This window comes from Phyllobates terribilis, unplaced genomic scaffold, assembly GCF_046119375.1.
Source record: "Phyllobates terribilis strain yellow unplaced genomic scaffold, ASM4611937v1 Scaffold_4__5_contigs__length_816908805, whole genome shotgun sequence".
In the NCBI taxonomy this organism is placed as follows: domain Eukaryota; kingdom Metazoa; phylum Chordata; class Amphibia; order Anura; family Dendrobatidae; genus Phyllobates; species Phyllobates terribilis.
Genome location: NW_027362764.1, coordinates 547,070,058 through 547,142,146, shown reverse-complemented (window position 1 = coordinate 547,142,146; position 72,089 = coordinate 547,070,058).

Genomic DNA, 72,089 nt, shown 5'->3' with positions numbered 1-72,089 from the left:
AATTTTTAGCCTACTATCCCAGACTAGATGGCCTTCTGCAGAGGGCACGGTCGCTGTGTGCTCACTTCCGCCGTTCGCATCCCGCAGCTCAGCGACTTACATCTCTACAGAAGTCGTTGGGCCTGCCACTTCACCGGCTAAAATGCGATGTGCCTACCCGGTGGAATTCAACTCTGCACATGTTGCAGCGACTGTGGCAGCACCGACAAGCCCTGGTGCAATACGTTCTGACGTATAGCCTGGGCCAACGAGATTCAGAGGTGGGGCAAATCACGCTGGAGGAGTGGTCTCAGATCAGGGACCTATGCACCCTTCTGCACAGTTTTGAAATGGCGACGAAGATGTTTAGTGCTGACGATGCCATTATCAGCATGACTATTCCGGTGATTTACATGCTGGAGCACATGTTAAACAGAATTCGGAGTCAGGTGGTGGCACAAGAGGAGGTGGAGGAAGTAGAGGAGGAGGAGTTGTATGCGGAAGGGCTAACATCTGCAAGGTCCAGACGGTCGGCAGCACCAAGGCGGCAGGCATGTGAGGGTGGGGGAGATGGTTTTACCAGGGCGCATGGTAGCAGCCAAACTAGTGAGGAAGGTGCAGGAGCCCAGGAAGAAGTGGAGGACGAACTGATGGAAGACTCATCAGATGAGGGAGACCTTGATCACATTTCTGTTGTGCGAGGTTGGGGGGAGAGGACAGAGGAAGGAAGCATGATTGTTACCTCGCCACCAACACAGCAGGGACTTGGTGCTCCTGGATGCGCAACACACATGAGTGCCTTCTTGCTGCACTACCTGCAACATGACCCTCGAATTGTGAGAATTAGAAATAATCCTGACTACTGGGTTGCCACACTGTTAGATCCCCGGTACAAAAGTAAATTTGCAGAAATTATTCCTGCCATAGAAAGGGATGCACGCATGCAGGAGTATCAGCAGAGACTGTTGCAGAATCTTACATGTGCTTTTCCACAAAATACCAGTGGTGCACGTAGTGAATCTCACAGTTCCAACTTGCCAACCGTGGGACCGTCAAGTGTTCAGCACTCAAACCGTAACAGAACCACAGTATCTGCTGGTAACATCAATTTTGCGGAATCATTTCACCACTTTTTTAGCCCATCCTTTGCAAGGCCACAGGAGACAAGAAGTCTGACACATAGTCAACGCCTAGAGACGATGGTACAGGAGTATCTCCAAGTAAACATTGAAGCCACGACTGTGTCACTGGACCCTTGCTCTTTTTGGGCTTCCAATCTGGATAAATGGCCGGAGCTAGCCACTTACGCCTTGGAGATCTTGTCATGCCCCGCAGCCAGCGTTCTGTCTGAACGTGTGTTCAGCGCTGCTGGTGGTGTGCTGACAGATAAGCGCACGCGGCTCTCCACTGATAATGTAGACAGACTCACGTTCATAAAGATGAACAAATCATGGATCTGAAACGACTTTTCTACCCCTGTGTCATCCTGGGGAGAGTAAAAGCTTGATGATTGGTTAAAATCACCCTACCAACCGTTTTAAGCTTTCAAATTACTAATCATGTTTATCTGTATCTTGACTGGAAAATAATTTGGGCTTTGTAGCAGTGTGCAGCACTGATCCTATTAGGCCATCTATACTAAAGCTTCACCAGATTTAAAATTAAAAATAATTTTTAGCTGCATCTAGCCCGGAAAATAATTTTGGGGCTCCGAGATGCGCAAGGCACATAAGTGCCTTCTTGCTGCACTACCTGCAGCATGACCCTCATATTGTCAGAATTCGAAGTAATCATGACTACTGGGTTGCCACACTCTTAGATCCCCCAAACTTTTCGATCAACCTTTTCATTTTAATAAAGACCAAAAAAATGGTCATTTTTGAAATTATAAGCATTAGCAGGTTGTTAGAAACTGAAATCAAACAGTTTTCAACTCAAAACTTTATTCTAGGTGATGTTACATTTTCACATAGGACCCCTTGTTCGAAAGGAGCTTCTGAACTCTCTCGTCCATTGAATTTGTCAGGTTTTGGATGGTTTCTGCTTCAATTGTTTTGCATGAGGACAGAATACCCTCCCAGAGCTGTTGCTTAGATGTGAACTGCCTCCCGCCATCATAGACACTCCTTTTAATGATGCTCCAAAGGTTCTGAATGGGGTAGAGGTCAGGGGAGCATGGGGGTCACACCATAAGTTTGTCCCCTTTTATGCCCATATCAGCCAGAGATGCAGATGTTTTATGTGCAGCATGAGATGGTGCATTATCATGCAGAAAAATGATCTTGCTGTGAAATACACGGTACTTCTTCTTGAACCATGGCAGGAAGTGCTGTTTGAGAAAATCCACATACATTATGGAGTTCATCTTTAGCGCCTTCAGGGATCCTAAAGGGGCCGACAATCTCTTTCCCCATGATTCCAGCCCAAAACATTACTCCACCTCCTCCTTGTTGGCGCTGTAGCCGTGTTTGCGTGGGGTGTCCATCAACCAGCCATCCTCCACTCCATCCATCTGGACCATCGAGCGCTGCACGGCACTCATCCGTGAACAAAACAGTTTTGAAATCAGTCTTCATGTAATGTTTGGCCCACTGGAGCCGTTTCTGCTTGTGTGAAGTGGATAGAGGAGGTCGACAGGATGGCGCATGCACAGCTGCAAACCTCTGAAGGACCCTGCATCTTGTTGTTCGGGGGACGTTGGAGGCACAAGCAGCTTCAAAAACTTGTCTGCTGCTATGACAAGGCTTTTTTGCCGCTGCTCTTTCAACCTGACGTAATTGCCTGTAGGAAAGAGTCCTCAATTTGCCCTTATCAGCACGCACACGTGTGTACTGTGAATCAGCTACATACTTCTTGATTGCCAAGACACTTCATCCTGATCATCGCACAATGTTGATTGTAGTCATGCCTTGACCTAAACACTCCACAATTTGTTGCTTCTCAGCAGCCGACACATCCTTTGTCTTTCCCATTTTGGCAGAAAATGTAGGCTGCTTAATAATGTGAGAGAGCCTTCTTAAGTAGTCTTGCCTTTCATTGGACACACCTGCCAAACTAATTAGCACAGGTGTCTGCAATTGCTTACAGTGATATAAAGAGCCCTGACACACATCACCATCAATGAGTTTAACTGACAAACAAACAAATTCTTCCCTTATCACTCCTAAACACTTTTTGTATAATAATTTGGAACGCAGTGTACATGTGCTTTTCCACAAAACACCAGTGGTTCACGTAGTGAATCTTACAGTTCTAACTTGCCAACCGTGGTCTGTATGGAGTTGTTCAATAAAGGGCCCAAAATTAAGATAACATAGATGGGAGAGGTCTCTATGAATAGGAATTCCTAAGTATTTGATACCCTGTGAGGGCCAGGCAAAGGGAAAGTTGGACTGGATGGAATCCTATATGGATTTGGGGAGGGAGACATCGAGGGCCTCAGACTTCGCTGCATTGATTTTAAAATTTTACCATGTAACAAAGTGATCTATTTCAGCCATAACAGCATGGATGGATATATGTGATTGAGTGATATATACTAGGACATCATCAGCAAATAGAGAGCACTTGTACTCGGTGCCTCCCACCTCAATCCACCTAATATTGGGGTTATGGCGAATTGATGAGAGCAGGTGCTCCGTCACTAGGATGTATAAGAGAGGGGACAGAGGACATCACTGCCTTGTCCCATTGGTGATTGTGAAAGGTGATGAAAATGTTCTGACGCACCCCCTGGGCCTTGGGACACCCGGAGCCGGACCCTTTTTGGTGGATGCTGGTGGTTGTAGTCTTCGTGGCGGCGACCCAGTTCCGTGGCTCAGGGCGGTCAAACCAGTGGCGGAACTATTTATGTGGTTTTCATGTTTAAATGTCCGACTACGCCACCCGTGGATTGCGGTCAGAGTGAACCGCCGCTACAGGGCAGACCACTGAGGCTGGTGTTGTGGGTGCAGCAGAGCGTAGCATAACTCCCCACGGGAGAAGTATAGCCTCAGGGCAGTGTATGCGGAGGATGGGGGTGATGGTGCAGGGCAGCAGCAGTAACGACACGGAGTCAGTGATGCAGTTCAGGGCCTTTACTCACAGTTCTTATTATCCAGACCACGTCTGCAGGTAACGGCTGCCCACGTCGTACTGTGCTCACCAGGTGAGGGGCTCAGACAACTCCCAGATAACTTTGGAGCACTTCACAGGACCCCCTTTGTGTGTCCTTTGTCTGGCCTTTCTTACCAACACTTCAGTCCGGCTGCCTCGGGCCTCCTCTTGGTAAACTTGGCGCCAGTTTCCCTGACCCTATGTGGTGCCTTCCTAGCGGGTGTAGCGAGGGGCTGCGCCACATAAAATGTCAGAGCCTCCGGTTTCTAGCTGAGGGTCGTTTCCTGCCTCCACTAGTTCGGGGACCGGTCTCCCCTTTTGGCCTGACCCCTCCACGCAGGTGGATTCGGGCGTGCGGTGGCGACTCGCCCGTCCGCACCCCTGGGATCCCTTCATTCCTCGTTCCTGGAGCCTTCTCCACTCCTCTTCCTTCCTTCTCCCTCTTCCAGGCCTGGGCCTCTGTTACTAGGCCCGCCTCCGGAGCAGAGCTCATGCAGAGCCCCTGCTCCCTGCCACTTCTGCTCAGACTTCTCTGCACTGAACTAAGATGGTGCCCACCTTTTATACTCCCTTCTCAATGCACCCAGGAACTGCTTCCTCCCTGCTCCTGCACTACAGGGTTCCCCTTCCTCAGTGTTCCCTCCCCCCACTCCAGCCAGGGACAGGGACTGTCGTGCCCATCTCAGGGGCATATTGGTCGCCCTGCCCCACGGCAATGTGGTGTAATGCATGCAGGTGTCGGGTCCTGATTCACACTCCATCCTTACCTGAGAGTGAGATATCACACCTCTGGGTGAGGTGCAATACGTCTGTAGCAACCGAGCCCTCAGGGTGCTACAGTTCCATTTATCTTCAGCCTAGGTGACGTATTGCGATACAGGGCCGTGATTTTGGCTATAAAAGGGTCCCCTAGACCCCTACCCCAAGCTTTTTAAGAGAATCATATATGGCGTGCCAGGAGACTCTATGGAATGCTTTCTCAGCATCCAACGAGAGTATCTTATTACAAATTTTTAACTGCATCTAGCCCAGGAAATACTTTGTGCCTAGTAGCAGTGTCTGCTAGTGAGCGGATTATCACGGCTGTTAAGCAAGCTGCACCACCTGTAGTTTAGACACTTAATTTTTTCAAAGGAAATGCTTCGGGACCATGAGATACTTAGTGAAGAGCATCAGGAGGCACCCCAAGGCATAGGGGCTGGGACTGGCAGTAGGATGCCTTGCGGTGGACAGCCGAGCTCGATCCTTATAAAAGCTTTTTAACTGCAGCAGCTTTAGTGGACGCTACTGGAGCTGGAATTACCGCGGCTGCTGGCATGAGACTTGCCCTCCAATAGATCCTTGTAAATGGATTTAAAGTGTATTCATTCAAATTAGAGAGACAATTTAAATTAAAAAGCTTAGAGCTGCCTCCACCACAGGGGGGCTCGCTCGACCCACCAGCGGACAGGCACCAGTATTGGGAGAGGGGGGCTGGCCGTCAGGGTTCACCGCGGCTCTGGCACAAACCCGGCGACACGGAGGTGGCACGGGCAGGAGCGGACTGGCCGTGTCGGCTTCTCACTTTTTGGATTTTAGAAGGGCATGACATGCCTATATCTGTGTCTCCCCCTCCTTTTACTCCTCCACCTCTTTTATTTTCGCATGACTATATGTACTTGTCACTTTTCCATGTGTTAGTTATGTCTTCTGAGCAGTTTGTCAGCTTTTGGACACCTTTGAAGGTGTTTTCTATGTGTTTCTATGTGTTTTTGTTTGCCTGCCATTGGTTTTAACGGTGTTCGAAGGTGTTCGACGAACAGTTCGACGAACAGTTCGGCGAACACACGGGTGTTCGACGAACCGAACAGAACTCGAACACTACGGGGGTGGTTCAACACTAGTGGCAACCCAGTAGTCATGATTACTTCGAATTCTGACAATATGAGGGTCATGCTGCAGGTAGTGCAGCAAGAAGGCACTAATGTGTCTTGCGCATCTCGGAGCCCCAAAATTATTTTCCGGGCTAGATGCAGCTAAAAATTATTTTTAATTTTAAATTTGGTGGAGCTTATTATAGATGGCCTAATAGGATCAGTGCTGCACACTGCTACAAAGCCCAAATTATTTTCCAGTCAAGATACAGATAAACATGATTAGTAATTTGAAAGCTTAAAACGGTTGGTAGGGTGATTTTAACCAATCATCAAGCTTTTACTCTCCCCAGGATGACACAGGGGTAGAAAAGTCGTTTCGGATCCATAATTTCTTCATCTTTATGATCGTGAGTCTGTCTACATTATCAGTGGAGAGCCCCGTGCGCTTATCTGTCAGCACACCACCAGCAGCGCTGAACTCACGTTCAGACAGAACGCTGGCTGCGGGGCATGACAAGATCTCCAAGGCGTAAGTGGCTAGCTCCGGCCATTTATCCAGATTGGAAGCCCAAAAAGAGCAAGGGTCCAGTGACACAGTCGTGGCTTCAATGTTTACTTGGAGATACTCCTGTACCATCGTCTCTAGGCGTTGACTATGTGTCAGACTTCTTGTCTCCTGTGGCCTTGCAAAGGATGGGCTAAAAAAGTGGTGAAATGATTCCGCAAAATTGATGTTGCCAGCAGATACTGTGGTTCTGTTACGGTTTGAGTGCTGAACACTTGACGGTCCCACGGTTGGCAAGTTGGAACTGTGACATTCACTACGTGCACCACTGGTGTTTTGTGGAAAAGCACATGTAAGATTCTGCAACAGTCTCTGCTGATACTCCTGCATGCGTGCATCCCTTTCTATGGCAGGAATAATTTCGGCAAATTTACTTTTTGTAACATACCTGGCGGCGTCCTTGCATGGTGGTCCATCTCCCACTGTGCAAGAGGGCGCACTTGATCTCCTGTCCAGAATGTCTCTCTGGCTTCCCTCCATGCTGTCTGTTTGTGTCTGTTTCTGCTGCTTAAGGGCGGCGCCCGATCACTTCCTGCCTTTTGTACCTGCTGTGGGTCACACCCCTTGTGCGTCCTCAGCCTATTGCTGTCTGTCACTTGGTATATAGCTCAGCAGCTCCCTTCTATCCCTGCCTGAGCATAGTGTTTCCTTCAGTGGATCTCCAGTTGTCTCCTGAACCCTTCGGGGTGCTACCTGGTAGCGAAAGGACAGAGACTCTCCTATACTCTGTACCTGATACCTCGCTCGCTTCGTCCAGTGAGTCCAACCTAGTGTACTCCGAAGCAGAGGTTACTCCTGAGTCTCTACACCCCTCCGACCAGGCGGAGGACCTCCAGTTGTGTTCAGAATCCTTCGGGGTGCCACCTGGTGGTGAATGGACAGAGACTTTCCTATATCCTGGATCTGATACCTCGCTTGCTTCGTCCAGTGAGTCCGACCTAGTGTACTCTGAAGCAGAGGTTACCCGTGAGTTTCTACACCCCTCTGACCAGGCGGAGGACCGCCAGCTGTCTCCAGAACCCTTCGGGGTGCCACCTGGTGGTGAATGGACAGAGACTTTCCTATACTCGGTACCCGATACCTCGCCTGCTTCCTCCAGTGAGTCTGACCTAGTGTACTCTGAAGCAGTTGTTTTCTCTGAGCCTCTGCACTCTTCTGACCCGGCGGAGGACCTCCAGTTGTTTCCTGAATCCTCCGGGATACCACCAGATAACAAAGAGACAGTGACTTTTCCTCATTATGTACCTGATAACCTGTCTATTTCTTCCTGTGAGCTTGACAAGATGTACCTCGAAGCAGAGATTACCCTTAAGTCTCTGTCCCCCTCCAACCCAGTGAACGACTGGTCCTCGAATTCCCTGCGGAAGATTCTGGCAGGCCTGAAGAAGAGGGGGCGTAAGGGGGGAGGTACTGTAACATACCTGGCGGCGTCCTTGCATGGTGGTCCATCTCCCACTGTGCAAGAGGGCGCACTTGATCTCCTGTCCAGAATGTCTCTCTGGCTTCCCTCCATGCTGTCTGTTTGTGTCTGTTTCTGCTGCTTAAGGGCGGCGCCCGATCACTTCCTGCCTTTTGTACCTGCTGTGTGTCACACCCCTTGTGCGTCCTCAGCCTATTGCTGTCTGTCACTTGGTATATAGCTCAGCAGCTCCCTTCTATCCCTGCCTGAGCATAGTGTTTCCTTCAGTGTGTGCTTGCACTCTGAAGGTGCCAGGTCCCGTCTCTTCCCTCCTGCCTTCTAGGGGCCGATTACCTAGACCCGTTCCTGTATCTTGTCTGACCTGTCTGAACTCGCTCCTTGCCTGTTCTTCTTGCCTTCTAGTGGCCGATTTCCTAGACCCGCTCCTGTGTCTGGTCTGTCCTGTCTGAACACGCTCCTTGCCTGTTCGTTCCGCCTTCTAGTGGCCGATTTCCTAGACCCGCTCCTGCGTCTGGTCTGTCCTGTCTGAACACGCTCCTTGCCTGTTCGTTCCGCCTCTCTGGGGGCCGTATTCCCAGACCCGCTCCTGTATCCCTCTGCAGTGTCGGTCTCCTCCGTACACTCAGTTCCAGTCTGAACTCTCTCCTGTCCTTTACCTGTTTTGCCTCTATGTCCGTTCCCTTCCTTTTTCTGCAGAGTCTGAACTCGTACCTAACTCCTGCTTGTTGTCTCTGCAAGTACTGTGTGAGTATCTGGCTCTGTCTTTCCCTTCCTGTCTGTTCCGTGTGAACAGAGCCCTGTCCTCCCTGCTCAGCCTTGTCTGCACTCTAGCTGTGCTTGCCTGTAACCCTCTGCCTGTATTGTTCCTGAGTCCCGGTGTGTACTGGGTCCTATCCCGCCTGTGTTCCTACCTGCTAGTGCCTCCCTGTCTGCACTCTAGCTGTGCTTGCCTTTACCCCCCTGCCTGAATACCCGCCTGCCTGCATACCAGTCGTGCCTGCCTATACCCACCAGTCTGTGTGCCAGCCTACCAGCCTGTTCCTGTATTCCCCTGTGTGGGTCAACAGCCGTGTCCGGGGTCTGTCCTGGAGTAGCACCTGGTCCCTCTGCTCGGTTCCTCCTTGGTGCACTGGCGTCGTATGCCGTCGTGCGACCCTGGTCGGATCGGGTGAATACTTAGTCACGCCCCTCCAGGCATTCACTCTCCGGCACGGTCCAGTGGAATCACTACCAATCACACGCACACGCCGCTTAGCCCGGGCGTGTGCATAACAGCATGCTCAGGCCATGGTTCCCGTTGAGCCCCACGGCCTTCGCTCTTTGAGAAGTTTTTCCAGCGAATACATGCATTAAAATAAATAAATAAATTTTTTTCCCCCTTTAGCTGAGTTCCAGGCGAATTACGCACCCGTCCAGATGGATCTATCAGCTCTCGTTCCTGCGGATCCGCCACGTTACTATGGGGATCCAAGACAGTGTCGTGCATTTGTGGAGCAATGCATGCTACTCTTTAAGGCCTACCCTCTCTATTTTCCTTCCGATTGGGCTAAAGTGGCCTTTATGATTGACTACCTAGCAGGTGATGCCTTGAAATGGGTCACCCCCCTATGGGAAGCATGGGATCCTGTCATCCTTGACCTGCAGGCCTTCCTGGTGGCCTTTCGTATGGTCTTCGAGGACCCTAACTCTGAAGCCTCTGCTGAAGCTTCACTTCCCAATATCCCGGAGCAGCCCCGACGGGTAATGTGTGTGGGTAGCGCAATAGTCCTCCAGCCCAATGAGACTACTGCCCACCCAGAATCCTCACAGGGTGACTACGCTTTCCGGAATACTTCTCTCAACCTCAAGAGGCAGTCCAGACATGCTAGACTTAGAGGCAAGCCGTCACGCCAGGGTCTGTCCTCCCTGAGACCTCCTGACCCCAACCTTGAAGTCCCTACTGAAGCTTCATCTCCCTGTATCCCGGAGAAACCCCAATGGGTAATGTGCGTGGGTAGTGCACCAGTTCTCCTGGCCGAAGAGACTTCTGCCCATCCAGACTCCACACAGGAGAACTTCCTGCACCCGGCATCAGATGCTTCTTTCTCTTTAACCGGTGTGCATGTCCAAGGATGCTCCAAAGCTGTGGTTACCTCAGAGTCTGTGCACCTCTACTACCTGGCGGAGGATCCCCTGTTGCCTCCTGAACCCTCCGGGATACCACTCGATGACAAATGGAGAGAGACTTCTCTACACCCGGTACTCAATACCTTGTCCGCTTCGTCCTGTGAGCCTGACAATGGGTACCCCAAAGTGGTAGTTACCTCCGAGTCTCTACACCCCTCCGACCAGGCGGAGGATCTCCAGTTGTCTCCTGAACCCTTCGGGGTGCTACCTGGTAGCGAAAGGACAGAGACTCTCCTATACTCTGTACCTGATACCTCGCTCGCTTCGTCCAGTGAGTCCAACCTAGTGTAGTCCGAAGCAGAGGTTACTCCTGAGTCTCTACACCCCTCCGACCAGGCGGAGGACCTCCAGTTGTGTTCAGAATCCTTCGGGGTGCCACCTGGTGGTGAATGGACAGAGACTTTCCTATATCCTGGATCTGATACCTCGCTTGCTTCGTCCAGTGAGTCCGACCTAGTGTACTCTGAAGCAGAGGTTACCCGTGAGTCTCTACACCCCTCTGACCAGGCGGAGGACCGCCAGCTGTCTCCAGAACCCTTCGGGGTGCCACCTGGTGGTGAATGGACAGAGACTTTCCTATACTCGGTACCCGATACCTCGCCTGCTTCCTCCAGTGAGTCCGACCTAGTGTACTCTGAAGCAGTTGTTTTCTCTGAGCCTCTGCACTCTTCTGACCCGGCGGAGGACCTCCAGTTGTTTCCTGAATCCTCCGGGATACCACCAGATAACAAAGAGACAGTGACTTTTCCTCATTATGTACCTGATAACCTGTCTATTTCTTCCTGTGAGCTTGACAAGATGTACCTCGAAGCAGAGATTACCCTTAAGTCTCTGTCCCCCTCCAACCCAGTGAACGACTGGTCCTCGAATTCCCTGCGGAAGATTCTGGCAGGCCTGAAGAAGAGGGGGCGTAAGGGGGGAGGTACTGTAACATACCTGGCGGCGTCCTTGCATGGTGGTCCATCTCCCACTGTGCAAGAGGGCGCACTTGATCTCCTGTCCAGAATGTCTCTCTGGCTTCCCTCCATGCTGTCTGTTTGTGTCTGTTTCTGCTGCTTAAGGGCGGCGCCCGATCACTTCCTGCCTTTTGTACCTGCTGTGGGTCACACCCCTTGTGCGTCCTCAGCCTATTGCTGTCTGTCACTTGGTATATAGCTCAGCAGCTCCCTTCTATCCCTGCCTGAGCATAGTGTTTCCTTCAGTGTGTGCTTGCACTCTGAAGGTGCCAGGTCCCATCTCTTCCCTCCTGCCTTCTAGGGGCCGATTACCTAGACCCGTTCCTGTATCTTGTCTGACCTGTCTGAACTCGCTCCTTGCCTGTTCTTCTTGCCTTCTAGTGGCCGATTTCCTAGACCCGCTCCTGTGTCTGGTCTGTCCTGTCTGAACACGCTCCTTGCCTGTTCGTTCCGCCTTCTAGTGGCCGATTTCCTAGACCCGCTCCTGCGTCTGGTCTGTCCTGTCTGAACACGCTCCTTGCCTGTTCGTTCCGCCTCTCTGGGGGCCGTATTCCCAGACCCGCTCCTGTATCCCTCTGCAGTGTCGGTCTCCTCCGTACACTCAGTTCCAGTCTGAACTCTCTCCTGTCCTTTACCTGTTTTGCCTCTATGTCCGTTCCCTTCCTTTTTCTGCAGAGTCTGAACTCGTACCTAACTCCTGCTTGTTGTCTCTGCAAGTACTGTGTGAGTATCTGGCTCTGTCTTTCCCTTCCTGTCTGTTCCGTGTGAACAGAGCCCTGTCCTCCCTGCTCAGCCTTGTCTGCACTCTAGCTGTGCTTGCCTGTAACCCTCTGCCTGTATTGTTCCTGAGTCCCGGTGTGTACTGGGTCCTATCCCGCCTGTGTTCCTACCTGCTAGTGCCTCCCTGTCTGCACTCTAGCTGTGCTTGCCTTTACCCCCCTGCCTGCATACCCGCCTGCCTGCATACCAGTCGTGCCTGCCTATACCCACCAGTCTGTGTGCCAGCCTACCAGCCTGTTCCTGTATTCCCCTGTGTGGGTCAACAGCCGTGTCCGGGGTCTGTCCTGGAGTAGCACCTGGTCCCTCTGCTCGGTTCCTCCTTGGTGCACTGGCGTCGTATGCCGTCGTGCGACCCTGGTCGGATCGGGTGAATACTTAGTCACGCCCCTCCAGGCATTCACTCTCCGGCACGGTCCAGTGGAATCACTACCAATCACACGCACACGCCGCTTAGCCCGGGCGTGTGCATAACACTTTTGCACTGGGGATCTAACAGTGTGGCAACCCAGTAGTCAGGATTATTTCTAATTCTCACAATTCGAGGGTCATGTTGCAGGTAGTGCAGCAAGAAGGCACTCATGTGTGTTGCGCATCCAGGAGCACCAAGTCCCTGTTGTGTTGGTGGCGAGGTAACAATCATGCTTCCTTCCTCTGTCCTCTCCCCCCAACCTCGCACAACAGAAATGTGATCAAGGTCTCCCTCATCTGATGAGTCTTCCATCAGTTCGTCGTCCACTTCTTCCTGGGCTCCTGCACCTTCCTCACTAGTTTGGCTGCTACCATGCGCCCTGGTAAAACCATCTCCCCCACCCTCACATGCCTGCCGCCTTGGTGCTGCCGACCGTCTGGACCTTGCAGATGTTAGCCCTTCCGCATACAACTCCTCCTCCTCTACTTCCTCCACCTCCTCTTGTGCCACCACCTGACTCCGAATTCTGTTTAACATGTGCTCCAGCATGTAAATCACCGGAATAGTCATGCTGATAATGGCATCATCAGCACTAAACATCTTCGTCGCCATTTCAAAACTGTGCAGAAGGGTGCATAGGTCCCTGATCTGAGACCACTCCTCCAGCGTGATTTGCCCCACCTCTGGATCTCGTTGGCCCAGGCTATACGTCAGAACGTATTGCACCAGGGCTTGTCGGTGCTGCCACAGTCGCTGCAACATGTGCAGAGTTGAATTCCACCGGGTAGGCACATCGCATTTTAGCCGGTAAAGTGGCAGGCCCAACGACTTCTGTAGAGATGTAAGTCGCTGAGCTGCGGGATGCGAACGGCGGAAGTGAGCACACAGCGACCGTGCCCTCTGCAGAAGGCCATCTAGTCTGGGATAGTGGGCTAAAAATTGCTGGACAACCAGGTTCAACACGTGAGCCATACAAGGCACGTGTGTGACATTGCCCCGGCGAAGGGCCGCACCCAGGTTTGCAGCATTGTCGCACACGGCCTTCCCTGGTTTCAGGTCCAGTGGAGACAGCCATTCATGAAATTGGTTCTCCAGAGCTGACCACAACTCCTCAGCTGTGTGACTCACATTTCCCAGACATTTCAAAGTAAAAACCGCCTGATGACGTTGAGCCCTACTGCCAGCATAGTAAGGAGGTGTGCAGGATCCCTTTTGCACAGTTAGAAAGCTTGTGGCATGACCAGACAGGCTTTGGGTGCAGGTGGAAGACCGAGAGGAGGTTGAGGAGGCAGAAGCAGTGGAGGAACTTTGACATAAAGAGGATTGACGCACAACTCGTGGGGACGGCAAGACTTGGACAGCAGCCCCTTGTCCTGCTGTCACCATAGTTACCCAGTGCCCAGTCAGCAACATGTAACGCCCCTGTCCATGCCTACTCGTCCAAGTGTCTGTGGTGAAATGCACCCTGTCACACACAGAGTTTCTCAAAGAAGCGGTGATGTTGTGTGCGACATGCTGGTGGAGCGCAGGCACACCTTTCTTTGAGAAGTAGTGCCGACTGGGCATCTGGTACTGGGGCACTGCGACGGACATAAGGTCTCGAAAATCCTCTGTGTCCACCAGGCGGAAAGGCAGCATTTCTGTAGCCAAGAGCTTGCAGATGGTGAAATTCAACCTCTTAGCTTTCTCATGGCTAGGAGGAAATGGTCTTTTACTTGTCCACATCTGAGGGACCGAGGGCTGGCTATTGTGCTTAGACGGGGTTGATAAGGGTGTCCCCGGCAAACTGCCGGTCTGTGAGGAAGATGCAGGCGGACATGTTAGGTTGCCTTGATCCAAAGGTGGTGCTATCGATGTCGGACAGCGCTCAACACCAGCTGGTGTTACCACCTCCAAAGAAAATGATGACCTGCCAATCACGCTGGCTGTTGCGGGTAAAGAGGTGGCAGGTCTGCGCCCCAAAACAGGTGTGACTGCTGTCCCCCCAGTCACAGAGGATGAAGAGGCCGCGGATGCACAAGATATGGCAGACGGTGGTTGGCCCGGCCGGCTAGGCCGCATTGTAGCACACTGAGCTTCCCACTGCAACTTATGCTTCATGTCCATGTGCCGGTTCATGCATGAAGTACTCAAACTATGTATTTTTTGGCCTCTACTTAGCTTTTGCTGACAAATGTTACAGATAACACGAGTTGGGTCATCTTTATCGATCTGAAAAAATGCCCAGGCTATGCAAGGCTTAGCACCCATGCGACCTGAAGAGCCACCACGACTTGTGGTGAGAGGCAGAGTTGTGTTTGAGGATGCCGTTGTTGACGTGCTTCCAGTACTACGTCTCTGTCCAGGAAGGCGCAACCTGACCTCGTCGTCACTAGCATCTTCCTCCACCTCCTCTGCTGACCTCATCTCTTGGCTGACTGTGGGTTGACAGTAAGTGGGATCTCCAACCTCATCATCATCACCCTGTGTGTTATCACACCCGTCGTCCTCAGAGCCAACCTGTTCCTGCCCTGACAAAAAACTAAAGTTGTCGCTCCAATCAGGTATTTGAGTCTTATCATCGTCTTCCTCATTGTCTCCACCAACAGGAGTTACAGTTTGGGAATGAGGGTCTACATTATGGTCAGAACCTTCTGCGTCTGGTCCTGGATCCGACTCATAAAGATTCTGGGCATCAGTGCAGATCATTTCCTCGTCTGGATTCACAGAAGCGCTGGAGTCGACCTCTGATTCCCAGGCTATAGTATGAGTAAACAGCTCTGCAGACTCAACCATCTGTTCTACCTCATACTCAGACGGGCAGCTGGAGATTTGGGAGCTGTGAGGAAGCAAGTGCGATTTGGGTGACACCTTTGAGGACTGGAGTATTTGTGATGTTGAAGTTGATGTGGAGGAGAGCCCACTTAAAGGAGCACTTGATATCCGTTGAAGCACCTGCTGTTTTTGTGCCTCATCTGGAATTTGTAGCGATTGGCGTGGCCGTAAGAAAGGGATCTTATCACATTGTCCGCTAAAAGAAGTAGACATTTTAGTTTGGCTGGAAGATGGTCTTTCTTCTGCAGATGTTACTGTTGCTTTAACACCTACCCCACGGACACAACCTTTTTTCCCCTTCCCAACACGCCTATTCCCCTTTCCACCAGCAGCAGGCCTTTTTCCACTCATTTTGGTGGTTAACTAATTCACAACTCTGGAGTTGTTTGCACAAAAAAACAATGGATGGTAACCGAGCAGAGCTGAGTGGCCAAACTGTGGTATTAGGCCAAAACTATTGGCTGGGTTAGATGCAGAAAAAAATTATATTCAATTTGCAACCTGATGGAGGTCAGTATAGATGGACTAATACAACAAGTCCCACACACAGCTAGAAGCCCAATATTTTTTCAGAGGTAGATGCAGAAAAAAATATATTCAGTTTGCAACCTGATGGAGGTCTGTATAGATGGATTAATAGAACAAGTCCCACACACAGCTAGAAGCCCAATATTTTTTCAGAGGTAGATGCAGAAAAAAATATATTCAGTTTGCAACCTGATGGAGGTCAGTATAGATGTACTAATACAACAAGTCCCACACACAGCTAGAAGCCCAATATTTTTTCAGAGGTAGATGCAGAAAAAAATTATATTCAGTTTGCAACCTGATGGAGGTCTGTATAGATGGATTAATAGAACAAGACCCACACACAGCTAGAAGCCCAATATTTTTTCAGAGGTAGATGCAGAAAAAAATATATTCAGTTTGCAACCTGATGGAGGTCAGTATAGATGGACTAATACAACAAGTCCCACACACAGCTAGAAGCCCAAATATTTTTTCAGAGGTACTGTAGATGCAGATAAAAATTATTTTTAATTTGCAACCTGATGGAGGTCAGTATAGATGGACTAATAGAGAAAGTCCGACACACTGCTAGAAGGCCAAATATTTTTTCAGAGATAGATGCAGAAAAAAATTAGATTCAGTTTGCAACCTGATGGAGGTCAGTATAGATGGACTAACAGAGAAAGTCCCACACACTGCTAGAAGGCCAAATATTTTTTCAGAGCTAGATGCATACAAAAAATTATTTTGAATTTGCAACCTGATGGAGGTCAGTATAGGTGGACTAATAGAACAAGTCCCACACACTGCTAGAAGGCCAAATATTTTTTCAGAGCTAGATTCAGAAAAAAATTATATTCAGTTTGCAACCTGATGGAGGTCTGTATAGATGGATTAATAGAACAAGACCAACACACAGCTAGAAGCCCAATATTTTTTCAGAGGTAGATGCAGAAAAAAATATATTCAGTTTGCAACCTGATGGAGGTCAGTATAGATGGACTAATACAACAAGTCCCACACACAGCTAGAAGCCCAATATTTTTTCAGAGGTATATGCAGAAAAAAATATATTCAGTTTGCAACCTGATGGAGGTCAGTATAGATGGACTAATACAGCAAGTCCCACACACAGCTAGAAGCCCAAATATTTTTTCAGAGGTACTGTAGATGCAGATAAAAATTATTTTTAATTTGCAACCTGATGGAGGTCAGTATAGATGGACTAATAGAGAAAGTCCGACACACTACTAGAAGGCCAAATATTTTTTCAGAGCTAGATGCAGCAAAAAATTATATTCAGTTTGCAACCTGATGGAGGTCAGTATAGATAGATTAATAGAACAAGACCCACACACAGCTAGAAGCCCAATATTTTTTCAGAGGTAGATGCAGAAAAAAATATATTCAGTTTGCAACCTGATGGAGGTCAGTATAGATGGACTAACAGAGAAAGTCCCACACACTACTAGAAGGCCAAATATTTTTTCAGAGCTAGATGCAGAAAAAAATTATATTCAGTTTGCAACCTGATGGAGGTCTGTATAGATGGATTAATAGAACAAGACCCACACACAGCTAGAAGCCCAATATTTTTTCAGAGGTAGATGCAGAAAAAAATATATTCAGTTTGCAACCTGATGGAGGTCAGTATAGATGGACTAATACAACAAGTCCCACACACAGCTAGAAGCCCAATATTTTTTCAGAGGTAGATGCAGAAAAAAATATATTCAGTTTGCAACCTGATGGAGGTCAGTATAGGTGGACTAATAGAACAAGTCCCACACACTGCTAGAAGGCCAAATATTTTTTCAGAGCTAGATGCAGAAAAAAATTAGATTCAGTTTGCAACCTGATGGAGGTCAGTATAGATGGACTAATAGAATGATGCTATGCCCAAAAGATTTTACTTCACTAGGTGCAGTAAAAAAATTGGTATTCTATACACAGGTGGTATATCTTGCAACACAGATAGGCTACTCCACTGACTAACACACTCTGCAATAGGCCAAAAAGGATTAGCTTTGCTAGATTCCGCCAAATGCTGTGAAAAAAACTTGCACAGCACTGGCACAGACCTGCCTGTCAAAAACTGATAGGAACTCATGTAACCTAGTCCTGAAAAGGACTCCAATTACAATTAATCTTTACTCCCACAACCTATCTATTTAAGAGCACAGACCTGCCTGATAAAAGTCGTAGGAAATGCTGTAACCTAGTCCTTAAAAGGACTGCAATTACAACTATTCCCTACTCCCAAGCTATCTGTTTATTTGTGCGAAAATTGGCTTGAAATTAACAAGGTATAGCGCACACAGCAACAGCGGTGCCGTCTAACACGCAGCTGCAGCAGTGAGAAAATGGTGGCGACGGGGAAAATGGCTTGGTCTTATAGAGCAAGGACATGTGACATACACTGCCAATGACACATGCCCTTGCTTGTGTGAAAAAAAGCACTTCGCTCCGTGTGTGCGCTGCTGATAGGCTGACAGATTGCACCTCCCCACTGTAAATGCGGGAAAGAGAAAAAAAAATGGAGATCTTCATTGTTCCTGCAGAGATCCATCCCCTGCCCCTCCCCCCACCCCACTGTACACTCAAACTGCGTATTAACATTAATTTTCATCATTACTGAGAAAAAATCCAGTTATGATTTTGGTGCACGAACAGTTATCGAACATAACCTCGAACAGCCGAATTTTTCTCAAATTGTTCGTGTTCGCCGAACGGCTCGAACACCGCCCAAAACAGCTCGAATTTGAGATTGGCGAACAGTTCGAGTAGAACAACGCTCATCTCTATTTATGATATATATATACATGTATTACTGTACACTTATTTTAGAGGATCTTGTAATGTCAAATAAGGTATGTATATATTTCCAACATGGTAAAACATTAATTTGCACTAACTGATGTGCTGAAATGGGTTAGATATGATAAAATAGAGAGTCTATATTATCTACATAAAAGGGCTGACAAAATAACAGAAATTTCAAATATCTAAAGAGAATCCGAATAGGGGATAACACCTCTATTACACATTCATAGGGTTATAAGTGGTCTCTTCTCAGCTCTAAAAATAGCTACCAAGGACAGACTTATGACAAGCCACTGTGTTCACCAGATCCCAGGGATTGTCCTGGCCTTCATTCTTTAATCCCTGTACGTAGATTTGGGCTTGAACAGGGGCCGCTGAGTTGGGGGCATGAAGGCAGCTGCTGTCTGATGGTGCAAACTGTCAGGAGTGGTCAGTGATCATGTCAGAACTGAGAGGGCAGTAAAGGTACACTAGACAATCAGAAGGCAAAAGAATAGTCTGAAAATAGGCTGTGATCCGACAACAGCTATACAAACAAGCAAAGGAAAATCTGAAAGCACATGACTAAACCATAGTAGATAAGGTTTTTTTTGGCACTGGGAGTCAGAGAATCAGGAGTTTAAATAGAAGACAGCTCTACCCCAGACTCACAGAAATATAAACAGCCACAAACTAAGCCCATAGCTTTCTGTTTTAGCAGAACCACCCAGTGATCAAAGTGGAAACTGAGGGTATAAGTAATGGCCTGGATGTTACACATAGAGAAGATGTCTGGCACCCTCAATGATACATTTTATTTGTTATTATAGGATGCATTATTGTTGAGCACTATTTTATTCTGCATGTAATGTAATGTCTCCCATTAGAGTTGTAGTAGATTAGATAGCTGGGAAAGGAAGAGTTAACAGTTAACAAGCCTGAAGATGGGAAGAGTGTTTGGGACTAAGAGGAGAGTTAATTCCTGGTTATAGCGAGTGAGCAGTTAGTAGTGAAATGAAGCCATTGACAAATAGTGTGACAGACTGGGCAGCATAGTGAGAAGTGTGTGAAGCAAAGGAGCAGAACAGAGATACGAAGATTCTGTGACTGGATCCAGTGGCAGAGTAATATAGCCGGAGTATCCTGTTGATCTAGAAAAAAATTTCAGCTGCAAGGGAGGAATAGTTGTGGGTTTGTGGGTAACCGTGAGACAGCACAGGCTAAGTGGGTCTAAAGAGAAGGTGACTTGTAGGCCAGACCAAAGAGGAATTGTGAATAAATACTGCACTTGCCAGGCTGGGGCAAGGTTATCACTAGAGAGGGCTATGTTCAGTGAATAACAATTAGTGAAGCTACACGGCTTGTATGCTGGATTAGAGAAATATTACTAGCAAGTGGTGTTCTGCCACATGTGACCAATATGTGGCAAAACATAAACTTTGTACCTACTACCTTCTGTACACATGTTTCAGCAAATCCCACAGTAAAGTTTAGTTTACTATTACAAACTGGACTAATTTCGTCCTTGTGATTGTAATACACCAAGGGTTCCTTTATCAAGCAAAGGTATGCATCCTGAATGCAGAACATCTGAATGTGATAATAACACATGCTCAATGGAACCCATTCTACTGGTGGACACATTCACTCGTTTGACCCTTAAACCATAAATTGACATAGTCTGCAGGATGGAATCCTGCAGAATGTGGATGTGACCTTTGCCGCAGTAAAAATAGTGCCTGATAACATGTGCTCAAAGGTGGCGAAATGTGGTCCAGTTAACAAAAGAAATCAATCCATCGTGGGTGGGGAGAGCGCAGAAAAACACTAAGAGTAGCCCAGCCCAAATGAGAGACAGCAGAGTAAAGCACAGAACTAGAAGAAAATCTGTCCCATTGTAGGAGGCATGTGCCTGAGAGTGGGGCAAAGTATGTAAAATTCTTACCCAGCGGGAGGCGGAGGAATATGTAATGAAGTTCTGTATGGATGGTAAAACCACAGTGGAAGATAAAACAACCTAAAATCCTGGCATTCTGTCTAATTGTGGGAGGTTGAGGCAGACGAGAGGTGGAAAGTGAGAAGTCTTGCCCAATGTGGATGTGGAGGAAGCGAGCCAGCAGATCAAATCTGGGCAAAAGTGAGTCAATGCCTAGTCAGACAGCTTAAGCGCACAGAAGGGATTCCTTCACCATCTATAGATGACTGGCCTAAATGCAGAAAATCTTAAAGTACTAATAATATACACATACTCAGAGGAACCCATTTCACTGGTGTCTGGAGTTGCAATGCTACACATTGACTTGTGTGACCCTTACTAGTATAGGTATTGGTTCCAAAACCTTTTTAAATGATGTTCTAAGAGATGTTATATTAGAGAGAAGCTATCAGCTGTTTTTATATCTAGAAGTAGAAGTTCAAATCCCACCAAAGACAACATCTGCAAGCAGTTTGTATGTTCTCTCGTGTTTGTGTGGGTTTGCTCCGAGTTCTCTGGTTTCTTCCCACACTCCAAAGACATACTGATAGGGAATATAGATTGTGAGCCCCAATGCGGACAGTGCCCATAATGTCTGTAAATTGTCTGAATTGTAAAGCGCTGCAGAATATGTTGGCACTATGTAAATGAAAGAAAAAAAGATTATTAATGATTAGGCACTTGTCCTCCAATAAAAATGATACCTCGTCCACTCTGATGGCTCCAGCTGATCAGTGGTAAGTAGTGTTGAGCCACCCCCGTAGTGTTCGAGTTCGGTTCGGTTCGTCGAACACCCGTGTGTTCGCCGAACTGTTCGTCGAACTGTTCGTCGAACACCTTCGAACACCGTTAAAACCAATGGCAGGCAAACAAAAACACATAGAAACACATAGAAAACACCTTCAAAGGTGTCCAAAAGCTGACAAACTGCTCAGAAGACATAACTAACACATGGAAAAGTGCCAAGTACATATAGTCATGCGAAAATAAAAGAGGTGGAGGAGTAAAAGGAGGGGGAGACACAGATATAGGCATGTCATGCCCTTCTAAAATCCAAAAAGTGAGAAGCCGACACGGCCAGTCCGCTCCTGCCCGTGCCACCTCCGTGTCGCCGGGTTTGTGCCAGAGCCGCGGTGAACCCTGACGGCCAGCCCCCCTCTCCCAATACTGGTGCCTGTCCGCTGGTGGGTCGAGTGAGCCCCCCTGTGGTGGAGGCAACTCTAAGCTTTTTAATTTAAATTGTCTCTCTAATTTGAATGAATACTCTTTAAATCCATTTACAAGGATCTATTGGAGGGCAAGTCTCATGCCAGCAGCCGCGGTAATTCCAGCTCCAGTAGCGTCCACTAAAGCTGCTGCAGTTAAAAAGCTTTTATAAGGATCAAGCTCGGCTGTCCACCGCAAGGCATCCTACTGCCAGTCCCAGCCCCTATGCCTTGGGGTGCCTCCTGATGCTCTTCACTAAGTATCCCATGGTCCCGAAGCATTTCCTTTGAAAAAATTAAGTGTCTAAACTACAGGTGGTGCAGCTTGCTTAACAGCCGGGATAATCTGCTGACTAGCAGACACTGCTACTAGGCACAAAGTATTTCCTGGGCTAGATGCAGTTAAAAATTTGTAATTAGATACTCTCGTTGGATGCTGAGAAAGCATTCCATAGAGTCTCCTGGCACGCTTAAAAAGCTTGGGGTAGGGGTCTAGGGGACCCTTTTATAGCCAAAATCACAGCCCTGTATCGCAATACGTCACCTAGGCTGAAGATAAATGGAACTGTAGCACCCTGAGGGCTCGGTTGCTACAGACGTATTGCACCTCACCCAGAGGTGTGATATCTCACTCTCAGGTAAGGATGGAGTGTGGATCAGGACCCGACACCTGCATGCATTACACCACATTGCCGTGGGGCAGGGCGACCAATATGCCCCTGAGATGGGCACGACAGTCCCTATCCCTGGCTGGAGTGGGGGGAGGGAACACTGAGGAAGGGGAACCCTGTAGTGCAGGAGCAGGGAGGAAGCAGTTCCTGGGTGCATTGAGAAGGGAGTATAAAAGGTGGGCACCATCTTAGTTCAGTGCAGAGAAGTCTGAGCAGAAGTGGCAGGGAGCAGGGGCTCTGCATGAGCTCTGCTCCGGAGGCGGGCCTAGTAACAGAGGCCCAGGCCTGCAAGAGGGAGAATGAAGGAAGAGGAGCGGCGAAGGCTCCAGGAACGAGGAATGAAGGGATCCCAGGGGTGCGGACGGGCGAGTCGCCACCGCACGCCCGAATCCACCTGCGTGGAGGGGTCAGGCCAAAGGGGGAGACCGGTCCCCGAACTAGTGGAGGCAGGAAACGACCCTCAGCTAGAAACCGGAGGCTCTGACATTTTATGTGGCGCAGCCCCTCGCTACACCCGCTAGGAAGGCACCACATAGGGTCAGGGAAACTGGCGCCAAGTTTACCAAGAGGAGGCCCGAGGCAGCTGGACAGAAGTGTTGGTAAGAAAGGCCAGACAAAGGACACACAAAGGGGGTCCTGTGAAGTGCTCCAAAGTTATCTGGGAGTTGTCTGAGCCCCTCACCTGGTGAGCACAGTACGACGTGGGCAGCTGTTACCTGCAGACGTGGTCTGGATAATAAGAACTGTGAGTAAAGGTCCTGAACTGCATCACTGACTCCGTGTCGTTACTGCTGCTGCCCTGCACCATCACCCCCATCCTCCGCATACACTGCCCTGAGGCTATACTCCTCCCGTGGGGAGTTATGCTACGCTCTGCTGCACCCACAACACCAGCCTCAGCGGTCTGCCCTGTAGCGGCGGTTCACTCTGACCGCAATCCACGGGTGGCGTAGTCGGACATTTAAACATCAAAACCACATAAATAGTTCCGCCACTGGTTTGACCGCCCTGAGCCACGGAACCGGGTCGCCGCCACGAAGACTACAACCACCAGCATCCACCAAAAAGGATCCGGCTCCGGGTGTCCCAAGGCCCAGGGGGTGCGTCAGAACATTTTCATCACCTTTCACAATCACCAATGGGACAAGGCAGTGATGTCCTCTGTCCCCTCTCTTATACATCCTAGTGACGGAGCACCCGCTCTCATCAATTCGCCATAACCCCAATATTAGGTGGATTGAGGTGGGAGGCACCGAGTACAAGTGCTCTCTATTTGCTGATGATGTCCTAGTATATATCACTCAATCACATATATCCATCCATGCTGTTATGGCTGAAATAGATCACTTTGTTACATGGTAAAATTTTAAAATCAATGCAGCGAAGTCTGAGGCCCTCGATGTCTCCCTCCCCAAATCCATATAGGATTCCATCGAGTCCAACTTTCCCTTTGCCTGGCCCTCACAGGGTATCAAATACTTAGGAATTCCTATTCATAGAGACCTCTCCCATCTATGTTATCTTAATTTTGGGCCCTTTATTGAACAACTCCATACAGACCACGGTTGGCAAGTTAGAACTGTAAGATTCACTACGTGAACCACTGGTGTTTTGTGGAAAAGCACATGTACACTGCGTTCCAAATTATTATGCAAAAAGTGTTTAGGAGTGATAAGGGAAGAATTTGTTTGTTTGTCAGTTAAACTCATTGATGGTGATGTGTGTCAGGGCTCTTTATATCACTGTAAGCAATTGCAGACACCTGTGCTAATTAGTTTGGCAGGTGTGTCAAATGAAAGGCAAGACTACTTAAGAAGGCTCTCTCACATTATTAAGCAGCCTACATTTTCTGCCAAAATGGGAAAGAAAAAGGATGTGTCGGCTGCTGAGAAGCAACAAATTGTGGAGTGTTTAGGTCAAGGCATGACTACAATCAACATTGTGCGATGATCAGGATAAAGTGTCTTGGCAATCAAGAAGTATGTAGCTGATTCACAGTACACACGTGTGCGTGCTGATAAGAGCAAATTGAGGACTCTTTCCTACAGGCAATTACGTCAGGTTGAAAGAGCAGCGGCAAAAAAGCCTTGTCATAGCAGCAGACAAGTTTTTGAAGCTGCTTGTGCCTCCAACGTCCCCCGAACAACAAGATGCAGGGTCCTTCAGAGGTTTGCAGCTGTGCATGCGCCATCCTGTCGACCTCCTCTATCCACTTCACACAAGCAGAAACGGCTCCAGTGGGCCAAACATTACATGAAGACTGATTTCATAACTGTTTTGTTCACGGATGAGTGCCGTGCAGCGCTCGATGGTCCAGATGGATGGAGTGGAGGATGGCTGGTTGATGGACACCCCATGCAAACACGGCTACAGCGCCAACAAGGAGGAGGTGGAGTAATGTTTTGGGCTGGAATCATGGGGAGAGAGATTGTCGGCCCCTTTAGGATCCCTGAAAGCGCTAAAGATGAACTCCATAATGTATGTGGATTTTCTCAAACAGCACTTCCTGCCATGGTTCAAGAAGAAGAACCGTGTATTTCACAGCAAGATCATTTTTCTGCATGATAATACACCATCTCATGCTGCACATAAAACATCTGCATCTCTGGCTGATATGGGCATAAAAGGGGACAAACTTATGGTGTGACCCCCATGCTCCCCTGACCTCTACCCCATTCAGAACCTTTGGAGCATCATTAAAAGGAGTGTCTATGATGGCGGGAGGCAGTTCACTTCTAAGCAACAGCTCTGGGAGGGTTTTCTGTCCTCATGCAAAACAATTGAAGCAGAAACCATCCAAAACCTGAAAAATTCAATGGACGAGAGAGTTCAGAAGCTCCTTTCGAACAAGGGGTCCTATGTGAAAATGTAACATCACCTAGAATAAAGTTTTGAGTTGAAAACTGTTTGATTTCAGTTTCTAACAACCTGCTAATGCTTATAATTTCAAAAATGACCATTTTTTTGGTCTTTATTAAAATGAAAAGGTTGATCGAAAAGTTTGGGGGATCTAAGAGTGTGGCAACCCAGTAGTCATGATTACTTCGAATTCTGACAATATGAGGGTCATGCTGCAGGTAGTGCAGCAAGAAGGCACTTATGTGCCTTGCGCATCTCGGAGCCCCAAAATTATTTTCCGGGCTAGATGCAGCTAAAAATTATTTTTAATTTTAAATCTGGCGAAGCTTTAGTATAGATGGCCTAATAGGATCAGTGCTGCACACTGCTACAAAGCCCAAATTATTTTCCAGTCAAGATACAGATAAACATGATTAGTAATTTGAAAGCTTAAAACGGTTGGTAGGGTGATTTTAACCAATCATCAAGCTTTTACTCTCCCCAGGATGACACAGGGGTAGAAAAGTCGTTTCGGATCCATGATTTGTTCATCTTTATGAACGTGAGTCTGTCTACATTATCAGTGGAGCGCCGCGTGCGCTTATCAGTCAGCACACCACCAGCAGCGCTGAACACACGTTCAGACAGAACGCTGGCTGCGGGGCATGACAAGATCTCCAAGGCGTAAGTGGCTAGCTCCGGCCATTTATCCAGATTGGAAGCCCAAAAAGAGCAAGGGTCCAGTGACACAGTCGTGGCTTCAATGTTTACTTGGAGATACTCCTGTACCATCGTCTCTAGGCGTTGACTATGTGTCAGACTTCTTGTCTCCTGTGGCCTTGCAAAGGATGGGCTAATAAAGTGGTGAAATGATTCCGCAAAATTGATGTTACCAGCAGATACTGTGGTTCTGTTACGGTTTGAGTGCTGAACACTTGACGGTCCCACGGTTGGCAAGTTGGAACTGTGAGATTCACTACGTGCACCACTGGTATTTTGTGGAAAAGCACATGTAAGATTCTGCAACAGTCTCTGCTGATACTCCTGCATGCGTGCATCCCTTTCTATGGCAGGAATAATTTCTGCAAATTTACTTTTGTACCGGGGATCTAACAGTGTGGCAACCCAGTGTAGTGCCGGCGTCCCTGCCCTCTGCTAGGCAGGGACGCTGTTCCCCTCACCGCTCTGCTCCGTGCCCGGCGTCCCTCTCCCGCTCTGCTGGCAGCGCGCGCTCCTTCCCGGTCACTGTGCTTAGGGCGCGCGCGCACGCCCCCCCTCCCTCTTAAAGGGGCCGCGCGCGCCGTCCTAAGGAGTCCCCGGCCAATGGCCGGAGGACTTTACCATATATAAGGCACCTCCTCCAAAATGGAGGTGCCCGAGCAATGTTGTTGCACCGTTCTACTCTGCTTCAGCCCTCAGGTCCCGTTGCCAGTTACCTGCCAGTTACCTGCCAGATTCCTGCCAGCTTGCTGTCCTAATCCTGCCTGATTTCCAGCTACCTTCCTTCTTGCCTGAGGTCCGACGGTCTGCCTTACAACTCCGGTCAGTCTGTCTATGGACCAGCTTGCCCGCTCACCTGGGAGCGCTTCTCCGCTACCTGCCTGCTTGCCTGCCCGGAGGCTCCGCGGTCACTTGCTGTGACCACCAGCTATTCCAGACTCTTGCCCGCTCACCTGGGAGCGCTTCTCCGCTAGCTGCCTGCTTGCCTGCCCGGAGGCTCCGCTGTCACGTGCTGTGACCACCAGCTATTCCAGACTCTTGCCCGCTCACCTGGGAGCGCTTCTCCGCTACCTGCCTGCTTGCCTGCCCGGGGGTTCCGCTGTCACGTGCTGGGACCACCAGCTATTCCAGAGACTCTTGCCCGCTCACCTGGGAGCGCTTCTCCGCTACCTGCCTGCTTGCCTACCTGGAGGCTCCGCCGTCACGTGCTGTGACCACCTGCTATTCCAGAGACTCTCGCTTGCTCACCTGGGAGCACACATCCTCCATCTGCCTTGCTAGCCTACCTGGAGGTTCAGCCATCACAGGTCGTACCTACCCTTTACCTAGAGACTGCCCCGGTCACTTGCCGTGACCTCCAGCCCGTTCTTCCAGAGACTGCCCCGGTCACTTGCCGTGACCTCCAGCCCGTTCTTCCAGAGACTGCCCTGATCACTTGCCGTGACCTCCTGCCCATACACCCAGAGACTGTCCCGGTCACCTGCTGTGACTGCCTGCCCGGTCGCCACCCGCTCCCTTACAAGGACCGCTCCCTTGTATAGTAGCCCAGAGGTTCCGCCTCCCAGACCCGTTACAGTTTGCTCGGGCCATGGAACCCGGTGGCACCCAAGCTCCCTCGCTCTCGGACCTGTGTCATGAACTGTCCCGTCAAAGGTCCCAACAGGAGTCCATCCTGGGTCACCTGCGGAATGTCAATACTCGCCTGGACACTCTGACTGTTCCACCAACAACCTCCGCCAGTGCCATGTCTCGCAATCCGGCATCTCCGCTGTCCACTAACACCATGATATCCTACCCCTGACCTCGGCTTTCTGCACCTCCTCGCTTCGGAGGCGACTCAGCCCAGGCTCGGGGCTTCATAAATCAGTGCACCCTGCACTTTGAACTATTGTCCTACCAGTTTAACTCCGACCGAGCCAAAATTGCATTCATCATGTCCCATCTCACCGGGGAGGCCCTGGCCTGGCTAAATCCTCTATGGGAGAGAGGAGACCCCTTGGTGTCCAACTTGCCTGCTTTTCTCACGGCTTTCCGGAAAGTCTTCGACGAACCCGGACGGAAGACCTCATCCGCATCATCGTTGCTATGCCTCCGTCAGGAAAGTCTCACCGTGGGCCAATATGCCATACGGTTCCGTACCCTTGCCTCGGAGCTGGCCTGGGATAACGACGCTCTGGTTTCCGTCTTCTGGGAGGGTCTGTCCGGCCGTATTAAAGATGAACTTGCCGGTCGGGACATTCCTACCACTCTCGATGACTTAATAACTCTTGCCACCCGGATTGACCTACAGTTCCAGGAGCGTGCCAGAGAGGTCACCCGTGAGAGGAGGTTACCACGTCTAGCTCCTACTTTTCAGAAACCCATCACTCCTTCTGTCTCTAACCAGGTACACCCTCCTGAGCCTATGCAGGTCGACCAGACCAAGATGGTCAAGACCCGTCAGGACTTACGCCGTGCCGAGGGGACCTGCTTCTACTGTGGCAGTAAGGAGCACCGGATCCGTGCCTGCCCGGAGAGGTCGGGAAACGCCTGTGTCTAGGTTCGCTCAGAGAGGTCCACCTAGACAAGAATAAATCCTCTCCATCCCTGCTGTTGTCAGTTTCAATCGACTACGGGGAGAACCGTTATTTTGAACTAGCCCAACTGGACTCTGGAGCAGCCGGGAATCTTATTTCACAGTCCCTGGTAGAGAAATACCGCATCCCCACCAAACCTCTGGCTGTACCCTTGTCTGTTGCTGCCGTGGATGGGGGGCTCTTACCACGCCCCATCCAACTCATCACCGAATCCATTACTCTGCAGGTGGGAATGCTGCATTCTGAAAGTATCTCCTTCCATGTTCTGCCTGGACTCTCTCATGCCCTCTTGCTAGGCCTACCTTGGCTCCAGAAACATGCACCCGTTCTTGACTGGCAGACCGAAGAAGTCCTTCGCTGGGGACAGGGCTGCCATAAGACCTGTCTGGTTCCCGTTCATCCCGTCCGTCCTTCTCCTACCCCAGCTAATCTACCTGGACTTCCGATTCCTTATTGGTCTTATGCTGATGTCTTTAATAAAAAGGATTTAGTAAAGCTGTCTCTCAGCTTCTAGGGGAGAAAATGGAAAGAGGAACGGCGCAGATCTAAGTGCAGTATATTTTAGGATTTGTAAATAAGGGTGAGGTAACTGAAAACTGCTCACCTTTAAGTAATCTTGAGGTTTAACGTTTAGTAGTGGTGGACTCTTGTGGCTTGCAGCACGCTTTGCCGGAAGGATCAGGTCCTCATGTTGGAAGATCCTGTTTGCTCAGTAGATCGGTTCGATAAATTCCGGTTTGTATATCGCGGCGCTTCCAAATAGGGCCCAGTGGATATTTACATTCAGGATTTATTGATTAGAATATAAAATAGCAATGTACAACGCGTTTCTACTCATTACAGAGTCTTCATCAGGTACAATTTCGTAGTCATCTACGAAATGACTACGAAATTGTACCTGATGAAGACTCTGTAATGAGTAGAAACGCGTTGTACATTGCTATTTTATATTCTAATCAATAAATCCTGAATGTAAATATCCACTGGGCCCTATTTGGAAGCGCCGCGATATACAAACCGGAATTTATCGAACCGATTTAATAAAAAGGAGGCAGAGACACTACCCCCTCATAGACCATACGACTGCCCTATCGACCTGTTACCTGGTACTTCTCCTCCCCGTGGGCGTATTTATCCATTATCCGCTGCTGAGACCCGGTCGATGTCCGAATATATTGAGGAGAATCTGGCCAGGGGATTCATCCGGAAATCTACCTCCCCGGCGGGAGTAGGCTTCTTTTTCGTCAAAAAGAAGGACGGCTCTCTCCGTCCCTGTATAGACTATAGAGGCCTTAACCAGATCATGGTGAAGAATAAGTACCCCCTTCCACTCATTCCGGAGTTAATTGATCGTCTGAGGGGGGCTAGAATCTTCACCAAACTGGACCTCCGTGGGGCGTACAACCTGGTTCGTATCCGTCAGGGGGATGAATGGAAGACGGCATTCAACACCCGGGACGGCCACTATGAATATCTGGTAATGCCCTTTGGCCTCTGTAACGCTCCTGCCGTCTTTCAAGAGTTGGTCAATGACATCTTCCGGGACCTTCTCTACTCCTGCGTAGTGGTGTACCTGGACGACATCTTGGTCTTCTCTCCGGATCTCCAGACTCACCGGAGGGATGTTCGTCAGGTCCTGCTCAGGCTCAGGCAGAACCATCTCTACGCTAAATATGAGAAGTGCCTCTTTGAGCAGACCTCGCTTCCGTTTCTGGGCTACATTATCTCTCAGACCGGCCTACAAATGGATCCTGAGAAACTGTCTGCCATCGAGAAATGGCCCCGACCAGAGGGGTTGAAGGCTATTCAACGGTTCCTGGGCTTCGCCAACTATTACCGCCTCTTCATCCCGCACTTCTCTTCCCGGACTGCCCCAATTTCCGCGCTCACCCGTAAGGGTACTAATCCCAAAGAGTGGCCACCCGAAGCAGAGGAGGCCTTTCTTTCCCTAAAACAGGCCTTCTCTTCCGCCCCGGTGCTGCATCGCCCGGACGGCAACAAGCAGTTCTTCCTGGAAGTTGACGCCTCCTCCTCTGGAGCCGGAGCGGTACTTACTCAAAAATCATTTTCCGGGAGAATGGTAACTTGTGGCTTCTTCTCCAAACTCTTCTCCTCTTCTGAGCGCAACTATTCCATAGGAGACCGAGAGTTATTGGCCATCAAGCTGGCGTTGGAGGAGTGGCGTTACCTACTCGAGGGGGCTCTTCATCCGGTAATAATTTACACTGACCAGAAGAACTTGGCTTACCTCCAGCACGCCCAGAGACTTAACCCGCGCCAAGCCCGGTGGTCCTTGTTTTTTGCTCGCTTTGATTTTGTTCTTCATTTTCGCCCGGCTGACAAAAATGTCAAAGCAGACGCCTTGTCCCGATCCTTTCTGGTGTCCGATCTCGAGGAAGAACCTAAACATATCATCGATCCCGCCAGAGTAATGCAGGTGGCTCCCGTGAGTCTAAATCGTCTCCCTCCCGGTAAGACGTTTGTTTCAGTACCTGATCGGGAGAAGATCCTACACTGGGGCCATTCGTCTAAACTAGCTGGCCACGCCGGTCAGAAAAAGACCCTCCAGCTTATTGCCCGGCACTATTGGTGGCCTACCCTGCACAAGGACATAATAGACTTTGTTTCTGCCTGTGTGTCCTGCGCCCGCAACAAAGTCCCGAGACATCTGCCAGCCGGATGCCTCCTTCCGCTTCCTGTACCTGCTGCCCCCTGGCAGCATATAGCAATGGACTTTATAACTGATCTCCCCGTCTCTGCCGGTTGTACGGTCATTTGGGTGGTCGCTGACCGCTTTTCCAAGATGGCTCACTTTATTCCCCTGCCAGGCCTTCCGTCTGCACCCGAGCTGGCTAAAGACTTTATCCGCCACATCTTCCGTCTTCATGGCCTGCCCCTCCACATCGTGTCGGATCGTGGGGTACAGTTCACCTCACGTTTCTGGAGAGCCACTTGTAAACTACTAGACGTCACCCTGGACTTCTCTTCCGCTTACCACCCACAGTACAATGGTCAAGTGGAGCGGATCAATCAGAACCTGACCAGTTACCTCCGGCACTTCGTTAATGCCCACCATTCTGACTGGGTGGATCTCCTACCATGGGCCGAGTTCTCTTATAATAATCACGAGAGCGAATCCTCCTCCAAATCCCCGTTTTTTGTAGTCTTTGGTCAGCATCCTCGGATTCCTTTTCCTGTCTCCACCTCTGTGGACAACCCGGCTGCGGAATCTCTCGTTAGCAAATTTTCCTCCATATGGGAGAGTACCCGGTCCGCACTCCTTCTGTCATCCGAGCGTATGAAAAGACACGCTGACAAAAAACGCCTGGATCCTCCACAATTTCGTCCAGGAGATAAAGTCTGGCTCTCATCTAAATATGTTCGACTCAAGATACCTTCTTACAAGTTAGGGCCTCGGTTCATCGGTCCTCTGGAGGTCATCAGTCAGATCAACCCGGTGGCCTATAAATTGAAACTCCCGGCCAACTTACGGATCCCTAACTCCTTCCATGTATCTCTCCTCAAACCCGTGGTGCTTAACTCTTTTTCCAAGTCTACAGGTACGCCTCCTGCTCCGGTTTCTGCTGAGGACGAGTTTGAGGTAGAGAACATTCTTGCCACCAAAAGGGTAAGAGGAAAGACCTTTTTTCTGGTAGATTGGAAGGGGTTTGGTCCTGAGGAGAGAACGTGGGAGCCCCGGGAGAACATCCATGCCCCTCTCATCCTAGCTAAATTTCTATCTGGCCTAAAAAAGGGGGGGCCTAAAGGGGGGGGTACTGTAGTGCCGGCGTCCCTGCCCTCTGCTAGGCAGGGACGCTGTTCCCCTCACCGCTCTGCTCCGTGCCCGGTATCCCTCTCCCGCTCTGCTGGCAGCGCGCGCTCCTTCCCGGCCACTGTGCTTAGGGCGCGCGCGCGCCCCCCCCTCCCTCTTAAAGGGGACGCGCGCGCCGTCCTAAGGAGTCCCCGGCCAATGGCCGGAGGACTTTACCATATATAAGGCACCTCCTCCAAAATGGAGGTGCCCGAGCAATGTTGTTGCACCGTTCTACTCTGCTTCAGCCCTCAGGTCCCGTTGCCAGTTACCTGCCAGTTACCTGCCAGATTCCTGCCAGCTTGCTGTCCTAATCCTGCCTGATTTCCAGCTACCTGCCTGCTTGCCTGAGGTCCGACGGTCTGCCTTACAACTCCGGTCAGTCTGTCTATGGACCAGCTTGCCCGCTCACCTGGGAGCGCTTCTCCGCTACCTGCCTGCTTGCCTGCCCGGAGGCTCCGCTGTCACGTGCTGTGACCACCAGCTATTCCAGACTCTTGCCCGCTCACCTGGGAGCGCTTCTCCGCTACCTGCCTGCTTGCCTGCCCGGAGGCTCCGCTGTCACGTGCTGTGACCACCAGCTATTCCAGACTCTTGCCCGCTCACCTGGGAGCGCTTCTCCGCTACCTGCCTGCTTGCCTGCCCGGGGGTTCCGCTGTCACGTGCTGGGACCACCAGCTATTCCAGAGACTCTTGCCCGCTCACCTGGGAGCGCTTCTCCGCTACCTGCCTGCTTGCCTACCTGGAGGCTCCGCCGTCACGTGCTGTGACCACCTGCTATTCCAGAGACTCTCGCTTGCTCACCTGGGAGCACACATCCTCCATCTGCCTTGCTAGCCTACCTGGAGGTTCAGCCATCACAGGTCGTACCTACCCTTTACCTAGAGACTGCCCCGGTCACTTGGCGTGACCTCCAGCCCGTTCTTCCAGAGACTGCCCCGGTCACTTGCCGTGACCTCCAGCCCGTTCTTCCAGAGACTGCCCTGATCACTTGCCGTGACCTCCTGCCCGTACACCCAGAGACTGTCCCGGTCACCTGCTGTGACTGCCTGCTTGGTCGCCACCCGCTCCCTTACAAGGACCGCTCCCTTGTATAGTAGCCCAGAGCTTCCGCCTCCCAGACCCGTTACACCCAGTAGTCAGGATTATTTCTAATTCTCACAATTCGAGGGTCATGTTGCAGGTAGTGCAGCAAGAAGGCACTCATGTGTGTTGCGCATCCAGGAGCACCAAGTCCCTGTTGTGTTGGTGGCGAGGTAACAATCATGCTTCCTTCCTCTGTCCTCTCCCCCCAACCTCGCACAACAGAAATGTGATCAAGGTCTCCCTCATCTGATGAGTCTTCCATCAGTTCGTCCTCCACTTCTTCCTTGGCTCCTGCACCTTCCTCACTAGTTTGGCTGCTACCATGCGCCCTGGTAAAACCATCTCCCCCACCCTCACATGCCTGCCGCCTTGGTGCTGCCGACCGTCTGGACCTTGCAGATGTTAGCCCTTCCGCATACAACTCCTCCTCCTCTACTTCCTCCACCTCCTCTTGTGCCACCACCTGACTCCGAATTCTGTTTAACATGTGCTCCAGCATGTAAATCACCGGAATAGTCATGCTGATAATGGCATCGTCAGCACTAAACATCTTCGTCGCCATTTCAAAACTGTGCAGAAGGGTGCATAGGTCCCTGATCTGAGACCACTCCTCCAGCGTGATTTGCCCCACCTCTGAATCTCGTTGGCCCAGGCTATACGTCAGAACGTATTGCACCAGGGCTTGTCGGTGCTGCCACAGTCGCTGCAACATGTGCAGAGTTGAATTCCACCGGGTAGGCACATCGCATTTTAGCCGGTGAAGTGGCAGGCCCAACGACTTCTGTAGAGATGTAAGTCGCTGAGCTGCGGGATGCGAACGGCGGAAGTGAGCACACAGCGACCGTGCCCTCTGCAGAAGGCCATCTAGTCTGGGATAGTGGGCTAAAAATTGCTGGACAACCAGGTTCAACACGTGAGCCATACAAGGCACGTGTGTGACATTGCCCCGGCGAAGGGCCGCACCCAGGTTTGCAGCATTGTCGCACACGGCCTTCCCTGGTTTCAGGTCCAGTGGAGACAACCATTCATGAAATTGGTTCTCCAGAGCTGACCACAACTCCTCAGCTGTGTGACTCACATTCCCCAGACATTTCAATGTAAAAACCGCCTGATGACGTTGAGCCCTACTGCCAGCATAGTAAGGAGGTGTGCAGGATCCCTTCTGCGCAGTTAGAAAGCTTGTGGCATGACCAGACAGGCTTTGGGTGCAGGTGGAAGACCGAGAGGAGGTTGAGGAGACAGAAGCAGTGGAGGAACTTTGACATAAAGAGGATTGACGCACAACTCGTGGGGACGGCAAGACTTGGACAGCAGCCCCTTGTCCTGCTGTCACCATAGTTACCCAGTGCCCAGTCAGCGACATGTAACGCCCCTGTCCATGCCTACTCGTCCAAGTGTCTGTGGTGAAATGCACCCTGTCACACACAGAGTTTCTCAAAGAAGCGGTGATGTTATGTGCGACATGCTGGTGGAGCGCAGGCACACCTTTCTTTGAGAAGTAGTGCCGACTGGGCATCTGGTACTGGGGCCCTGCGACGGACATAAGGTCTCGAAAATCCTCTGTGTCCAGCAGGCGGAAAGGCAGCATTTCTGTAGCCAAGAGCTTGCAGATGGTGAAATTCAACCTCTTAGCTTTCTCATGGCTAGGAGGAAATGGTCTTTTACTTGTCCACATCTGAGGGACCGAGGGCTGGCTATTGTGCTTAGACGGGGTTGATAAGGGTGTCCCCGGCAAACTGCCGGTCTGTGAGGAAGATGCAGGCGGACATGTTAGGTTGCCTTGATCCAAAGGTGGTGCTATCGATGTCGGACAGCGCTCAACACCAGCTGGTGTTACCACCTCCAAAGAAAATGATGACCTGCCAATCACGCTGGCTGTTGCGGGTAAAGAGGTGGCAGGTCTGCGCCCCAAAACAGGTGTGACTGCTGTCCCCCCAGTCACAGAGGATGAAGAGGCCGCGGATGCACAAGATATGGCAGACGGTGGTTGGCCCGGCCGGCTAGGCCGCATTGTAGCACACTGAGCTTCCCACTGCAACTTATGCTTCATGTCCATGTGCCGGTTCATGCATGAAGTACTCAAACTATGTATTTTTTGGCCTCTACTTAGCTTTTGCTGACAAATGTTACAGATAACACGAGTTGGGTCATCTTTATCGATCTGAAAAAATGCCCAGGCTATGCAAGGCTTAGCACCCATGCGACCTGAAGAGCCACCACAACTTGTGGTGAGAGGCAGAGTTGTGTTTGAGGATGCAGTTGTTGACGTGCTTCCAGTACTACGTCTCTGTCCAGGAAGGCGCAACCTGACCTCGTCGTCACTAGCATCTTCCTCCACCTCCTCTGCTGACCTCATCTCTTGGCTGACTGTGGGTTGACAGTAAGTGGGATCTCCGACCTCATCATCATCACCCTGTGCGTTATCACACCCGTCGTCCTCAGAGCCAAACTGTTCCTGCCCTGACAAAAAACTAAAGTTGTCTCTCCAATCAGGTATTTGAGTCTTATCATCGTCTTCCTCATTGTCTCCACCAACAGGAGTTACAGTTTGGGAATGAGGGTCTACATTATGGTCAGAACCTTCTGCGTCTGGTCCTGGATCCGACTCATAAAGATTCTGGGCATCAGTGCAGATCATTTCCTCGTCTGGATTCACAGAAGCGCTGGAGTCGACCTCTGATTCCCAGGCTATAGTATGAGTAAACAGCTCTGCAGACTCAACAATCTGTTCTACCTCATACTCAGACGGGCAGCTGGAGATTTGGGAGCTGTGAGGAAGCAAGTGCGATTTGGGTGACACCTTTGAGGACTGGAGTATTTGTGATGTTGAAGTTGATGTGGAGGAGAGCCCACTTAAAGGAGCACTTGATATCCGTTGAAGCACCTGCTGTTTTTGTGCCTCATCTGGAATTTGTAGCGATTGGCGTGGCCGTAAGAAAGGGATCTTATCACATTGTCCGCTAAAAGAAGTAGACATTTTAGTTTGGCTGGAAGATGGTCTTTCTTCTGCAGATGTTACTGTTGCTTTAACACCTACCCCACGGACACAAACTTTTTTCCCCTTCCCAACACGCCTATTCCCCTTTCCACCAGCAGCAGGCCTTTTTCCACTCATTTTGGTGGTTAACTAATTCACAACTCTGGAGTTGTTTGCACAAAAAAACAATGGATGGTAACCGAGCAGAGCTGAGTGGCCAAACTGTGGTATTAGGCCAAAACTATTGGCTGGGTTAGATGCAGAAAAAAATTATTTTGAATTTGCAACCTGATGGAGGTCAGTATAGATGGATTAATAGAACAAGACCCACACACAGCTAGAAGCCCAATATTTTTTCAGAGGTAGATGCAGGAAAAAAATATATTCAGTTTGCAACCTGATGGAGGTCAGTATAGATGGACTAATACAACAAGTCCCACACACAGCTAGAAGCCCAAATATTTTTTCAGAGGTACTGTAGATGCAGATAAAAATTAGTTTTAATTTGCAACCTGATGGAGGTCAGTATAGATGGACTAATAGAGAAAGTCCGACACACTACTAGAAGGCCAAATATTTTTTCAGAGGTAGATGCAGAAAAAAATATATTCAGTTTGCAACCTGATGGAGGTCAGTATAGATGGACTAATAGAGAAAGTCCGACACACTACTAGAAGGCCAAATATTTTTTCAGAGCTAGATGCAGAAAAAAATTATATTCAGTTTGCAACCTGACGGAGGTCAGTATAGATGGATTAATAGAACAAGACCCACACACAGCTAGAAGCCCAATATTTTTTCAGAGGTAGATGCAGAAAAAAATATATTCAGTTTGCAACCTGATGGAGGTCAGTATAGATGGACTAATACAACAAGTCCCACACACAGCTAGAAGCCCAATATTTTTTCAGAGGTAGATGCAGAAAAAAATATATTCAGTTTGCAACCTGATGGAGGTCAGTATAGATGGACTAATACAACAAGTCCCACACACAGCTAGAAGCCCAAATATTTTTTCAGAGGTACTGTAGATGCAGATAAAAATTAGTTTTAATTTGCAACCTGATGGAGGTCAGTATAGATGGACTAATAGAGAAAGTCCGACACACTACTAGAAGGCCAAATATTTTTTCAGAGCTAGATGCAGAAAAAAATTATATTCAGTTTGCAACCTGATGGAGGTCAGTGTTATGCACACGCCCGGGCTAAGCGGAGTGTGCGTATGATTGGTAGTGATTCCACTGGACCGTGCCGGAGAGTGAATGCCTGGAGGGGCGTGACTAAGTATTCACCCGATCCGACCAGGGTCGCACGACGGCATACGACGCCAGTGCACCAAGGAGGAACCGAGCAGAGGGACCAGGTGCTACTCCAGGACAGACCCCGGACACGGCTGTTGACCCACACAGGGGAATACAGGAACAGGCTGGTAGGCTGGCACACAGACTGGTGGGTATAGGCAGGCACGACTGGTATGCAGGCAGGCGGGTATGCAGGCAGGGGGGTAAAGGCAAGCACAGCTAGAGTGCAGACAGGGAGGCACTAGCAGGTAGGAACACAGGCGGGATAGGACCCAGTACACACCGGGACTCAGGAACAATACAGGCAGAGGGTTACAGGCAAGCACAGCTAGAGTGCAGACAAGGCTGAGCAGGGAGGACAGGGCTCTGTTCACATGGAACAGACAGGAAGGGAAAGACAGAGCCAGATACTCACACAGTACTTGCAGAGACAACAAGCAGGAGTTAGGTACGAGTTCAGACTCTGCAGAAAAAGGAAGGGAACGGACATAGAGGCAAAACAGGTAAAGGATAGGAGAGAGTTCAGACTGGAACTGAGTGTACGGAGGAGACCGACACTGCAGCGGGATACAGGAGCGGATCTGGGAATACTGCCCCCAGAGAGGCGGGACGAACAGGCAAGGAGCGTGTTCAGACAGGACAGACAAGATACAGGAGCGGGTCTAGGTAATCGGCCCCTAGAAGGCGGGAGGAACAGGCTAGGAGAGTGTTCAGACAGGACAGACAAGATACAGGAGCGGGTCTAGGTAATCGGCCCCTAGAAGGCGGGAGGAACAGGCTAGGAGCGTGTTCAGACAGGACAGACAAGAGAACACAGAAAGGACTTAGTTCAGACACGGGAACTAATACCGAAAAGCAGGAGACATACAGGACTCAGTTCAGACACGGGAGCTGATACCGCAAAGCAGGAGACATACAGGACTAAGTTCAGACAGGCCTGGAAATACAGCCTCCAGGAAAGGCAGACAAGGAAACAAAGAACGGGACCTGGCACCTACAGAGTGCAAGCACACACTGAAGGAAACACTATGCTCAGGCAGGGATAGAAGGGAGCTGCTGAGCTATATACCAAGTGACAGACAGCAATAGGCTGAGGACGCACAAGGGGTGTGACCCACAGCAGGTACAAAAGGCAGGAAGTGATCGGGCGCCGCCCTTAAGCAGCAGAAACAGACACAAACAGACAGCATGGAGGGAAGCCAGAGAGACATTCTGGACAGGAGATCAAGTGCGCCCTCTTGCACAGTGGGAGATGGACCACCATGCAAGGACGCCGCCAGGTATGTTACAGTACCTCCCCCCTTACGCCCCCTCTTCTTCAGGCCTGCCAGAATCTTCCGCAGGGAATTCGAGGGCCAGTCGTTCACTGGGTTGGAGGGGGACAGAGACTTAAGGGTAATCTCTGCTTCGAGGTACATCTTGTCAAGCTCACAGGAAGAAATAGACGGGTTATCAGGTACATAATGAGGAAAAGTCACTGTCTCTTTGTTATCTGGTGGTATCCCGGAGGATTCAGGAAACAACTGGAGGTCCTCCGCCGGGTCAGAAGAGTGCAGAGGCTCAGAGAAAACAACTGCTTCAGAGTACAGTAGGTCGGACTCACTGGAGGAAGCAGGCGAGGTATCGGGTACCGAGTATAGGAAAGTCTCTGTCCATTCACCACCAGGTGGCACCCCGAAGGGTTCTGGAGACAGCTGGCGGTCCTTCGCCTGGTCAGAGGGGTGTAGAGACTCACGGGTAACCTCTGCTTCAGAGTACACTAGGTCGGACTCACTGGACGAAGCAAGCGAGGTATCAGATCCAGGATATAGGAAAGTCTCTGTCCATTCACCACCAGGTGGCACCCCGAAGGATTCTGAACACAACTGGAGGTCCTCCGCCTGGTCGGAGGGGTGTAGAGACTCAGGAGTAACCTCTGCTTCGGAGTACACTAGGTTGGACTCACTGGACGAAGCGAGCGAGGTATCAGGTACAGAGTATAGGAGAGTCTCTGTCCTTTCGCTACCAGGTAGCACCCCGAAGGGTTCAGGAGACAACTGGAGATCCTCCGCCTGGTCGGAGGGGTGTAGAGACTCGGAGGTAACTACCACTTTGGGGTACCCATTGTCAGGCTCACAGGACGAAGCGGACAAAGTATTGAGTACCGGGTGTAGAGAAGTCTCTCTCCATTTGTCATCGAGTGGTATCCCGGAGGGTTCAGGAGGCAACAGGGGATCCTCCGCCAGGTAGTAGAGGTGCACAGACTCTGAGGTAACCACAGCTTTGGAGCATCCTTGGACATGCACACCGGTTAAAGAGAAAGAAGCATCTGATGCCGGGTGCAGGAAGTTCTCCTGTGTGGAGTCTGGATGGGCAGAAGTCTCTTCGGCCAGGAGAACTGGTGCACTACCCACGCACATTACCCATTGGGGTTTCTCCGGGATATTGGGAAGTGAAGCTTCAGTAGGGACTTCAAGGTTGGGGTCAGGAGGTCTCAGGGAGGACAGACCCTGGCGTGACGGCTTGCCTCTAAGTCTAGCACGTCTGGACTGCCTCTTGAGGTTGAGAGAAGTATTCCGGAAAGCGTAGTCACCCTGTGAGGATTCTGGGTGGGCAGTAGTCTCATTGGGCTGGAGGACTATTGCGCTAACCACACACATTACCCGTCGGGGCTGCTCCGGGATATTGGGAAGTGAAGCTTCAGCAGGGGCTTCAGAGTTAGGGTCCTCGAAGACCATACGAAAGGCCACCAGGAAGGCCTGCAGGTCAAGGATGACAGGATCCCATGCTTCCCATAGGGGGGTGACCCATTTCAAGGCATCACCCGCTAGGTAGTCAATCATAAAGGCCACTTTAGCCCAATCGGAAGGAAAATAGAGAGGGTAGGCCTTAAAGTGTAGCATGCATTGCTCCACAAATGCACGACACTGTCTTGGATCCCCATAGTAACGTGGCGGATCCGCAAGAACGAGGGCTGATAGATCCATCTGGACGGGTGCGTAATTCGCCTGGAACTCAGCTAAAGGGGGAAAAAAAATTTATTTATTTATTTTAATGCATGTATTCGCTGGAAAAACTTCTCAAAGAGCGAAGGCCGTGGGGCTCAACGGGAACCATGGCCTGAGCATGCTGTTATGCACACGCCCGGGCTAAGCGGCGTGTGCGTGTGATTGGTAGTGATTCCACTGGACCGTGCCGGAGAGTGAATGCCTGGAGGGGCGTGACTAAGTATTCACCCGATCCGACCAGGGTCGCACGACGGCATACGACGCCAGTGCACCAAGGAGGAACCGAGCAGAGGGACCAGGTGCTACTCCAGGACAGACCCCGGACACGGCTGTTGACCCACACAGGGGAATACAGGAACAGGCTGGTAGGCTGGCACACAGACTGGTGGGTATAGGCAGGCACGACTGGTATGCAGGCAGGCGGGTATGCAGGCAGGGGGGTAAAGGCAAGCACAGCTAGAGTGCAGACAGGGAGGCACTAGCAGGTAGGAACACAGGCGGGATAGGACCCAGTACACACCGGGACTCAGGAACAATACAGGCAGAGGGTTACAGGCAAGCACAGCTAGAGTGCAGACAAGGCTGAGCAGGGAGGACAGGGCTCTGTTCACACGGAACAGACAGGAAGGGAAAGACAGAGCCAGATACTCACACAGTACTTGCAGAGACAACAAGCAGGAGTTAGGTACGAGTTCAGACTCTGCAGAAAAAGGAAGGGAACGGACATAGAGGCAAAACAGGTAAAGGATAGGAGAGAGTTCAGACTGGAACTGAGTGTACGGAGGAGACCGACACTGCAGCGGGATACAGGAGCGGGTCTGGGAATACTGCCCCCAGAGAGGCGGGACGAACAGGCAAGGAGCGTGTTCAGACAGGACAGACAAGATACAGGAGCGGGTCTAGGTAATCGGCCCCTAGAAGGCGGGAGGAACAGGCTAGGAGAGTGTTCAGACAGGACAGACAAGATACAGGAGCGGGTCTAGGTAATCGGCCCCTAGAAGGCGGGAGGAACAGGCTAGGAGCGTGTTCAGACAGGACAGACAAGAGAACACAGAAAGGACTTAGTTCAGACACGGGAACTAATACCGAAAAGCAGGAGACATACAGGACTCAGTTCAGACACGGGAGCTGATACCGCAAAGCAGGAGACATACAGGACTAAGTTCAGACAGGCCTGGAAATACAGCCTCCAGGAAAGGCAGACAAGGAAACAAAGAACGGGACCTGGCACCTACAGAGTGCAAGCACACACTGAAGGAAACACTATGCTCAGGCAGGGATAGAAGGGAGCTGCTGAGCTATATACCAAGTGACAGACAGCAATAGGCTGAGGACGCACAAGGGGTGTGACCCACAGCAGGTACAAAAGGCAGGAAGTGATCGGGCGCCGCCCTTAAGCAGCAGAAACAGACACAAACAGACAGCATGGAGGGAAGCCAGAGAGACATTCTGGACAGGAGATCAAGTGCGCCCTCTTGCACAGTGGGAGATGGACCACCATGCAAGGACGCCGCCAGGTATGTTACAGTCAGTATAGATGGACTAATAGAGAAAGTCCGACACACTACTAGAAGGCCAAATATTTTTTCAGAGCTAGATGCAGAAAAAAATTATATTCAGTTTGCAACCTGATGGAGGTCAGTATAGATGGATTAATAGAACAAGTCCCACACACAGCTAGAAGCCCAATATTTTTTCAGAGGTAGATGCAGGAAAAAAATATATTCAGTTTGCAACCTGATGGAGGTCAGTATAGATCGACTAATACAACAAGTCCCACACACAGGTAGAAGCCCAAATATTTTTTCAGAGGTACTGTAGATGCAGATAAAAATTAGTTTTAATTTGCAACCTGATGGAGGTCAGTATAGATGGACTAATAGAATGATGCTATGCCCAAAAGATTTTACTTCACTAGGTGCAGTAAAAAAATTGGTATTCTATACACAGGTGGTATATTTTGCAACACAGATAGGCTACTCCACTGACTAACACACTCTGCAATAGGCCAAAAAGGATTAGCTTTGCTAGATTCAGCCAAATGCTGTGAAAAAAACTTGCACAGCACTGGCACAGACCTGCCTGGCAAAAACTGATAGGAACTGATGTAACCTAGTACTGAAAAGGACTCCAATTACAATTAGTCTTTACTCCCACAACCTATCTATTTAAGAGCACAGACCTCCCTGATAAAAGTCGTAGGAAATGCTGTAACCTAGTCCTTAAAAGGACTGCAATCACAACTATTCCCTACTCCCAAGCTATCTGTATATTTGTGCGAAAATTGGCTTGAAATTAACAAGGTATAGCGCACACAGCAACAGCGGTGCCGTCTAACACGCAGCTGCAGCAGTGAGAAAATGGTGGCGACGGGGAAAATGGCTTGGTCTTATAGGGCAAGGACATGTGACATACACTGCCAATTACACATGCCCTTGCTTGTGTGAAAAAAAGCACTTCGCTCCGTGTGTGCGCTGCTGATAGGCTGACAGATTGCACCTCCCCACTGCAAATGCGGGAAAGAGAAAAAAAAATGGAGATCTTCATTGTTCCTGCAGAGATCCATCCCCTGCCCCTCCCCCCACCCCGCTGTACACTCAAACTGCGTATTAACATTAATTTTCATCATTACTGAGAAAAAATCCAGTTATGATTTTGGTGCACGAACAGTTATCGAACATAACCTCGAACAGCCGAATTTTTCTCAAATTGTTCGTGTTCGCCGAACGGCTCGAACACCGCCCAAAACAGCTCGAATTTGAGATTGGCGAACAGTTCGAGTAGAACAACGCTCATCTCTAGTGGTAAGTTTGCCGTATCGAATTTTTACCTTTGGCCATGTCCTTCATTTCTATGCCATGTCTTTTCCACTCCCATTTTCTGTCCATTTCACACATACACTTCTAAATACACAGGTGGCATGTCCAGGTATCGCCGAAAGTAGACACTACAGAATTTAATGATTTCAAGGAAATTATGGTGGGATACAGGCGTTATGGAAACTCATACAGAAGTCCATGGTGTCTCACCTATTATTTGCGAGCCTCTGAAAATTCAAAAGAGTGGGCATTTATGCTTAAACCTAAACCTCTCTTACATTGTTAAAAATTCCGTATCATATTTTTATTTCAATAAAAAGCTGTAATGGACCACATAGGTTGATATATATTATTCAGTATGGGATGTTTGCTGTCAAATTACTTATACTTTTTTATCAACAGAAGCCACACAGGAAGGCTATCATATCAAATATATATCCAAAGCGTTAGGTGTAAACACCCAAAAATAGAGTAACCATATATATACAGTATGTTAGAACCTTGCTCTTAGGTTTTTTTTCCTTTGCTGGTCACATGACCTTGTTGGCCTATTTAAGCCTGCTCCGCCCTTCTGGCTTTGCTGGACTTCATTGTATATCTACTTTCTAGCTAGCCTGTGCTCTGTGTCTTGCTCTGTTAGTTTGCTTGGTCTACTGACCTCTATGTTCTATATATTTTGTTTGTTCGTCTGTCTGCTACTATTTCTGTTAGGAGGTGTCCCATATTCCTCCCAGTCCTTAGTACTTGTAGGGATTCCTTCCCCACATCTATAGGTCTCCGTACAGACTAGCTTAGGACTTTAGCAGGTCTGATCGCAGGATCAGGTCCCCTGTTACATTGTAGGGATTTAGCTGAGTTCTATCATAGGGACAGATCTCCTCTCTTTCCTTAGCTCTGGTAGCAGAACATAACAGTAAGTCCAGCCAGCAAATTCTCTAAGGAAAGATTTTTCTGTTCCATCATGGTGTCGGTTCAGGATTTGGTTCATCGCCTGCAGGGACTCTCTCTGGAGGTGGCCGAGCTCCGTCAGCACGTGAGTAACTGTCCTGGAGCACATTTCTTGGAGCCTAAGGTATGTTTGCCGGATTTATTTTTTGGTGAACACCGAGAATTTTTTTCATTTAAAAATGCTTGCTTATTGTATTTTCGCTTGAGACCTAAGTCCTCTGGGGATGAATCCCAGCGCGTAGGGTTCATAATGTCACTTTTGCGCAAAGAGCCTCAGGAGTGGGCCTTTTCTTTGCAACCTAGTGATACATGCTTCAGATCAGTGGATAGTTTTTTTTCTGCTTTGGGACTATTATATGATGATCCTGACCGTGTCGCATCAGCTGAGACTGAGTTGAGACGTTTAAAACAGGGATCAGGTAATGTGGAAAAATATTGTACTCATTTCCGTCGTTGGTCTACTCAAACAGGGTGGAACGATTCTGCTCTGAAAAGTCTATTTCTTGCTGGGCTCAGTGAAAGGGTTAAAGACCTGCTAATTGCTTATCCTACACCTGAAGATTTGCAACAGGCTATGCAATTAGCTATACGGGTGGATAGAAGATTGCGTGCAAGGGTTAATGAGAGCAAATCCTCTGCTATGTCAGTTTCTGGTTATGAGAATGTGTGAACTAACAGTGGTGAACCGATGGAGATTGGATGGGTGGCACCTCGCTCTCAAGAAAAAGACCGTCGATTTTCTGAAGGCTTGTGTTTCTATTGCGGAAAATCTGGTCATTTGATTAAAGGTTGTGAGCTTCGTATGAAGAAAGAAAAAAAAATGGTCAGTCACGCCCGTATTGCCTGTTTAAATTCCAAGGGTATATTTTTAGCTGCTTCCACGATTGCTCAGAAAAAATTAATGGAATTTCGGGTGTTTGTTGATTGCGGGTCTACTCTGAATGTAATTGATGGGGGATTCGTGGAAAGACTCAATTTAAAACCTGAACCTTTATCATCCCCCATTGCTGTGGTTTCTGTGGATGGTTCCCCTTTGAAGAATATTACTCTCAAGGTCTGTGAATTTCCTCTCACTATTAATGGTGTTCACCATGAGAAATTGGATTTGGTAGTGTTGAATAACTTGCCTTCTCCAGTAATATTGGGATTGCCCTGGTTAAAATTTCACAATCCTGTACTGGATTGGTCTACCAGTGAAATTAAATCCTGGAGCCATAAATGTTATGACAAGTGTTGTAACGGGCGTATTGCAGCTTTGGATAGGGGAGAATTGCCTGTTCCTATTCAGGATTTTTGGAGAGTTTTTTCTGAGAAGGAATCGCAGGTTTTGCCTCCCCATAGAGACTATGATTGTTCTATTGAATTTGTCCCTGGAGCGACTCTTCCTAAAAGTCGTTTATTTAACCTTACTATTCCTGAGAGGAAGGCTTTGGAGGAATATATACAGACAAGTTTGGCCGCCGGTCACATTAGGCCCTCTAAATCTCCTGTGGCGGTTGGATTTTTTTTTGTAAAAAAAAAGGACGGCGGTTTACGTCCTTGTCTGGATTTTCGTGAGATTAACAAAATTACTGTACTCAATCCTTACCCACTGTCATTGATTCCTGATCTGTTTAACCAGTTAATGGGGGCCAAGTGGTTCTCTAAAATTGACCTTAAGGGGGCATACAATCTGTTGCGCATGAAGGAGGGTGACGAATGGAAGACTGCTTTTAACACTCCTGTGGGTCATTTTGAGAATCTGGTTATGCCTTTTGGTCTTACTAATGCTCCTGCATTTTTTCAGAATCTGATTAATGACATCCTTAGACCTTTGATCGGCAAAAATGTGGTTGTGTATTTGGATGACATTTTGATTTATTCGCCGGATCTGGAGTCTCATTGGCGGAGCGTGCGTGAGGTATTACAGTTATTAATGGACAATTCGCTTTTTGCTAAGCTGGAGAAATGTGAGTTCGCTGTTCAGAGAATTAGTTTTTTGGGCTACATTATCTCCAGCAAAGGTTTTGAGATGGATCCGGTTAAGGTTCAGGCTGTGCAGGAATGGCCTAGGCCTATTGGTTTGAAATCGATACAGAGGTTTTTGGGTTTCGCCAATTACTACAGAAAATTCATAAAAAATTTTTCTAGTATTGTCAAACCTCTGACTGATCTCACCAGGAAAGGTGCTGATGCGGTTCAGTGGTCTTCTGAGGCCATTGAAGCTTTTGTGTATCTCAAGGAGAGGTTCACCTCTGCTCCCATCCTTATGCAGCCTGATGTTACTAGGCCGTTTTTGGTTGAGGTTGATGCTTCCTCTGTGGGGGTTGGCGCAGTATTGTCTCAGGATAACGGGGATGGATTACATCCCTGTGCCTTTTTTTCAAAAAAATTTTTAGGAGACTGAACTGAATTACGATATTGGTAATCGGGAATTATTGGCTATTAAACTCGCATTTGAACACTGGCGCCACTTCTTGGAAGGTGCGGAATTTCCCGTTCAGGTTCTTACGGATCATAAAAATCTGATATATCTTGATGCTGCCAAGCGCCTGAATGCCCGTCAGGCTAGGTGGGCACTGTTTTTCTCGCGGTTTAATTTCTCCGTTACTTACATCCCTGGTACTAAGAATGTTAAGGCGGATGCCTTGTCTCGCAGTTTTTCTCCCATAGTCGGTGCTGAGAAAGAGGAGAACATTTTACAAGAAGGTGTTGTGATAGCTGCTTTGGACTCCGTTTTGGAAAATGAGATTCTTAAAGCACAGGAGAATGCCCCTTCTAACACTCCTCATGGGAGGTTGTTTGTGCCTGGGACCTTTAGGAGAGATTTGTTTGTTGAGTGTCACGAATCTCGGTTGGCAGGTCATCCCGGAATCTCTGAGACCAAGAGACTGGTGGGTCGCAGTTTTTGGTGGCCTGGATGGCAGAAGGAAGTCATTAAGTGGGTGCGTCAATGTACTATATGTGCTAGATCTAAGTCCTCACATACTCCTGCTGCGGGGTTGCTTTGTCCTTTGGAGGTTCCCAGTGCTCCTTGGACACATTTGGCTATGGACTTTATAACTGACCTTCCCCCCTCTGAGGGTTTTACTGTCATCTGGGTGGTCGTGGACCGTTTTAGCAAGATGTGTCACTTGGTTCCCTTTGTCAAACTGCCCTGCGCTAAAACTCTCGCTAAGGCCTTTGTCAAGGAAATTGTCAGACTTCATGGCGTTCCTACTGACATTGTTTCTGATAGGGGTCCTCAGTTCGTGGCTCGTTTTTGGCGTGCCTTTTGTGACAGGTTGGGAGTTCATTTATCGTTCTCGTCCGGATATCATTCTGAATCTAATGGCCAGACAGAAAGGAAAAACCAGGATGTTGAGCAGTTCTTGCGTTGTTTTGTGGCAGACAATCAAGAGGGGTGGTCTGAGTTTCTGCCACTTGCTGAATTTGCTCTGAACAATCATACATCTTCTTCTGCTGGTTGTTCGCCTTTTTTTTGTTGTTCTGGGAGACATCCGTCGTTTGGGTCGTTCTCCAAGTTGGGATCTGCCGTGCCTGAGGAGGAGAATTTTTCCGGTGATTTGGAGAGAGTTTGGATGGATGTGCGTGGTAATCTTCAGGAGGCCAACAGAAAATCTAAGGACTACTTTGATAGGAAACGACAGGAGGTTTTGTTCGCTGTTGGTGACATGGTTTGGTTGTCCTCTAGGAATCTGCGGTTGAGGATTCCTTCTAAGAAATTGGGTCCCAAGTTTGTAGGGCCCTTTAAGGTGCTTCAGGTTGTCAACCAATCTGCTGTTAGGTTGGAGGTTCCTACCTCCTGGAGAATTAATCCGGTATTTCATGTCTCTCTGTTAAAAAAAGCTGTTGTATCGGATTGTGACGCCTCTGCCTCTGTTCCTCCGGTGGTGGAGGAAGGGGAATATGAAATTTCTCGCATCCTTAACTCTAGACTGTATAGAGGTAGTTTGCAGTATCTTGTGGCCTGGAAAGGTTTCGGACCCGAGGATAACTCTTGGGTGAGGTCGGATTATGTTTCCGCGTCCAGACTTATCAGAGCGTTTCACAAGAGATTTCCTGATAAGCCTGGTCCTAGGGGATCCGGAGGATCCTCTTAGAAGGGGGGGTACAGTTAGAGCCTTGCTCTTAGGTTTTTTTTCCTTTGCTGGTCACATGACCTTGTTGGCCTATTTATGCCTGCTCCGCCCTTCTGGCTTTGCTGGACTTCATTGTATATCTACTTTCTAGCTAGCCTGTGCTCTGTGTCTTGCTCTGTTAGTTTGCTTGGTCTACTGACCTCTATGTTCTATATATTTTGTTTGTTCGTCTGTCTGCTACTATTTCTGTTAGGAGGTGTCCCATATTCCTCCCAGTCCTTAGTACTTGTAGGGATTCCTTCCCCACATCTATAGGTCTCCGTACAGACTAGCTTAGGACTTTAGCAGGTCTGATCGCAGGATCAGGTCCCCTGTTACATCGTAGGGATTTAGCTGAGTTCTATCGTAGGGACAGATCTCCTCTCTTTCCTTAGCTCTGGTAGCAGAACATAACACAGTACAGACCAAAAGTTTGGACACACCATCTCATTTTAAGATTTTTCTGTATTTTCATAACTATGAAAATTGAACATTCACACTGAATGCATCAAAACTATGAATTAACACATGTGGAATTATATACTTAACAAAAAAGTGTGAAACAACTGAAAATATGTCTTATATTCTAGGTTCTTCAAAGTAGCCACCTTTTGCTTTGATGACTGCTTTGCACACTCTTGGCATTGTCTTGATGAGCTTCAAGAGGTTGTCACCAGAAATGGTCTTCCAACAATCTTGAAGGAGTTCCCAGAGATTCTTAGCACTTGTTGGCCCTTTTGCCTTCACTCTGCGGTCCAGCTCACCCCAAACCATCTCGATTGGGTTCAGGTCTGGTGACTGTGGAGGCCAGATCATCTGGCGTAGCACCCCCATCACTCTCTTTCTTGGTCAAATAGCCCTTACACAGCCTGGAGGTGTGTTTGGGGTCATTGTCCTGTTGAAAAATAAATGATGGTCCAACTTAACGCAAACTAGATGGAATAGTATGCCACTGCAAGATGCTGTGGTAGCCATGCTGGTTCAGTATGCCTTCAATTTTGAATAAATCCCCAACAGTGTCACCAGCAAAGCACCCCCACACCATCACACCTCCTCCTCCATGCTTCACGGTGGGAACCAGGCATGTAGAGTCCATCCTTTCACCTTTTCTGTGTCGCACAAAGACATGGTGGTTTGAATCAAAGATCTCAAATTTGGACTCATCAGACCAAAGCACAGATTTCCACTGGTCTAATGTCCATTCCTTGTGTTCTTTAGCCCAAACTAGTCTCTTCTGCTTCTTGCCTGTCCTTAGCAGTGGTTTCCTAACAGCTATTTTACCATGAAGGCCTGCTGCACAAAGTCTCCTTTTAACAGTTGTTGAAGAGCTGTGTCTGCTGCTAGAACTCTGTGTGCCATTGACCTGGTCTCTAATCTGAGCTGCTGTTAACCTGCAATTTCTGAGGTTGGTGACTCGGATAAACTTATCCTCAGAAGCAGAGGTGACTCTTGGTCTTCCTTCCCTGGGGCGGTCCTCATGTGAGCCAGTTTCTTTGTAGCACTTGATGGTTTTTGCAACTACACTTGGGGACACTTTCAAAGTTTTCCCAATTTTTCACACTGACTGACCTTCATTTCTTAAAGTAATGATGGCCACTCGTTTTTCGTTACTTAGCTGCTTTTTTCTTGCCATAATACAAATTCTAACAGTCTATTCAGTAGGAATATCAGCTGTGTATCCATCAGACTTCTGCACAACACAACTGATGGTCCCAACCCAATTTATAAGGCAAGAAATCCCACTTATTAAACCTGACAGGGCACACCTGTGAAGTGAAAACCATTTCTGGTGACTACCTCTTGAAGCTCATCAAGAGAATGCCAAGAGTGTGCAAAGCAGTCATCAAAGCAAAAGGTGGCTACTTTGAAGAACTTAGAATATAAGACATATTTTCAGTTGTTTCACACTTTTTTGTTAAGTATATAATTCCACATGTGTTAATTCATAGTTTTGATGCCTTCAGTGTGAATGTACAATTTTCATAGTCATGAAAGTGCAGAAAAATCTTAAAATGAGAAGGTGTGTCCAAACTTTTGGTCTGTACTGTATAATATATATATATATATATATATATACATATATATATATATATATATATATATACAGTACAGACCAAAAGTTTGGACACACCTCATTTAAAGATTTTTCTGTATTTTCATGACTATGAAAATTGTACATTCACACTGAAGGCATCAAAACTATGAATTAATACATGTGGAATTATATACTTAAGAAAAAAGGGTGAAACAACTGAAAATATGTCTTATATTCTACAGTACGCTCTTCAAAGTAGCCACCTTTTGCTTTGATGACTGCTTTGCATACTCTTGGCATTCTCTTCGTGAGCTTCAAGAGGTAGTCACCGGAAATGGTTTTCACTTCACAGGTGTGCCCTGTCAGGTTTAATAAGTGGGATTTCTTGCCTTATAATTAGGGTTGGGACCATCAGTTGTGTTGTGCAGAAGTCTGGTGGATACACAGCTGATAGTCCTACTGAATAGACTGTTAGAATTTGTATTATGGCAAGAAAAAAGCAGCTAAGTAATGAAAAACGAGTGGCCATCACTATATTGTTTAAACATCTTTTGTGATATTTTTCTGATTGACTTTTAGTATTGACCCTGGCTCTGCTCCTGAATGTGTTTTAACTTCGCTAGCTAAGTACATATCAGTGAGCAACCTTAGATGGTCCTGCAGTGAAGTCCACATCATGATGAGTCAGAGATTTAAGGGTGAATAACTGGGAATGCCTTTGGGCTTACAACCCAAATGAAGGTCAGTCAGTCTGAAAAATTGGGAAAACTTTGAAAGTGTCCCCAAGTGCAGTTGCAAAAACCATCAAGCACTACAAAGAAACTGGCTCACATGAGGACCGCCCCAGGAAAGGAAGACCAAGAGTCACCTCTGCTTCTGAGGATAATTTTATCCGAGTCACCAGCTTCAGAAATCGCAGGTTAACAGCAGCTCAGATTAGAGACAAGGTCAATGCCACACAGAGTTCTAGCAGCAGACACATCTCTACAACAACTGTTAAGAGGAGACTTTGTGCAGCAGGCCTTCATGGTTAAATAGCTGCTAGGAAACCACTGCTAAGGACAGGCAACAAGCAGAAGAGACTTGTTAGGGCTAAAGAACACATGGAATGGACATTAGACCAGTGGAAATCTGTACTTTGGTCTGATGAGTCCAAATTTGAGATCTTTGGTTCCAACCACCGTGTCTTTGTGCGATGCAGAAAAGGTGAACGGATGGACTCTACATGCCTGCTTCCCACCGTGAAGCATGGAGGAGGAGGTGTGATGGTGTGGGGGTGCTTTTCTGGTGACGCTGTTGGGGATTTATTCAAAATTGAAGGCATACTGAACCAGCATGGCTAACACAGCATCTTGAAGCGGCATGCTATTCCATCCGGTTTGCGTTTAGTTGGACCATCATTTATTTTTCAATAGGACAATGACCCCAAACACACCTCCAGGCTGTGTAAGGGTTATTTGACCAAGAAGGAGAATGATGGGTTGCTATGCCAGAGGACCTGGCCTCCACAGTCACCATACCTGAACCCAATCGAGATGGTTTGGGGTGAGCTGGACCGCAGAGTGAAGGCAAAAGGGCCAAACAAGGAGACAAATAATTTGTACAGGATGGAAGAAAAGCAGATGGTCAGAACTCCAAGAGTTAGTAATGGGATCTTGATTCTATCACAATAGAAAGAAACCCATGACATGGTCATGGGACAAGCCTGGTCTAAAAATAAGGTTGTATAATTTAAGCCAGTAAGATTGAAACCAGGTTAAATAAACTAATAACTGGCACTATTATTAGTGCATTAATGATTTAAGTAAAGAGCATAGGACTGGGTATAAGATTGGCCAGACAGCCATACTTTTTGAACTGCTCGTTGGCTGGGCTTCCTGATTGGCCAAGTGACAGTATGCTGGACACACACGCTACTAAGCTTCCCTAGCAATAATCACATTGCATCAGCAACTGTCTGTGAGACACAGTGCTGGGGCACAATAAATGTATATATTACTAATTGTGTCCATTTCTGAAATCCAAAATGCCTTAATTTACAGAATATTTTTTATTAAGCTTTTAACAAAACAACAGTTATTGTCTCTGATATTTTAGAGTAAAACAACAATTTTATCTGCTGTCGTATTAATCTATATTTAAATAATGCATTAAACCTCACTGAGACCCTTGATTAGTTCCCACCATAGTGTTATTTCATGTTTAAATATCTGATTTTGGATGAGACAAAATCACAAAAGTTTCCTCTTTTGCTTTATTTTATTGTGGGAGGTGGATGAGTCAAAATATTAGCACTAAATTGGGTTGGGGACCTTTACCATGTGAGAGTCCAACTGTTGCATCCAGGTTTGCATCTAACTCATTGCAACTAGGGTTGTGCCATTCAACATATTTGTGTCTTGCAGCAATTGACATTAGGTGTTTCCAGAGATAGTAAAACAGTTGCTTTCAATATAGTGCTCCACCTCTCAATTGGTTGTGTGGTATTGCACCTTAGAGCTAGTGAAGGGATAGAGTCTAAGCTGCAATAAACCACACAACCGATAGACAGGTGTAATGTTCCTTTTAAAATAATGCAGCCATGTTTTAGCAAGACTGGAAAACCTGTTTAAGTCAAGAGTGGTTGGAGAGTCGAAGCTACACACAAGGAGGAGATCTCCTTCTCAAGGTAACAAGCAATAGGGGTCAGTAAGCAAACAGAACACATAAATAGCATTTTGATATCAATAGAAGACCATACAAACAGTAGAGAGAATGTCAGAATAAAAGGTTGTTCTGAAACTTGGGCTGGAGAAGAGACACTGAGTCTTTATACTAACTCAAACCAAGACAGAAGCTCTAGAATCATAGAGAAAGTCCTAAAATCCTAATAACAGTATGTCCCTGACTGACGCTGAATGAGACTCCAAGAGACATCAATACTAAGCAATTTGTTGTGCTCCCAGAAAAAAAATATCCTGATATAAACAATGTACAGTGGCATGTAAAAGTTTGGCACCCCTGGTCAAAATTACTGTTATTGTGAACCCTTAAGCAAGTTGAAGATGAAATGATCTCTAAAAGGCCTAAAGTTAATGATGACACATTTCGTTGCATATTAGACAAAAAATATATATATATATATAATTCTTATTCTTCCCAATGATGTGATAAACCATAGTTAATTTAAGTTTTATGGCGGGGAAATCACTTTTTCACACAAATTCCTGTAGGTTTGGATTTATTTTTCCGTTAATAATAAAGACCTTCATTTAAAAACAGCTGTTTGTATGTACTTGTATTATCTTTGTCTAATATTTAAATTTGTTTTTTGATCTGAAACATTAAAGTGTGACAAACATGCAAAAGAATAAGAAATCAGGAAAGGGGCAAACACTTTTTCGCACCACTTTATATATTTTCATCTTTTTCATCATTTTTCATCATTTTAAAAACTACAAAAAGGAAAATGGGCAGATACAAATGTTTGGGCATCCTGCATAATTAGTACCTAGTAGCACTCCCTTTTGAAAGTATCACAGCTTGTAAACGCTTCTTGAACCTAAAGTGTGTGCAAAAAGAATGTGTATGCTATTGCAAAATGCGGTAATATATCTGTGATTATAAGTACTGTACTGTAGGTGTCAATCCTAATTTTCATGTGAGTGACCATTATTAGTAATGATCGACTGCTCGGTAATCACCTGAGCATCACTGTGCTCGACGAGCTCTGCGCACGGCAAGCATTTCCAGCTTGCTCGAGTGGGAACTTTGGTCCCCTCCCTGCATGTTTAGCGCTCTTTAGAGAGCCAATGAACATGCAGGAATTTCCTGCCATGCACTGTAATGCCGTAGCCATGTTGGTTGTGGGCATTACAGTGATTGGCTGGCCGCACAGCATCCTCAGGTGTATATAAGACCAGGCGCCACCATGCTCGTCACAGTCTACTCCGGAACCCGGCTGAGTATGGAGAGCTGCTGCTGCGTCAGGGAGAGATTTGCTTCTTCATAGTATAGGTATTCCACAACATATATATAATTATATATATATCCAACTGAACTAACAGTCCTTCTGAGGACTAATCCAGCTGCATATATTCAGTGGTGATAATAGGAGTTAGGCAGGCAGGCAGTGTATGTGGCAGACTGCAGTGCATGATACAGCACAAGAGGGTCCATTGAATGTCCTGTTAGTATAGGTATTCCACAACATATATATATATCCATCTGAACTAACAGTCCTTCTGAGGACTAATCCAGCTGCATATATTCAGTGGTGATAGCAGGAATTAGGCAGACAGGCAGTGTATGTGGCAGACTGAAGTGCATAGAGTGCAAGAGGGTCCATTGAATGTTCCTGCTGCTGCTGTTCTTACAGATATTTGTAGACATAGCCCCAGATATCAGGGGCCAGTGAAATTTTTTTTTTATCTTAATCCTGGTTATTTGCTTAAAAAGTAATCCAGAGTACACCATTTTCTGCTCCATTTGCTTGTTCTCACTACAGAATAAAGCCAGATCTGTTCCATATTTCAGCGATAAAAATCTAGAAATTTAAACTGAACGCGGAAAATATTGGCCTCCTTTTTCCATTCTGTTGCAGTGTGTCGGTCAAGCTATTCACACTAGGTGTCTGTGAAGGTGTAAAAATAATGGTTCAGTTTATTTTAACATCACCTTTAAGAAATCTTATTTTTCGGTTATTTAACCTTGATACAGCAGATTTTGTTTTTCTCTTTCTTAATCACAAGGTTAACCATTATACACAAGTTAGGAGTTGGCTGACAGGGTCTTTAATTATCATACTTGTCCTGTATCTGTCCACATAGACAATGTCCCAATATATGAAAACCAGGAAACTCCCTAAGTCTCCCATAACCTGGACTGTACCCAAGGTTGATTATCAGCAGAACACTATATGTGTGAAAGGATGTTAACCGTATCATACATCATGAATATCCTGCAGATATATTGACAAGCAATTGTTCTTTAATTTCTTTGTGCCAAAGATAGAATGTTACTAACATAATCTTTTATATATTACAAAGTCCAACCCACCTTGATTAAGGGTATATAATCGCATGACATCTAATAATAAACAGGATTATTCTCTTGAGACAGTCTGTAGTGAGTGTCTTATTTGAAAGCGCCATTTATCTAAGTGATCGCTATAACTAATCTCTTTGTCTACCTGAGAAGAAGTAAGATCCCCTCTCGTCTTCAACAGTTGGAGGCCCTAGCGAGATCTATTTTCTTTTTAACTTTGTCTGAGACTGAACAACAGATTTACCTCTATCCCGAACAGAAACAAACCCCGGCCGGGTAAGTGAGTGGCTTTAACACTCCAAGCATATTTCTCTCCAGGAGAGGGGGGTCGACCTAGGTCAGTCTCCGGGGATCTTGAACGAAAAATCCTCAGGTAGCAATTTTTTTATTTAATTAAATTTTATATATATATATAATTTCTAACAATTTCACAGAAATATAATCCTACTAATTTAAATATTAAATTGTATTCCTGCATTTTTGCATTTAATAACCATTTCACCCATTTCATATATACTACTTCTACCTCATTTTCTTTAATACCCAATTATTGCTGCTTCCAACTTAACTAACGGTCATACTAAGTATAACTGTGTTAACCCTCCGTCACATACAATATCGGTTCTAACGAGTTCACATACAATGTGACTGTCAGGCGCAGGCTAGAAAGATACCTATAATATCTAATGTTTGCAATTTCAGTGCTCTAAAAGTGATCAGTGACCTTCATAGGGATGTAATAAAAGAGACTACACATAATCAGGTGCAAAAAAAAACCATTTACTTAACATAAAACTAATAACTCTGAAATACAAACATTTCAAAACTCCCGCCAAATAGTCCCCAGTTCGACTCTGTCAAAAAACTCTACAAAGAAAATTTATGGAAACAAACTTAATTTTAAGGTACCTTAAGTGCTATTAAACACATATTCAATCAGAATTAGATCCTGAAGTTTCCCCAGAAAAATTACACTTGCAGAGCAAAGAGCAAGAATTACACATCATTTTTGCATGTGTCAGGCAGATTGCATTATGACATTTGTGACATTCATAATTAGAAAGCCTTCTGATTCCGCTTTCCGTGGTGCAGGTGGTGCATCTCCTTCTTTTGGGAGGTGGTGCAGGTGGTGAATTTTCACTATCATCTTCTGGGCGGAATCTTTTGAGCTGAACTTGAAGGCGAGAGGGGATGCCGATTGTTTTCATACTTCTCCTGCGTAGCTCTCCAAGCACTAGTTCATGGGCCAATTTTTTCAGATAGAATCATCTACGGAGTGGTTCAAGCTTGTTTTCAAGGTAAATGACTTGTGAATTTATACCACCCAAATTCAACATAGCAAAAAATATGACCATTGGCCAGCGTTTGGTGTTTCTGCTGACGTTGAAAGTTGAGCACATCTGATCAGCTGTATCAACACCCCCTTTGGTTGCATAATTATCTCCATTTTTTTGTGCCTCAGTCCCAGGATCGATGGCATTATCATCATGAAGTGTTGATAGAAGAAGTACAATTTTTTTTGCTTGTGGTACAAAGGAAACCAAAACCTTTCCATTATGGAATGCAAACATACTGCTGTACTGTTGTCTCCCTTTCACACTTACAAACTGTGTAGGCAATTCTTTTTTATTTTTTCTTACAGTTCCGACATATGAAAGCTTCTGCATTTTCAGATAATCAATCAGATCACAATTTGAAAACCAATTGTCAGCTGTTATATTGCGACCCGATCCAAATAAGGGCTCAGCCAGTCTTTTTACAACATCACTGGGTTTGATGCTGACACAGTAAGGACCTTCTGGTTGTTTTCCTGCATAAACTTCCAGGTTGTAAGTGTAGGTCTTACTGGCATCAACAAGGGCATACATTTTTATTCCATATTTGTTAGGCTTTGATGGAATATATTGACGAAAGGCCACGAAAACCAGGGAGCATTTTGTCAATAGTGAGATTCTCCCCAGGGCAATAGCTTTTTTTACAGTTTTCAACAAATTTTTGGAATATATCACGAATTGGAGCAAGTCGGTCATGTGTCTTACGTTCGGTTCAGATAGTTCTGTCGTCAAACCGAAGGCAACGAATTAGAAGCTTGAATCTGTTTATAGACATAACAAGGCCAAATTTTTCAACTCCATCCCCATCTTTACTCCAAAGTTCCTTCAAACTTTGACTATTTGCCCTATAAGCTCCTGCAAGGTATAATAATCCAAAAAAAGCACGCAGTTCTATTTCATCTGTGGCCTTGATGGTTCTGTTGCAGATGAACTTGTCCTTTATAATGTCTATATATTGGTTGGTATATGTGACAATAGAGTCCAGAATGTCATCTGTGAATAAACTATTCCAGCATTCAATTGCAGTTTTTGCAATACTTGCAGTTCCTATAACTGCAGGATGGTGAGTAATAATGTTTTGAGGTTCCCTACATTTTTTCTGGAGTGGCTTCTTGTTCCATTGGTTTTTTTTATCTTTTCCCATATAATAAGATTCTACATCATCATCCTCATCACTGTCACCATCTTGCTCTGTTTCAGAATCCACTTCACATACTTCCACCTCATCATGAGAATCAATCTCACTTTCCTCTCCTAAATCCTCATTCAGTGTGGGGTCTGCATCATCTAACAGCATGTTTGTTACTTCCTCAACATCAAGGTTTTTTGATAAATTGTACATTTTCCTCTCAATTTCAGCAGATAATCTGAAGCAAGAGAAGGAATATGTGTTAGGGAACTACTGTATATGCCTGAGCAGCACACTTTCTTTTTTAATCTGCCTTATTTCTATGAAGTATCATCACACTTTGTGCTATACATTCATAAAACAAGCTAAATAAACAATTGTGATGAATAAAAACATAAAATACCAACCTTATTGAGTGTGACGTGTTCACATACAATGAGCCTGAGAGATTAGCGCAGTTATATCTGTCCTCCTGAAGCTCTGCAATCCAACTGTGGTACGAGGTTTCACAGAGCTGCTAGAGACAGGAGACTACCTGGAGGGAGGGGATTTCCTCACAATCTGGTGAGGAAGGAGAAATTAAAGTAAAAGAGATGTGCCTGTCAGGCCTATTGTATGTGACGGAGGGTTAAGTGCATGCTATATATATATAGCAAAAAGGTACGAGATATAAATGATTAGATGACGTGTGCTGAATGCATATGGAGCACACTTATTAGCAAATACTACAACGGAGTAGTATTAGCAAATTACAGGCCTGCTATTTAAAACCGTGGTTCTCTGTGAGACGTATCACATATAACGGCTGTTAAAGCCCAGCCATTTGTAGTGAACGTGGAAAATATTTTCCTCCATTTATAGATTGTAGCAGTGTGTCAGTGTACACCATTTTACAGCTCCATTTGCTTGTTCGCAGAATGCAGCCAGATTTTTTTCGTTTTATTCATATTACTGTATTGTGGAAGCAGAGGAACTTCTTTCAATGATCCACATGACTGCCATAATAATGCAGAAATTTTGTGAAGCGTGCCAAATATTCCACTCCTTTTAAAGTCTGGTGTTTTGTTGAACTAATTGACACTTGGTCGCTGACAAATACCATACTATTAGGCAACTGCCTGAAACCGTGGCCATCAGACGTTATCCCATACGACTGCCCTAACAATCCAGCAATTATTGTGAGCATGTCAAATATTACACTCAATTTAAAGTATTGCAGTTGACGGTTCAAACCTATTCTCAGTTGGCTGCTGACAAACAGCTTATCTGTGAACAATGTTGTCAGAGTATTGCACCACTTTTGCTGACTGCCAAAAAAAAACATACAAAAAACAAGCTAAAATGGAAAAAATGTTAAGAAAAATTCTTTCCAGGGTAATGACTAGTATATAAGGCCAAAGCAATAAAAAAAATAAAGTTATGGACTGTGGAAGACATTTATGAGACCAGAATGAACACTCATGTGTAGATGGTGATGATATCACCTAGCAGCAACACCTGTTCCTACTGTAAATGTATCGGACAGCATTATCGATAGGGAATAGATTAGATTTTTAAAAAATTTGGGCAGCACCAGCAGCACGCAGTATAAGGCAATAATACCTGGCTGGATAGGTGTAATACGCTATCCATACAGCGATACCTCACCTGTTAAAAATTTCAGATAAGACAGTTAATATTCTAAAACATAGAATCTATTTGAATTGTCCTTCCCATTATTAAGGAGTGTGTCTCCTATACTGTTATTGCATATGCAACAATTTCAAGGGCTGCCAAAAATTAGGATGCACTCCAATACACATTTGAAGAGACATTAAAAAAAAAAAAAATACAGTAGGATCTTTCTTTAGTATAAAAACCAGACTCGCCAATGTAATCTCAATGTAATCATATTGTTCAGCTCCTGCACCTCCTCCTCTGGTTCAGCCTCCATCTCCAAAATGACCACATCACTCACAAGCTGAAAGCACTGCAGCACTGCCTTGGCCAAGCGGCAACTGGCTGTACTGAAGATAATATACTTAATGCTTAGGTGACCAACCGCCCACTGCTGCAGAATTGTTGAAAGCTGTAAAACAGCACCCTGATCTGTGGCCCTCACCGCTGAACATACAGCCAGGCATGCTCATGTGTGACAATGGGTGGAACCTAGTGGCTAGTGTTGAGCCACCCCCGTAGTGTTCAAGTTCGGTTCGGTTCGTCGAACACCCGTGTGTTCGCCGAACTGTTCGTCGAACTGTTCGTCGAACACCTTCGAACACCGTTAAAACCAATGGCAGGCAAACAAAAACACATAGAAACACATAGAAAACACCTTCAAAGGTGTCCAAAAGCTGACAAACTGCTCAGAAGACATAACTAACACATGGAAAAGTGACAAGTACATATAGTCATGCGAAAATAAAAGAGGTGAAGGAGTAAAAGGAGGGGGAGACACAGATATAGGCATGTCATGCCCTTCTAAAATCCAAAAAGTGAGAAGCCGACACGGCCAGTCCGCTCCTGCCCGTGCCACCTCCGTGTCGCCGGGTTTGTGCCAGAGCCGCGGTGAACCCTGACGGCCAGCCCCCCTCTCCCAATACTGGTGCCTGTCCGCTGGTGGGTCGAGCGAGCCCCCCTGTGGTGGAGGCAGCTCTAAGATTTTTAATTTAAATTGTCTCTCTAATTTGAATGAATACACTTTAAATCCATTTACAAGGATCTATTGGAGGGCAAGTCTCATGCCAGCAGCCGCGGTAATTCCAGCTCCAGTAGCGTCCACTAAAGCTGCTGCAGTTAAAAAGCTTTTATAAGGATCGAGCTCGGCTGTCCACCGCAAGGCATCCTACTGCCAGTTCCAGCCCCTATGCCTTGGGGTGCCTCCTGATGCTCTTCACTAAGTATCCCATGGTCCCGAAGCATTTCCTTTGAAAAAATTAAGTGTCTAAACTACAGGTGGTGTAGCTTGCTTAACAGCCGGGATAATCCGCTGACTAGCAGACACTGCTACTAGGCACAAAGTATTTCCTGGGCTAGATGCAGTTAAAAATTTGTAATTAGATACTCTCGTTGGATGCTGAGAAAGCATTCCATAGAGTCTCCTGGCACGCCATATATGATTCTCTTAAAAAGCTTGGGGTAGGGGTCTAGGGGACCCTTTTATAGCCAAAATCACGGCCCTGTATCGCAATACGTCACCTAGGCTGAAGATAAATGGAACTGTAGCACCCTGAGGGCTCGGTTGCTACAGACGTATTGCACCTCACCCAGAGGTGTGATATCTCACTCTCAGGTAAGGATGGAGTGTGGATCAGGACCCGACACCTGCATGCATTACACCACATTGCCGTGGGGCAGGGTGACCAATATGCCCCTGAGATGGGCACGACAGTCCCTGTCCCTGGCTGGAGTGGGGGGAGGGAACACTGAGGAAGGGGAACCCTGTAGTGCAGGAGCAGGGAGGAAGCAGTTCCTGGGTGCATTGAGAAGGGAGTATAAAAGGTGGGCACCATCTTAGTTCAGTGCAGAGAAGTCTGAGCAGAAGTGGCAGGGAGCAGGGGCTCTGCATGAGCTCTGCTCCGGAGGCGGGCCTAGTAACAGAGGCCCAGGCCTGGAAGAGGGAGAAGGAAGGAAGAGGAGCGGAGAAGGCTCCAGGAACGAGGAATGAAGGGATCCCAGGGGTGCGGACGGGCGAGTTGCCACCGCACGCCCGAATCCACCTGCGTGGAGGGGTCAGGCCAAAGGGGGAGACCGGTCCCCGAACTAGTGGAGGCAGGAAACGACCCTCAGCTAGAAACCGGAGGCTCTGACATTTTATGTGGCGCAGCCCCTCGCTACACCCGCTAGGAAGGCACCACATAGGGTCAGGGAAACTGGCGCCAAGTTTACCAAGAGGAGGCCCGAGGCAGCCGGACAGAAGTGTTGGTAAGAAAGGCCAGACAAAGGACACACAAAGGGGGTCCTGTGAAGTGCTCCAAAGTTATCTGGGAGTTGTCTGAGCCCCTCACCTGGTGAGCACAGTACGACGTGGGCAGCCGTTACCTGCAGACGTGGTCTGGATAATAAGAACTGTGAGTAAAGGCCCTGGACTGCATCACTGACTCCGTGTCGTTACTGCTGCTGCCCTGCACCATCACCCCCATCCTCCGCATACACTGCCCTGAGGCTATACTCCTCCCGTGGGGAGTTATGCTATGCTCTGCTGCACCCACAACACCAGCCTCAGCGGTCTGCCCTGTAGCGGCGGTTCACTCTGACCGCAATCCACGGGTGGCGTAGTCGGACATTTAAACATCAAAACCACATAAATAGTTCCGCCACTGGTTTGACCGCCCTGAGCCACGGAACCGGGTCGCCGCCACGAAGACTACAACCACCAGCATCCACCAAAAAGGGTCCGTCTCCGGGTGTCCCAAGGCCCAGGGTGTGCGTCAGAACATTTTCATCACCTTTCACAATCACCAATGGGACAAGGCAGGGATGTCCTCTGTCCCCTCTCTTATACATCCTAGTGACGGAGCACCTGCTCTCATCAATTCGCCATAACCCCAATATTAGGTGGATTGAGGTGGGAGGCACCGAGTACAAGTGCTCTCTATTTGCTGATGATGTCCTAGTATATATCACTCAATCACATATATCCATCCCTGCTGTTATGGCTGAAATAGATCACTTTGTTACATGGTAAAATTTTAAAATCAATGCAGCGAAGTCTGAGGCCCTCGATGTCTCCCTCCCCAAATCCATATAGGATTCCATCCAGTCCAACTTTCCCTTTGCCTGGCCCTCACAGGGTATCAAATACTTAGGAATTCCTATTCATAGAGACCTCTCCCATCTATGTTATCTTAATTTTGGGCAATTTATTGAACAATTCCATACAGACCACGGTTGGCAAGTTAGAACTGTAAGATTCACTACGTGAACCACTGGTGTTTTGTGGAAAAGCACATGTACACTGCGTTCCAAATTATTATGCAAAAAGTGTTTAGGAGTGATAAGGGAAGAATTTGTTTGTTTGTCAGTTAAACTCATTGATGGTGATGTGTGTCAGGGCTCTTTATATCACTGTAAGCAATTGCAGACACCTGTGCTAATTAGTTTGGCAGGTGTGTCAAATGAAAGGCAAGACTACTTAAGAAGGCTCTCTCACATTATTAAGCAGCCTACATTTTCTGCCAAAATGGGAAAGAAAAAGGATGTGTCGGCTGCTGAGAAGCAACAAATTGTGGAGTGTTTAGGTCAAGGCATGACTACAATCAACATTGTGCGATGATCAGGATGAAGTGTCTTGGCAATCAAGAAGTATGTAGCTGATTCACAGTACACACGTGTGCGTGCTGATAAGGGCAAATTGAGGACTCTTTCCTACAGGCAATTACGTCAGGTTGAAAGAGCAGCGGCAAAAAAGCCTTGTCATAGCAGCAGACAAGTTTTTGAAGCTGCTTGTGCCTCCAACGTCCCCCGAACAACAAGATGCAGGGTCCTTCAGAGGTTTGCAGCTGTGCATACGCCATCCTGTCGACCTCCTCTATCCACTTCACACAAGCAGAAACGGCTCCAGTGGGCCAAACATTACATGAAGACTGATTTCAAAACTGTTTTGTTCACGGATGAGTGCCGTGCAGCGCTCGATGGTCCAGATGGATGGAGTGGAGGATGGCTGGTTGATGGACACCCCACGCAAACACGGCTACAGCGCCAACAAGGAGGAGGTGGAGTAATGTTTTGGGCTGGAATCATGGGGAGAGAGATTGTCGGCCCCTTTAGGATCCCTGAAGGCGCTAAAGATGAACTCCATAATGTATGTGGAGTTTCTCAAACAGCACTTCCTGCCATGGTTCAAGAAGAAGAACCGTGTATTTCACAGCAAGATCATTTTTCTGCATGATAATGCACCATCTCATGCTGCACATAAAACATCTGCATCTCTGGCTGATATGGGCATAAAAGGGGACAAACTTATGGTGTGACCCCCATGCTCCCCTGACCTCTACCCCATTCAGAACCTTTGGAGCATCATTAAAAGGAGTGTCTATGATGGCGGGAGGCAGTTCACATCTAAGCAACAGCTCTGGGAGGGTATTCTGTCCTCATGCAAAACAATTGAAGCAGAAACCATCCAAAACCTGACAAATTCAATGGACGAGAGAGTTCAGAAGCTCCTTTCGAACAAGGGGTCCTTTGTGAAAATGTAACATCACCTAGAATAAAGTTTTGAGTTGAAAACTGTTTGATTTCAGTTTCTAACAACCTGCTAATGCTTATAATTTCAAAAATGACCATTTTTTTGGTCTTTATTAAAATGAAAAGGTTGATCGAAAAGTTTGGGGGATCTAAGAGTGTGGCAACCCAGTAGTCATGATTACTTCGAATTCTGACAATATGAGGGTCATGCTGCAGGTAGTGCAGCAAGAAGGCACTTATGTGTCTTGCGCATCTCAGAGCCCCAAAATTATTTTCCGGGCTAGATGCAGCTAAAAATTATTTTTAATTTTAAATCTGGTGGAGCTTATTATAGATGGCCTAATAGGATCAGTGCTGCACACTGCTACAAAGCCCAAATTATTTTCCAGTCAAGATACAGATAAACATGATTAGTAATTTGAAAGCTTAAAACGGTTGGTAGGGTGATTTTAACCAATCATCAAGCTTTTACTCTCCCCAGGATGACACAGGGGTAGAAAATTCATTTCGGATCCATGATTTGTTCATCTTTATGAACGTGAGTCTGTCTACATTATCAGTGGAGAGCCGCGTGCGCTTATCTGTCAGCACACCACCAGCAGCGCTGAACACACGTTCAGACAGAACGCTGGCTGCGGGGCATGACAAGATCTCCAAGGCGTAAGTGGCTAGCTCCGGCCATTTATCCAGATTGGAAGCCCAAAAATAGCAAGGGTCCAGTGAAACAGTCATGGCTTCAATGTTTACTTGGAGATACTCCTGTACCATCGTCTCTAGGCGTTGACTATGTGTCAGACTTCTTGTCTCCTGTGGCCTTGCAAAGGATGGGCTAAAAAAGTGGTGAAATGATTCCGCAAAATTGATGTTACCAGCAGATACTGTGGTTCTGTTACGGTTTGAGTGCTGAACACTTGACGGTCCCACGGTTGGCAAGTTGGAACTGTCAGATTCACTACGTGCACCACTGGTGTTTTGTGGAAAAGCACATGTAAGATTCTGCAACAGTCTCTGCTGATACTCCTGCATGCGTGCATCCCTTTCTATGGCAGGAATAATTTCGGCAAATTTACTTTTGTACCGGGGATTTAACAGTGTGGCAACCCAGTAGTCAGGATTATTTCTAATTCTCACAATTCGAGGGTCATGTTGCAGGTAGTGCAGCAAGAAGGCACTCATGTGTGTTGCGCATCCAGGAGCACCAAGTCCCTGTTGTGTTGGTGGCGAGGTAACAATCATGCTTCCTTCCTCTGTCCTCTCCCCCCAACCTCGCACAACAGAAATGTGATCAAGGTCTCCCTCATCTGATGAGTCTTCCATCAGTTCGTCCTCCACTTCTTCCTTGGCTCCTGCACCTTCCTCACTAGTTTGGCTGCTACCATGCGCCCTGGTAAAACCATCTCCCCCACCCTCACATGCCTGCCGCCTTGGTGCTGCCGACCGTCTGGACCTTGCAGATGTTAGCCCTTCCGCATACAACTCCTCCTCCTCTACTTCCTCCACCTCCTCTTGTGCCACCACCTGACTCCGAATTCTGTTTAACATGTGCTCCAGCATGTAAATCACCGGAATAGTGATGCTGATAATGGCATCATCAGCACTAAACATCTTCGTCGCCATTTCAAAACTGTGCAGAAGGGTGCATAGGTCCCTGATCTGAGACCACTCCTCCAGCGTGATTTGCCCCACCTCTGGATCTCGTTGGCCCAGGCTATACGTCAGAACGTATTGCACCAGGGCTTGTCGGTGCTGCCACAGTCGCTGCAACATGTGCAGAGTTGAATTCCGCCGGGTAGGCACATCGCATTTTAGCCGGTGAAGTGGCAGGCCCAACGACTTCTGTAGAGATGTAAGTCGCTGAGCTGCGGGATGCGAACGGCGGAAGTGAGCACACAGCGACCGTGCACTCTGCAGAAGGCCATCTAGTCTGGGATAGTGTGCTAAAAATTGCTGGACAACCAGGTTCAACACGTGAACCATACAAGGCACGTGTGTGACATTGCCCCGGCGAAGGGCCGCACCCAGGTTTGCAGCATTGTCGCACACGGCCTTCCCTGGTTTCAGGTCCAGTGGAGACAGCCATTCATGAAACTGGTTCTCCAGAGCTGACCACAACTCCTCAGCTGTGTGACTCACATTTCCCAGACATTTCAAAGTAAAAACCGCCTGATGACGTTGAGCCCTACTGCCAGCATAGTAAGGAGGTGTGCAGGATCCCTTCTGCGCAGTTAGAAAGCTTGTGGCATGACCAGACAGGCTTTGGGTGCAGGTGGAAGACCGAGAGGAGGTTGAGGAGGCAGAAGCAGTGGAGGAACTTTGACATAAAGAGGATTGACGCACAACTCGTGGGGACGGCAAGACTTGGACAGCAGCCCCTTGTCCTGCTGTCACCATAGTTACCCAGTGCCCAGTCAGCGACATGTAACGCCCCTGTCCATGCCTACTCGTCCAAGTGTCTGTGGTGAAATGCACCCTGTCACACACAGAGTTTCTCAAAGAAGCGGTGATGTTGTGTGCGACATGCTGGTGGAGCGCAGGCACACCTTTCTTTGAGAAGTAGTGCCGACTGGGCATCTGGTACTGGGGCACTGCGACGGACATAAGGTCTCGAAAATCCTCTGTGTCCACCAGGCGGAAAGGCAGCATTTCTGTAGCCAAGAGCTTGCAGATGGTGAAATTCAACCTCTTAGCTTTCTCATGGCTAGGAGGAAATGGTCTTTTACTTGTCCACATCTGAGGGACCGAGGGCTGGCTATTGTGCTTAGACGGGGTTGATAAGGGTGTCCCCGGTAAACTGCCGGTCTGTGAGGAAGATGCAGGCGGACATGTTAGGTTGCCTTGATCCAAAGGTGGTGCTATCGATGTCGGACAGCGCTCAACACCAGCTGGTGTTACCACCTCCAAAGAAAATGATGACCTGCCAATCACGCTGGCTGTTGCGGGTAAAGAGGTGGCAGGTCTGCGCCCCAAAACAGGTGTGACTGCTGTCCCCCCAGTCACAGAGGATGAAGAGGCCGCGGATGCACAAGATATGGCAGACGGTGGTTGGCCCGGCCGGCTAGGCCGCATTGTAGCACACTGAGCTTCCCACTGCAACTTATGCTTCATGTCCATGTGCCGGTTCATGCATGAAGTACTCAAACTATGTATTTTTTGGCCTCTACTTAGCTTTTGCTGACAAATGTTACAGATAACACGAGTTGGTTCATCTTTATCGATCTGAAAAAATGCCCAGGCTATGCAAGGCTTAGCACCCATGCGACCTGAAGAGCCACCACGACTTGTGGTGAGAGGCAGAGTTGTGTTTGAGGATGCAGTTGTTGACGTGCTTCCAGTACTACGTCTCTGTCCAGGAAGGCGCAACCTGACCTCGTCGTCACTAGCATCTTCCTCCACCTCCTCTGCTGACCTCATCTCTTGGCTGACTGTGGGTTGACAGTAAGTGGGATCTCCAACCTCATCATCATCACCCTGTGTGTTATCACACCCATCGTCCTCAGAGCCAACCTGTTCCTGCCCTGACAAAAAACTAAAGTTGTCGCTCCAATCAGGTATTTGAGTCTTATCATCGTCTTCCTCATTGTCTCCACCAACAGGAGTTACAGTTTGGGAATGAGGGTCTACATTATGGTCAGAACCTTCTGCGTCTGGTCCTGGATCCGACTCATAAAGATTCTGGGCATCAGTGCAGATCATTTCCTCGTCTGGATTCACAGAAGCGCTGGAGTCGACCTCTGATTCCCAGGCTATAGTATGAGTAAACAGCTCTGCAGACTCAACCATCTGTTCTACCTCATACTCAGACGGGCAGCTGGAGATTTGGGAGCTGTGAGGAAGCAAGTGCGATTTGGGTGACACCTTTGAGGACTGGAGTATTTGTGATGTTGAAGTTGATGTGGAGGAGAGCCCACTTAAAGGAGCACTTGATATCCGTTGAAGCACCTGCTGTTTTTGTGCCTCATCTGAAATTTGTAGCGATTGGCGTGGCCGTAAGAAAGGGATCTTATCACATTGTCCGCTAAAAGAAGTAGACATTTTAGTTTGGCTGGAAGATGGTCTTTCTTCTGCAGATGTTACTGTTGCTTTAACACCTACCCCACGGACTCAACCTTTTTTCCCCTTCCCAACACGCCTATTCCCCTTTCCACCAGCAGCAGGCCTTTTTCCACTCATTTTGGTGGTTAACTAATTCACAACTCTGGAGTTGTTTGCACAAAAAAACAATGGATGGTAACCGAGCAGAGCTTAGTGGCCAAACTGTGGTATTAGGCCAAAACTATTGGCTGGGTTAGATGCAGAAAAAAATTATATTCAATTTGCAACCTGATGGAGGTCAGTATAGATGGACTAATACAACAAGTCCCACACACAGCTAGAAGCCCAATATTTTTTCAGAGGTAGATGCAGAAAAAAATATATTCAGTTTGCAACCTGATGGACGTCAGAATAGATGGACTAATACAACAAGTCCCACACACAGCTAGAAGCCCAATATTTTTTCAGAGGTAGATGCAGAAAAAAATTATATTCAGTTTGCAACCTGATGGAGGTCTGTATAGATGGATTAATAGAACAAGACCCACACACAGCTAGAAGCCCAATATTTTTTCAGAGGTAGATGCAGAAAAAAATATATTCAGTTTGCAACCTGATGGAGGTCAGTATAGATGGACTAATACAACAAGTCCCACACACAGCTAGAAGCCCAAATATTTTTTCAGAGGTACTGTAGATGCAGATAAAAATTATTTTTAATTTGCAACCTGATGGAGGTCAGTATAGATGGACTAATAGAGAAAGTCCGACAAACTGCTAGAAGGCCAAATATTTTTTCAGAGCTAGATGCAGAAAAAAATTAGATTAAGTTTGCAACCTGATGGAGGTCAGTATAGATCGACTAACAGAGAAAGTCCCACACACTGCTAGAAGGCCAAATATTTTTTCAGAGCTAGATGCATACAAAAAATTATTTTGAATTTGCAACCTGATGGAGGTCAGTATAGGTGGACTAATAGAACAAGTCCCACACACTGCTTGAAGGCCAAATATTTTTTCAGAGCTAGATGCAGAAAAAAATTATATTCAGTTTGCAACCTGATGGAGGTCTGTATAGATGGATTAATAGAACAAGACCCACACACAGCTAGAAGCCCAATATTTTTTCAGAGGTAGATGCAGAAAAAAATATATTCAGTTTGCAACCTGATGGAGGTCAGTATAGATGGACTAATACAACAAGTCCCACACACAGCTAGAAGCCCAATATTTTTTCAGAGGTAGATGCAGAAAAAAATATATTCAGTTTGCAACCTGATGGAGGTCAGTATAGATGGACTATTACAACAAGTCCCACACACAGCTAGAAGCCCAAATATTTTTTCAGAGGTACTGTAGATGCAGATAAAAATTATTTTTAATTTGCAACCTGATGGAGGTCAGTATAGATGGACTAATAGAGAAAGTCCGACACACTACTAGAAGGCCAAATATTTTTTCAGAGCTAGATGCAGAAAAAAATATATTCAGTTTGCAACCTGATGGAGGTCAGTATAGATGGACTAATACAACAAGTCCCACACACAGCTAGAAGCCCAATATTTTTTCAGAGGTAGATGCAGAAAAAAATATATTCAGTTTGCAACCTGATGGAGGTCAGTATAGGTGGACTAATAGAACAAGTCCCACACACTGCTAGAAGGCCAAATATTTTTTCAGAGCTAGATGCAGAAAAAAATTAGATTCAGTTTGCAACCTGATGGAGGTCAGTATAGATGGACAGAATGATGCTACGCCCAAAAGATTTTACTTCACTAGGTGCAGTAAAAAAATTGGTATTCTATAAACAGGTGGTATATCTTGCAACACAGATAGGCTACTCCACTGACTAACACACTCTGCAATAGGCCAAAAAGGATTAGCTTTGCTAGATTCAGCCAAATGCTGTGAAAAAAACTTGCACAGCATTGGCACAGACCTGCCTGGCAAACACTGATAGGAACTGATGTAACCTAGTCCTGAAAAGGACTCCAATTACAATTAGTCTTTACTCCCACAACCTATCTATTTAAGAGCACAGACCTGCCTGATAAAAGTCGTAGGAAATGCTGTAACCTAGTCCTTAAAAGGACTGCAATCACAACTATTCCCTACTCCCAAGCTATCTGTATATTTGTGCGAAAATTGGCTTGAAATTAACAAGGTATAGCGCACACAGCAACAGCGGTGCCGTCTAACACGCAGCTGCAGCAGTGAGAAAATGGTGGCGACGGGGAAAATGGCTTGGTCTTATAGGGCAAGGACATGTGACATACACTGCCAATGACACATGCCCTTGCTTGTGTGAAAAAAAGCACTGCGCTCCGTGTGTGCGCTGCTGATAGGCTGACAGATTGCACCTCCCCACTGTAAATGCGGGAAAGAGAAAAAAAAAGGAGATCTTCATTGTTCCTGCAGAGATCCATCCCCTGCCCCTCCCCCCACCCCGCTGTACACTCAAACTGCGTATTAACATTAATTTTCATCATTACTGAGAAAAAATCCAGTTATGATTTTGGTGCACGAACAGTTATCGAACATAACCTCGAACAGCCGAATTTTTCTCAAATTGTTCGTGTTCGCCGAACTGCTCGAACACCGCTCAAAACAGCTCGAATTTGAGATTGGCGAACAGTTCGAGTAGAACAACGCTCATCTCTACTAGTGGCAGAGAAATGACAGCCGGAATAGATACAGTTTTCCTCTATGACAGTCCTTTAACTGAGCTAATGAATATGGCTGTGGTGAAATACAACTCTCACCGAGAAGCAGTGTCAGTAAAATACATTGGGCCCACCAGAGGATTTGATTTTGAGGTCCCACCTTTCTCCCCCGCTCAAGAGCCCCATAGCAGCTGCAAAGTTTGCGCTCTCATGAACTCTCCTGATGGAGAAGCCAGGGCCCACCAGAGGATTCTCTGGTGGGCCCATAAAACCCTGCCGAGAAGCAGCCCTGGCTAAGAAAAGTGTGTGGGAAGGTTCCTGGACACTCTATGGCTGCTTTTTTGCTGTGTATTTATCTCCAGCAATCTATAAGATTGCAATTTATGATCCCTTTACTGGCTCCCCATTGGCAGGAGACTTCAGTTCAAAACCGTAACCATGACATGCAAAGCCATCCACAACCTGTCTGCTCCATATATCTGTGACCTAGTCTCCCGGTACATACCAGCACGCAACCTCTGATCCTCACAAGATCTCCTTCTCTTCTCCCGTCTTCGCTCCTCTTCCCACAATCGCATACAAGATTTTTCCTGTGCATCCCTTCTACTCTTTAACTGTGTACCCCAACATATCAGACTCTCGCCTACTGTTGAAACCTTTAAAAGGAAGCTGAAGACCCACCTCTTCCGACAAGCCTACAACCTGCAGTAACCCTCGCTCCACCATACCGCTGCACGACCAGATGTACCCTTACCTACTGTATCCTCACCCATCCCTTATAGAATGTTTGTGCGCCCTCAAGGGCAGGGTCCTCTGTGTTCTTGTACCAGTCTGTAACTTCTTTTCATGTGTAAAGCGCAATGGAATAAATGGAGCTATAATAATGAATAATAATAATTATACTACTTGTACTCTGGGTCAATTGACGGCACTTTCCTGGTGACTGCCCCTAAATTGATGTGCTTTGTCAGCTTTTGGTCCCATTTTAAGGTGTTGCGTATACGTTTGGTTTTGGCACCTATTGAATCCAATGGCGTTTGGCAATGTTCGGCGAATATTCGACAATTACATTGGCTAATATTGCAAAAACGGCGATTGTAATCCAAACGAATATTTAAATATTTTCTTGTCTCTAATCACAAACACCCTTAAAAAAATTATGTGGGTGTTGCATCACAGTCTCCCTGGTGATATGGTGGTGGAGGATGAGGAGAAGGAGGAGGATGACATAAAATAGATTAATTCCTGAAGGGAATAGCCATGTCTGGGTGTGAAGGGGCACATGGGAATAGACCCCCCAAAAAATAACCACTCGATTTGAGTTTATGTTTGATGCTATC